General features: G+C 36.4%; 1 protein-coding gene, 1 long non-coding RNA gene and 2 pseudogenes across 4 annotated transcripts; 2 read left to right on the top strand and 2 right to left on the bottom strand.

Moving 5' to 3' along the window:
• The first annotated feature begins 19,476 nt into the window (after positions 1 to 19,476).
• On the top strand, positions 19,477 to 20,829 carry LOC143595783 (putative galacturonosyltransferase-like 1 pseudogene; annotated as a pseudogene).
• Positions 20,830 to 39,177: 18,348 nt separating this feature from the next.
• LOC143595121 (uncharacterized) lies at positions 39,178 to 42,412 on the top strand. Of its 3 annotated transcripts, none has more exons than XR_013146473.1 (5): positions 39,178 to 39,234; positions 39,333 to 39,422; positions 39,922 to 40,019; positions 40,898 to 41,018; positions 42,106 to 42,412. It is a non-coding gene; the product is annotated as an uncharacterized LOC143595121 (long non-coding RNA). The 3 variants fall into 3 exon arrangements; XR_013146472.1 differs by having other exon boundaries at positions 40,898 to 41,630; positions 42,132 to 42,412; XR_013146471.1 differs by having other exon boundaries at positions 40,898 to 41,630.
• A 6,898-nt stretch (positions 42,413 to 49,310) lies between these two features.
• LOC143595113 (lysM domain receptor-like kinase 4) lies at positions 49,311 to 51,473 on the bottom strand. The gene has a single exon (XM_077074236.1). The coding sequence runs from the start codon at positions 51,283 to 51,285 to the stop codon at positions 49,372 to 49,374; it is 1,914 nt and encodes a 637-aa protein (XP_076930351.1). The 5' UTR covers positions 51,286 to 51,473; the 3' UTR covers positions 49,311 to 49,371.
• Positions 51,474 to 59,735: 8,262 nt separating this feature from the next.
• LOC143595104 (putative calcium-binding protein CML41 pseudogene) lies at positions 59,736 to 60,431 on the bottom strand (annotated as a pseudogene).
• Positions 60,432 to 72,089: the final 11,658 nt, after the last annotated feature.

The raw sequence follows: 72,089 nt of genomic DNA, 5'->3' as shown, positions 1-72,089 counted from the left end.
TTTTAACACATGTTCAGGTTTGCAGTAGCTGTTTTGGAGCTTGTGGACACGTAGGAAGTTTTCTTTATTTTGGACCTAGATTAAAATGTATCAAGACAAGTTTTTGCTGTTCGAATATTATGATTTATAATATATTGATTTATGATGATTTATGTTATCTTGTTTACTTTGCGCGTGCGCGAATGAATGTATTTATTAAATATTGACACCCAATAGTGTCACGAGTAATGAAACAATATGTGGCGCCCCGATGTATAATCCTCCTTTGGTCGGGGTGTTACACGAGGCTCCCTCACCAAACACTCGATCAAGTTAAGGCGTGGGCCGAAGCACGTCAGAAAGAGTTCCAAGCTGAGTTGGATGAACGCTTGCGTTCACTTCAACAGGCTGACGAATTCGGCAGTACTCGCCAACATCTCAACATGAACAGTGAGTGCGAGTCCTCGGACGATAAGCGGGAATAATCCGATACCGACGCAAACCCTCGCCATAAGGCGAAAGGGAAGCGTAAGGAAACGGACTTCCAACCGACAAGGAATTTTGGAGAAACCTTTAAACCAACGAACGCGGGGAGAAACCGTGACTTCTACAAAACCTTTAGACCAACTGCTGCAAATGCAGGAAAGTCCAAGTTTGCAAGGGACATTGCGGAAGCAATCGCCCCGAGAAGTGCCAAACAAATGTTCAACATCGGCACTTATGATGGTCTATCCGACCCAGACGATCACTTGAACCAATTCATTGCGGGGGCAACCGTCAGCAACTGGACGGAACCCACGTGGTGTTATATGTTCCAGATGACACTGGTTGGAGCGGCCAAGGCATGGTTCGATCGTTTACCGGTCCACCACATCTATGATTGGGCGGACTTTCAGAACAAGTTCAGCCAACACTTCAGCCAACAGAGGAAATATACTGAAGAACAGTGGACGATCCTCAATTGCGTTAGAGAGGAGGATGAATCTTTACTAGACTTCATCACTCGCTTCAACTCCAAAAAGCTGAGACATAAGTGAAGATCTTGTTCGCGCCGCTTTCATCCAGGGCGCCGAATACTCAGAGCTTATCCGCACGTTGACGGGTAAGGACGGCACGCCATCCACATGGGATGCCATCATGACGGCGGCCAAGCCCTTTGCCGAGACAGAGAAGCAACTGGGTAGGGATCTTCCCCAGAGTACACACCTCTACACGCAGAGGACCAGAGAAAACAATGTTTGGATCGCCCGGCAGAACAAAAAGAGGAAGCTAGGTATTTGGCAGTCAAGGGTTTAACACCTCATCCAGCTCTCGCCCTCTTGTTGGCGGAAGGGATAACACACACCCTTCAAGCCGAAAACACCGGTGGACGCCACTCACCAAAAGCGTCACGGAGATATTTGCCACCGAAAAACTACCATGGCCAAAAGCTCCAATGATCCGGCAGCGACCTAATGCGGATCAAAGCAAATCCTGTGACTTCCAAGGGACAAAGGGTCATAGTACGGAGGAGTGTACATCCTTGAAGGATATTGTTGAAACATTCGTCAAGGATGGAAGACTTGCACACCTTGTGGCATCAATCAAGAATGGAGGAAGGAATGATAACCGGTACAGAGGCAACGGACGAAAGCCCGTTGACATCAGCATCAACATGGTTCATGGCAACATCAGAGGAAGAAAAAGGCGAACGACAGAACCATGCGCGTGGAAGGAAGCTGAGGTGCGCTTCCCGCGAGTGCCAGGAGGACCCAGCAAAGAAGGCCCTATCGTCATCAAAAGCCAGCTGGGGCACTACATCACTTCCCGCACTCTTGCTGACAACGGCGCCTCGTCAACGGTGATGTACAGGCAGTTCTTCGACAAGCTAGATAACGAAGACAAGGAACGCCTGGAAACGGTCTACGCCTCGATGGAAGGGTTCGACGGCAGCACAAACACCCCCCTGGGTATCCTATCTTTCCCTGTCACTCTTACGGACGGTAAACACTCCCGCACAGAAGATGTAGACTTTGTCGTGACGAGGAAGCCACACCACACATACGACATTCTCTTCGGGAGAGACGGGATTGCAAGATTCAACGCCGTGGTATCTTCAGTCCACGGCATGATGGGATGGCCAACAGCTGAGGGTGTAGCGATGATCACCGGCATTCCCCAGGTATGCATCGCATCTGTCTCATCTAAACCCAAACCAAAGATGGCTAAACCAACCATCACCGAACCGGAAAGATGGGCTTTCAATGGCAAATACCCTGACCAGGCCATTACCATTGGCCCAACAGTCGTTGATCCCACGCGCACCTTACTCAAACGCTTACTACAGAAAAACGCTGACATCTTCGCGTGGACACCAGCTGACATGACTGGCGTACCCCGAAGTAAGGCAGAGCATAAGCTCAAGTGTGACCCAGCTGTTACGCCAGTCGTACAAAAGCGCAAAGTAATGGGGCCAGAACAAACTAACGCGTGTAGAACCCAAGTCAAGGAACTCCTTGACGCAGGCATCGTACGCGTTAGCAGATATCAAACATGGGTTGCAAATCCCGTTATGGTACCGAAGAATAACAAACAATGGCGCATGTACATAGATTTCAAGGACTTAAACAAAGCATGCCCCAAAGATTGTTATCCGTTACCCGAAATTGATCTTAAGGTGGATTCGTTAGCACCGTTTCGCCTTAAATGCTTCCTGGATGCGTATAAGGGGTACCATCAAATCCACATGGCCGTTGATGATCAGGACAAAACCGCTTTTCGGACGCCCGATGGCACATTTTGTTACCAAATGATGCCATTTGGACTTAAGAATGCCGGGTTCACATACCAACGCCTGATGGACAACCAGTTTCATGCCCAAATTGGGAGGAACTTGGAAGTCTACATGGATGACTTGGTCATCAAAAGCCCTGACGCAGAAGCGATGTTGAAAGACATCGAAGAAACTTTCAACACGCTCAGGAAGATAAACATGAAGCTCAACCCGAGCAAGTGTTCCTTTGGGATGGAAGAAGGAAAGTTCTTGGGGGTCATCGTCACTAAAGATGGCTTCAGAGCGAACCCTGAAAAGGTCGAAGCCATTATCAAAATGGAATCACCTACTACCATCAAACAGGCTCAGACACTGAATGGACGACTAGTCGCACTTAATCGCTTTTTGGCAAACCACGCGGCGGATAAGTCGTTTCCTTTCGTGTCAACATTGAGAAACTGTTCAAAGAAAACGCACTTCCGCTGGACACCAGAAGCGGAAGCAACTTTTCAGGAGATTCGGTCACGCTTGATCGAACTCCCAACGCTCACAGCACCAGAAGCGGGGGAGGAGTTAATCCTATACATTTCCGCAACAGATAGAGGAACCGGGGCGGTCCTGCTAGTTGAACGGAAAGGCATCCAGATGCCAATCTATTATGTCAGCCGATCCTAACAGACGTAGAAACCCGGTACTCTACCCTCGAAAAATTACTCTTAGCACTTGTACACGCTTCACGCAGGTTAAGACGATATTTCCAGGGTCACCCAATCACCATTCTCACTAACTTCAAACTTACAAACGTTCTACGCAAACCCGAGTTATCGGGACGCCTAGGCAAATGGGCAATTGAGTTGGGGGAATCGCGATAAAGTATAAGCCAAGACCAGCCATAAAAGGCCAGGTTTTGGCCGACTTTATTGTGGAAGTGCCTGCATCGCGGGAAAAAGAGTGCCAGGAAGAGGCTCAACCCTCTCCAGCACAGGACATCAATGATGTCTGGCGACTCTACACTGATGGAGCAGCTAGTAACGAGGGTTCAGGCGTAGGGTTGAAACTAACCAACCCAGCAGGCCAAGAATACACTTACGCTATTCGACTGGATTTTCCAAGTACGAATAACGAAGCCGAGTATGAAGCATTCTTGGCCGGGCTGAGAATTGCGCGTAAGATGGGAGTGAAATACTTGGAAGCCCACGTGGATTCCATGTTAGTAGCCAACCAAATAAACGGGACGTACACGGCCGTGAACGACACAATGGCCCTGTACCTCGCACAAGCAAAAACCCTTATGCGCGATTTTAACGATTGCAAAGTCATACACGTCAAGCGTAGCGAAAACAAATCTGCGGATGCGTTAAGCAAGCTTGCATCATTAGCCTTCACCCACTTGGGAAAGGACATCCGCATTGAACTCCTCGGGGCACCTTCAGTCCCGCACAAGGAAATTTGTGTCATCCAAACCGGCACAGAAACGTGGATGACTCCAATAATAAATTACCTTGCGGCGGGTATACTACCAGAGTCAAAAACACAGGCAAGAAAACTACGCTGTAAAGCACTGAATTATCAACTCATCGATGACATCCTTTACAGACGTAACTTTCTTGGCCCACTCTTAAGATGTGTGGACAACCAAGATGCTGACTACCTCCTAAGGGAAGTACACGAAGGCATCTGTGAAGTACACGCAGGTCCACGCGCTGTTGTAGCTAAACTAAACAACGCGGGATACTTTTGGCCGGGGATGCATACGGATGCGCTGGCATACATCAGAAAGTGTAGGTCTTGCCAGCTCTACGCACCCAACACGCATCGCCCGAAGAATGAACTTGTTCCAGTCACCTCTTCATGGCCATTTCAGAAGTAGGCCATCGATGTGACAGGCCCATTTCCTACAGCAGCAGGAAACGTTCAGTTCCTAGTGGTAGCCATCGACTACTTCACCAAGTGGATAGAAGCAAAACCCTTAGCCGAAACAACAGCGAAACATATCAAAAAATTTATTTGGGAATTTATTATTTGTCGTTTTGGACTTCCACAGAATTTGGTGAGCGATAACGGCACCAACTTTGCTGACAAGAAGCTACAAAAGTGGTTGGAAGAACTTCAAATCACTCACACCTTTACCTCAGTGGCGCACCCGCAGGGTAATGGTGAGGTAGAAAGAGCAAATAAGAGCATCGTCGAAGGCATAAAGAAAAGACTCTTGGAACACAGATCCGGCTGGGTGGACGAGCTTCCGCACGTCCTTTGGGCAAACAGAACGCTGAAAAAGGCCAGTACGGGAGAAACCCCGTTCAGCCTCACTTATGGCACTGAAGCCATGGTCCCGGTCGAAATTGGTTTACCCTCACCAAGGTCTTGATTCAGCCAGAAGACAATGATGCGGAAAGACGGTTAGACCTTATGCTAACCGAGGAACGCAGAGACTTAGCCGCAGCGCGTGAAGAGAACTACAAGCGACAAATGCAAAAGTACTACAATACGCGGGTAAAACTCTGCAACTTCAATGTAGGAGACTACATACTGCGTAACAACGAGGCTTCGAACCAACAACGCCCAGGAAAACTGGCCCCGGTCTGGGAAAGGCCATACATTATCAAAGAAGTTCTGTGAAAGGGCGCATACCGGCTCGAAAGGCTCGATGACACTCCCATCCCAAGAACATGGAATGGAGCTCAATTACGCAAATGTTACATGTAGATCAATTCCAAACTTGTAAAGAAAAGGCCTAGAGCCACTTCTAATGGAAATAATTCTCCTTTCACATTGTGTTGATAGCCTTACCTTTATACTTATGAACTTCCCACACTGATATGCCGGTATTCACCGCATAAATATGGGAAGAAGTAAGTCGTTACGTGTGGAAGGCGGCAAAACCCGCATAAACACATAAAACGGTAAAAATTTCAAAAGAAAAGATAAGGAAAACCTTCACGCAGGTCAGTTATAGGTAAAGTTTGGTCATCCCACTAAATGAAAGTGACGGTCCTACCCGCACAATCATGATAGAGGAAACTGAACATTAACCTATTAACAACCGCGCGTACAAAGGCTAACTTATTCAAAATACTTAGAAAATTTCAAAGGAAAAGATGAGGAAAACTTCCACGCAGGACAGATATAAGTAAAGTTTAGCCATCCTACTAAGTGAAAGTGACGGTCATACCCGCACAATCACGAAAGAGGAAGCGAAACTTAAACTTATAATCTGCCACGTTAAAAAGTTAACTTATCTAAGTGCTAAAGAAATTGCTAAGTTAAATCAAAATATGCGTAAAATAAACAAGGCAAGGAATTAGCAAATAATCTTTATTCCATCGAAATTCAAATATTACAGATTGCAGGGTACATACCCGCATACAAAAGAAGCTATACAAAAATAAAAATCTACTCTAATGGTGGAAAGGGATCTTCAGGATCAAGCTTCAGGACCACTTCCACTTGGACCCGCACCATCAGTAGAGCGTGGCGGTTCAAGGAAAGCTTTAAGGATAGCTAGCCCATCATCAGCATCAGCAACTTCGTTCACCTTCTCCACCACCGGATGCGGGAATGCGGCATACTGGTTCACTGCTTGGTCATATAAAGCTTCAGTATCCACATCAAATAAAGGGAAGTTGGAAGGCGGGATGCCTTTCTCAACGAACCCTAGACCAAGCAGGAAGCCGGCCTTTTCCCCATCCTCATGAGAAGCGTTGAGGGCTGCGCTCATGGCATCGTCATATGATGTGTCCGTGAAGACTCGATGCACAACCTATAAGAAAAAATACAAGTATCAAAACCTTTTCTATTTACAAAGAAAAGCGTAAAGATATTATGAAATTACGCATACCTGAGACAACGCTTCTCGAAGAAGCCATTCCTTGGCAACCAGAGCCTCCTGGAGGGCGGCTTGAGCTTGGTTATGGGCGCGTTCGGCTTCACTTTTATTAAGGTTGGCAAGCAACACTTCCTTTGCAGCAGCCTCTTCAACGCCCTTTAGCTTCCGCTCAGTGTGGTCAAGCACGCCCCTCTGGTCCAAGATCTCTTGGAGCTTCTTGGCGTCTTCCATAGCCAAGGCATCATGAGCCTGCTGGAGCCTCTCTAGCTTGGCTTTAAGCTCCTCGTTCTCAATGCGTAGAGGCTCAGCAACAGCTTCAGCCTTGGTGGCCCTCTCAGTTGCGTTCCGTGCAGTTTCCTTGGCCAGCCGAAGCTGTTCGTTAACAGCTTGGGCAGCCTTGGAACGGGCCTCGAGACGAGCCTGAACTTCAACTTCAAGGGCCTTGAAGGCCTTCTTCTTTTCCGCAGCCACTGCGGTAAGCCTCTTGTTCTCCTCCCGGACAGCCCGCGCCTGAGCTACTTCTTGGATACGAGCTGCTTTTAACTTGTCGTTTTCACGACAAAGCAGCTCGACGCGCGGCTGCATCCGGGCCAGGAGAATCCGAAGCTCATTGGTTAGCCTACCCTCCTGGTAGCTAGCCATTGCTTCCCCCAACGCACCACTGGGAGCTGCGTGACGAGCCCACTCCACGCACTCCACAGGCGTGCGAAGGGTTGTTCCTCGGCGGATGTTCCATCGTGGAACATACACTTCATTGGAATCCGACACTACAAAAAACAAAAAGCAGTTAGGAAAAGATGATATATATAAAAAAAAGAAAAAAAAGGCCAAAAGAACCCTACGCACCTGTAGGGTCGACAACAGGCCGATAGCCGCCAAACCTATCACCTGAACCCAAGGGAAATCCATCCAAGAGGTCAGGCAGATGGGAAGGAGGCAGAGGTTGGCGAGAAGCCCCAAGCATACCTGAAGGATCGGCCGTCGTTGCCGATGACGGAGGAGGCATGGTGGAGGCCGCCGCGGTAGAAACCAACGGAGGTGAACTCACCGTAGGTGAACTCACAACCGTGGTCGCCGCTGCGGAGGAGCCCACAGAAATAGTCACCGCCGGCTCAGTGAAAGATTCAGTAAATATGGCACTGACAGCCGGCGGAGATGTCGTCACAGTTGGAACAGTTGGCTCATCCGGGTGGGAAACTGAACCAACTGAAGCAGGCGCAGACGCCTGGGTCATCGCCTCAGGTAGGTTGACCAAATCTACCGTCATGGGTCCGGAGGTGCTCCTCCCCGCTCCACCCTGGAATGCGGTAGCATCCACGCCTGCACAAAGAAGATATATAAGTATAATGATGGAAAGCTATGAAGTTAAAAGTAAAGGAAGTTTGTACTTACGGGTTTTCTTGAGCCTAAAAGTGCGAACAGGCGGGGACGAACCCGATGGAGCCGGCCTCTTTACGCCGCTCACCGTCGTCATCCTGGGCTGCCCGTAGGTGACAGTCGTCGCAGCCTCCGGAGCAGTGGTCTTATCACCACCAGGGTTCCCCGCCACCTCCTCGCTTTCGGTCTATGAATCAGACCGATTCACCAGATCGGCAGTGGAGGCAACCTTCGCCTTCCCCTTCCCGCCGGCAGCCTTCTTTTTCCGCACCAAAGGAGGACCATCTGCGGATTCCTCATCAGAAGACAAGATTAGAGGAATTCCAGCAGAGGTTTCAGCATTGAGAGGTCGAGGGTTGAATAACTCCTTACCTGGCCGCCTGGCGCTCAGGATCTCGTGGCCTGGCGGGTAGACCTCCATGAACCGATCCGCCGTCTGTTCAAGGATGGGCAACTCGTTCTCATCTAGAGCACGAGTACCCATCCGAGCGGGACCATCAGCCTCCCGCGGATGCAGGAGCGACTGCAAGTCATTCCCCTCTGAAATAAAAAAAATAAACAGTTAGAAGAAAAACCTATATCAACAAAGAAGACAGAGCATACCGTAAGGGACAGAGTTCAAACCGTATTCGAGGACGATGGGAACCTGCGACGCCTCCTTCCACACCCGGCTCATCCCAAGCATCACCATCCCAGACTCCGCAAAGCGGTACACCGGAGTCTGGACCCGGGAGATCTTGGCGAACCACTCCGCCTCCTGGTAGTTGAGGGCGTGAAGGGCGGGAGTGCTCTCCCATTCTTAAAGGTCATCGCAAGGGGGACGACGCGGGCGGAGATATAAAAAAACTCATGCTTCCACGACCGAAGACTGCGCTCGGTAGCGCAGATCTTCAACCCCTTGATCCGATTGACCAAGGTATACCACCCTTGGATGCACCTCCAGGAGTAGAAGGTCATCAACCGATCTACGTGGGGCTCCACGCCCAGAATGAGGCACACTCACTCAAAGTGGCGGATCTTGGCGATCGCCATCGGGTGTACCTCCGTCAGATGCACACCGTGCCTCTCCAAGACACGGTATACAAACTTCGTCAATAGGAACCTGAGATTCCCATAAACGAAGAATGCAGCGTACACCCCTATCTTGCCCATGGGGGCATCGTACACCGTCTGGTGTGGCTCCGGAAACTCAGGCTCGAACGGCTCGAGCATGAACTTCCGGACAACGTACCGATAAAGGTCGGCCGGAAGAGCACACTGGCACTCGCCAGCAGTACTCTTGTCATCCTTATCGGAAGTGGACGACGGATTCTCGACGAACACGTCAGACTCCTCGGCAAAAGAAGACATGTTTCGGATGTACAGAAACGATTTCAGAAGAATGCTCGACAGAATAGTGAGTATTCGGCGGAAATCGTTTAGAAGATGAAGAGAGAAGTGAAAGTGTGGATTACAAAGGACCCTCTCCCCCTTTATATACTCATCGCAATTAATGCGATGAATTTAATGCGGAAGAGAGAGAAATCACAGGTGCAATGAAACTATGACACGTGGCAAAGTGCAAGCTGGCAACGGCTGTTGAAAGGACGCGTGCCATTAATTTCGCGGCCACGCGCCCGAAAAATCGCGCCCACGCGCCTGAAAAAGCGCCTGGAATGACCATATACTGTCACGTCGCCATAACTTCCTGCACGTCCTGACACTGTCAGAAGAAACCGTCGGACGATGTTTCAATAGTTTGGACTGTTCTTACCCTTTCACCAACTTTTCGAATTTCAAAGATTCAAAAGTAAGCGGGAAAATACCCCTTACCTTGGCAACCAAGAAACTATAAGACAGGTGCGAGTACAGTGTTAAGGCAAAAACCCTTCACATACTTGGCACCTGCAGGGAATTGAAGCCAAGAATACCTCGGCAACCAAGTAACCATAAGACGGGTGCGAGTACAGTGTCAAGGCAAAACCCTTCACATACTTAGCACCCGCAGGGAATTGAAGCCAGGAATACCTTGGAAGTAAAGTAACTATAAGACGAGTACGGGTAGTGTCAAGGCAAAACCCTTCACATACCTAGCACTCCGCAGGGAATTGAAACCAAGAAGGATCTTCTGGGCAGTGCTTGTGGGAACGGGAATAACATCCTCGCATAGCGGGAACGTCGAGAACTAGAATGTTTGAACCTCCAAGATGGAATTGGTTGTTTAAACATAATTGATCACTATGTTCAAAACTACCAAAACCTCATGGAGAATCTACACAAGTGGAACTCAACGCTCCTGACTTGCGAGGAGGTTACAGACCTACCCGCATCACACCCAAAGATCAAGCAGAAAAGTCGGGAATTTCTGCGTGGCATTAGGAAAACCGCGGGAAGAATCCCCACGGAAAACCTTAAAACTAAAAACCCTTTTCAAAACCCCTTGCTAAAGTCCAAAAGTTCACCTCACTTATTAATAATTCATAAGAAGAACATTGGACTGGGGGGACTTGAAGAGGTAGGTCCCAGCAGAGCCCAGTTGGACCCACAAGACTCACCTTGAAGAGGGACGTCTGCGCAAGGACCAACTGCTTCCGCAGGACCCACCATGCCCAGAGATGAAGACCTTACGCGCAGTACGCCAGCTGTTCCCGCAGGGAAAGCCTCCCAATGGTGAAGTACCCCGCCTGTTCCCGCAGCTGCGGATACAAGCCATCAGGGAAGGCTACCCGCACTAATAGCAAGGCTACACGCACAAGGCACTAACTCTTGATACTTCAGTAATGTCACCTGAAGGAATGAGTAAGGCGGGAATACTCCCGCCCAAATGAGCCAGTCCGTATGCTTCTGGAAGATCTTTTGTACTATACCTGCCAAGGTATGGGCAAAATAGACAAGATCTGACCAAAACAGCCCATGAACCAATCACAGGGTAACAGCTCACCGACAACAGTACGAGGAGCACCCTCTAGTACTGTTTGTCACTATTAGCCGCTGCCTACTCACCAACCCTCACTGTGGGACGTGCATAGCCTACAGTTGGTGGAACAGTGCATAGCCGGCAGTAAAGGAACAGTATACAGCCGGCCTTGTCACTATCAGCCGCAGCCTATCCACCAACCAGCATGGCTTGTGCGTAGCCCACTGTTGGTAGAACAGGAATACTATTCAGCCGGCTGTACCTTCTTGGAAACCTACCTTCGGCTATAAATACTCCAACACCTTGGAATGGTAAGGACATTATCTGATATCTCATTATCTTATCTTCTCTAGCAATTTCTTAATATACACTTATATTCAGAGCAATCTAGTCTGATTCTCGCACCGGAGGGTGGTCACAAGGAGGAACCCCCCCTTCTCAGTGACGAGCTTACGGTGTCTGTTTTGCAGGTCACCTGAAGAACAACTTTCTTTGCTGGACCTCATCCTCGTGGGAAACATCTATTTAACCCCCAGATTATCCGTAATCTGCCCGGGGTCGATTAGTGTTTCTTCATCTATAGTAGCCTGAGCCGATGCACGATACTCAACCTCAATGTCCAATCTAACAACCACACGCTACTTCTTGAAACTTCAATTTATGGGGTTGGGATAAGAACAAGACAATATGGGTAATTGAGTTGAATGTCACCATGGCATTTAAATTTATGGTCGAGCGCATAATTATAGTCAAGTTATTAGAACTACTACCCTAAGGATCTTAGAAAAAAATATGCATTGGACCCCGGCGATCGGGTTTTTTGTTAAAGACTTAAAGGTCTGTGTAGAAAGTGCAAAAAGTTACTAATAGTGTGAGTAATCTTTGGACAGAAAAAAATTTGCAGCTCCCAACAACTAAAATAAAGAAAACGGATCCTTTGTAGGAACTCTTGGTTATTAAGAAAGGAATATCACCTACCACACTATATTTTGTAAATTCTAAAGAGAGTAAAGATAAGGTGTTGGTTTCACATGTTACATCAAGAATAGAGTGCAATGTATGAGGTTTCTGCTCATATACAGCCCATATCATAAATAAAATAATAATAGTTCACAGTAGCATACCTTGTAATTACGGCTAGGGCTAGCATATCGTGTATACTATTGGAATAATCCCGATCTCGTTAAATATCCCGTTAGTTTATTATACTTTAGTTAAACTTTGTTAAATAGTCAGTCAACAAAGTTAGGGTGTAAATTGTAATGAGTTAATAGTTTGTGTGAATATTGTAAATATGAAGATGTGATACATTGCGACGGTTGACGGAATAACCGTCGCTGAATAACCGTCGGTGGGTATAAATAACACCACCGACCAGCATTGTACATCATCAATTGAAGACAAAATCAATAATAAAGAATCGTTCGTATTCAATTGTGTTCACATATATTTCGTTTGATTTCTTCATATTGTGTTAATCGATTCTGAAGGCCATCATATACCTGTGCACGAGGGACACGAACGTGAAACAAGTATACATGTACACGACACGAAAACATATCGTGTACCTATATTCCAAACCCGCACACCAACCTGTTAGTACCAAGTATACATGATAAGACACGAACCTTAATACCAGTGGTGCCGCTGCAGCTGCGAGGATGTTGAGTTTCCGGAGAATCGGAGATGTGGAAAGGTAGACCAGAGAATCGAATGGTTGCGACTACCGGAGATGTGGAGGGAAATCACCAGACAACCCGATTTTCGGAGAGGGAGAATCCTAGAAGGGTTTGTGCATCGTCTGCTTGATGTTGGATTGGAATGATATGTGCCGTGTTCAGTTAGTTGGTGTAAAAATTTAGGGTTAACTATTTAGGTATATAACATATTATATTTTTATATATTTGTATTTATAAAAAAAATCTAATCGAGTACTAGCAGGTAATTAATTGACAAACGAGTATTTTACATGTTTAGACACATAAATTAACAGGTCGATTCGTGTCTACCTGTTTAGTACACGAAACATGTTAAGGTCATACTTGATACTTGTTAAATTCGCATAGATTCGTATCGTGTATTCGTGTATCGTGCCTAAATTGTTAGCCCTAACTACGACTACCAAAATCACTACCATGTAAGAACATAGCAGTTTGAAACCTTCAAAATATAGGAGACTACTATAATGGAACGTAGAAAACCACACCAGATGTCATAATTAGATAATAACTAGTGATATACCCGCGCGTTGTGCGGTGAAATTGGTCGGTAAAATCCGGGTGTTGGAGTGTTAAGTCAATGTGAATTCAGTCGGTATTAGCTATGTTTGTTACGGTGTGGAACTAAAACAAAACAAAAAACCATTCTTTGTTATATCGAAACTGGTTTGGAGTTGACCCGAAAATAAACACCCACATTCAATTAAACTCAATGATGTAATCTTCATATACCACCCCCATGGTGACTATAAAGGCCTATACGGGTCGGGTTGTATAGGCCACGTATGACTGACAAGTGTACGACCGTGGAACACGAAACAACTTTTTCAAGATGATTCATGGCGATGAATGATATATGCCAAACTCAATAACAAAAACGAAGAACTTCCACAACAACACAACAGGTAGGCAAACACCGAATCTTAAACTTACCGATCGTCACCACACGTTAGACACTTACGCCATGCAAATACCGTTTTACAATATACAGGATCCAGCAAATAAAAAAAATTAAACAGCCCTTAATAAAGCTCTAAATTAAAAATAAGCAGCCATTAATGAAGCTAAAAGCATGTGAAAAAAATTAAGCAGGTCTAAATTAATGATCCGAACTGGAATCGAGCCTGCGTAGTCAGAAGAAAACCACCAAATTGAAACATAGCCTAACCACTAGACTATGACTGCAAGCATGTTAAGGGCCCACATTTTCTAAAATAAACCGACCTCAAAGCCGCTAACATTCCTTTTGTGATGCCAACATTCAGTTTTACTATATATAGATAATATATCATATTAGAGTCTCTTAATGAGAGACCAAGGTCTATTTGGCTAGTTAGGGTTTTGTTATGATTTTTATATATTGTAAGCGAATCCTTCAATAATATCAAATCAACTATTTTACTATTATCTTACACTTACAACTGTCGAGCATATGACAAAAAATTTCTGACTTGATTATTTCATATGATCTTGCATGAAAGAATTTTTGATATTCGAAAAGGAAAATACATATGCTTAAGTATGTCTATTTGTAGATTTAGTTCAGTTTAAAGTTTGAAGTGACCTTTTGACATAATGATCATAAATTGTGTTGCATAGTACGTACGCAGGAATTTCATTCAATTTCCTTGCGGTCAAAAAGCAAACATATCAGGCATTGAGTGCTAAAAAGGTCCTTCAATCAACCTCTCGCTAATGAAGGAGTGTGCTTACACTTGAATGGTGCTATCTTTCTTTATGTTTATTGCTTGCACTTTTCTGCTTTTCGTTCATGAAATCTATTGTAACCATACTTAGTTGTAATATTTTTAATTGTTTCCTTTTAAATTATGGCATAATGATGGATATTTGGATCTAAGTCATACTTGATAGTATGTAAGAGCATTCACAATAAAGAATTCACGAGGTGTTTTTGAAGATAAATGGGTGATATAGACGAAAGAGGTTATGATGTGAAGGAGATAAGATATAGTATTAAAAATGAGTCTGTGAGATGAGTGGAAGGAGAGATACAAAAAATTCAAGAGAGAGGATGTATTTTTGTGTGTTCAAGTGCTATATGGTTTTTTAAAACATCCACATAAACACTTTCAATTTGGAGATTATGCCAAATTTAATATCAACTTTTTTTTTTATTTAAATAGCCAATAATGATTAAACAATGTTTTCTTCTTTCTTTAATGCTTAGCATTTTTACAAATTGATTAGATAAAGTTTCAAAATTTTGTCATAACAAAAACTACTCGACCCAAAAAGGGTCTTGATATTAGATACCATTATTTATTAAAAAAAAAATGGTTCAATTCTAGCCGTTCAAGAGCCGCTAAACCCCTTAGACCCCTCTAGTTGACATGACAAAATATGAAAGTAAGGAATATTTTTATAAATATAACTATGTTTTTATGAAGCACACTATTCTAAAATCTATACGATAAAGAATTAAACCGATTGTGTTTTAAAAATTTTAAAAATGAGAAAAAGGATCCAATCATCCATATATCTTCATAGAACAATGTTATAAAAAGAAGTAGATTTTTCATAAGAAGTGTAGAAAATATGTTTTCACCATTAGATTTAATAAAACACATCGCACAACAAACACACCGCAACTAAAATAAAACACACCGCACAATAAACACATTTTTCATATTCACCATCAGATCAACATATCTAACGCACCAGATTACTTCTTACACTTCTTAGACACACTTTACTTTTTATTTTAACTCCACCCTATCTTCATATTAACTTTTCCGTTCCTATTTCACCGGTATATATATATATAGGGTAAGGATCCTAAGAGAACCATTTGCAAATTGAGAACTTTGAGAACCATTTTGGACCACTAAAAACACTTTTAAAAAAATATTTAAAAAATCATAAAACAAAAAATAATAAAAATTTTTAAAAAGTAAAAAAACCAAAATTCTTATATCTCATTCCGGTTTCATTAAAAAAAATAAAAAATAAATAGAAAAAAATAAAAATAAATAAAAAGACGTTGTATTATACACATATATATAATTTTATTTAATATTTAGTTACTTAATATACACATGTGTACAGCATCATTTATCTTAAATTATCATGTGTACAAAAAAACATGTAAATGTACATATATGTATATAATATACATATGTGTATATAATTTAGCTAAACCGAGTTTTTTTTATGAAACCGGGATGATAAAATAAGAATTTTGGTTTTTTTTATTTTTTTGATTTATGTGATTTTTTTATTTTATGATTTTTTTTATTTTTGAGTTTTTTGTCGTCCAAAATGGTTCTTATACTTCTCAATTTTAAAAAGGTTATTTCAATCCTGATCCTATATATATATATATATATATATATATATATATATATATAATAACAACATTGTGGTAGTGGGGACGTGGGTCTGTAAGGGTTCTATGTTTCAAAATTTGAAAGATTGGCGTGGACGCTTTGTATATTTAAAGTTGATGCATAAAGAGGGTCCCAACTTCATTTAAGGGTTACGTGAGAAATAACCAACTTTACTTGAAATAACCAAAATACAAAATAACCCTTCTTATTTACTTTTAATTTTATTAAATTCTGTACTTTATAAATTATTAAACCACTATTATTATTGGTATAATTATTACTGTATTTGTTATATTAATTCTGACCCAATTGAATTGTGATATAACACAACGCAATCTGTATGTGTGATTCAACGGTTTTATGTCTAATTTTTGTTCGGTCACACTTACTTCATAATATGCTTGACTTTTTTAAATATGTTTTCGGATACTATCAACATCCTTTCTATAACATGTGAGTTCACATAAAATATTTTGTTTAGATATATATATAAACTTCCGAATAAGTTAAACTTTTATGCAGTTTAACATGTAAAATTTGTATATTTTTTAACATATTCACCAAAACGTACAGGTAGTAAATGTCCGTTTGATTTTGTTTTTGAAAGGCCAACGAAATCATATTAAAATTTAAAAAAAAAGATTCAACGAAACCGGCCAACCAAGCCGCTCTACCCGACCCACAAAGCAACATCACCAGAAAATACAATAGATACCCAATTTAAAAGAAACTTTCCTCAATCTGCCTACGAGAGCGAAACCTTGTATTTTTAATCCAAAGAAAACTAAGGGCTTTAGCCTCCTTAATTCACGACACTACCAACTACCACGATCAAGCCATTACGTACGATATCGTTTCTAGCCTTCCATAAACACCACAACGTGACGAGACAACCCGCATGAAACACTTTAGCCTTTCTCTTTGGGAACATAGTATATTTATAGAACTCGACAATATCATAGACACTGAAAGTGAGTATCAGTTCGAATTACTAAGTAAACATAAAGCTAAAAACAAAGGCATCGTCAGTGATCTCTAGTCCAAATAGTTAGGATGATGCACTAAAAGAGTTCTATTTAAAAAGGAGGAGATCTTTGGTTTATGTCCTACTTGAGACAAAAAAAAAAGGAGGCTTAAGTTGGGCCATGAGATTTTTTATGTGGATTTACTTCTAATGATGGAATAGATCAGATGACTGCATGGGTTAGTAGTACGTGAGTGATCTGTTAAAAAAAACAAATGACATTTTATTTGTTTTTCTTGAGTTGAAACGTAATTTATTTCATAGAGTGGCCCCAAAGATTTGTATATGGAGAGTTTGCCTATGGAGCTCATCTATCATTAATTGACCACATTTTCAAATTCCATTTCTTTTCAAACCATACAATTTATTATTTGTTTTTTTAAAGTGATATTTACAGTATAAAATTTAATAACATTTTTACGGTTAGCTAGAAAAAATAAGGGTAGTTGTGGGAATTTATAGGGTTTGAATTGACTGTTTTCATGTACAACGTGGATGCCTCTCATTTACGACATCGACACCATAAACAGGGCTCCACAATGTCTACTACGTGCCCCTTTCATTTTTTTTTCTTTTCTTATATATATAATTGTGATATTTCTGTCTATAATATATAATTTTTTATATAGTAAATAAATGTTTTTATTGCTTTAAATCGGGTAAAAAGGCTAGCCAAAAAGTAGAAACAGACAAAGCTATAAGAAAATATTATTTTAAATATTTTGTTATAAATTCAAGTAAAACTTAAAATAAGTGAAAAATTTTATATTTTTAATTCAATTGTGTAGAGTGTGATGAACGCTGCTACATATTTTAGAGTCAAATTGACAGCACCCGCCATTAATGACGACTTTTGATCATCTGCCCCCGATCCTATTTTATAGCCAACATTAACTCTTTCTACTTCTTTTTTATTTTTTATTTTTAATTTAGCCATTATATATTTATAAGTTGCATCCTAAAATACACCATAGTTATCATAGCTCAACTCTTTAATGGAATCACCATTCTAACCTATATAAGTATGCACAATTGTTCAGAAAAGATGCAAAAATGCATAATATCCTGTTTGTTCTATTGCTTTTCTTAACGAATGAGTATTATTGATGAACGATTAGCAAGATGCTAGAATATACTTGAGGTTAATAACTTAAAATCTAAAGCATATCTCGTATTCTAACTTAAAAGTGCATATATATTATATTTTTTTATCAACAAATAACTACTTAGTTTTATTGACTCCATAATAACCTCCAACGAGCGTTGTTATCTTCTATTAACGATCTTTTCTTTCTTGTCTTTCATAAGACCTACAAAGTGAGCATGAATATCAATCTAGTAAGCATTTTAAACACCACAAAATAAGAAAAGTTAGCAGGTAATTCCATACTCTTTGATGAAAACTACTGTATTGATGGTAGTTTGGATCATTTAGTTACCAGGTTCCAAACCTTCCGCATCTTTGTATCCCACCAACATGTGCCTATCATCTTTAGCATCGAACCATAATTCACACGCACGATATCGACTCTTAACACCCTTTTTTACAAGTGCTTCTCTCGAAGATAACATGTTTATAGCTGCTCTCTATCGGAAGTTAAACTTCTTTGGTATGCAATTCACTCATTTCAATTTACAATCTTCTTAGACTTTCTTTTCTTTATAAGTTTTTGAATTATATTTCTAAGTGTAATCAGTAAAAGTACACTTATGACAGGCATGTCAATGCTAAATTCTTAGTTGTTTTCATTATTTATAGCTTGTCCACAGTTTTCTTTATTGGAATTGGTTGTCTCAATTTATAAATTACCTAACATATTCCTGAATATCGTATCTATTTAGGTTGTCTAAGAACTTAAAAATAGTTTTACATATGTGCGTGCGCGTTAAATAAGAATTTCTTATGCAATGATAAATAAGAATTTAAAAAGTGCACGGTGGTTCTAGCTAATGTATTGTTAGAACCCATGGTCCCAAATTTAAAATCACCACATATTGCATATGGTTTAGTTATTCCTAAAATAGTTTCCAAATGTACACGCGTTGTTAGATAAGAAATTCTGCATAGGGTGTTAAAAAAGAATTTCAAATGTGACAATGGTAACGCGTTATTAAAATTTGTGGTCTCAAAACTAAAATAGAACACATGTATATTTCAATATTGGTCATATTTGATTGTTAATATTATCATTTACCACAGCTATTCATTACTCCCTTATATTATTATTATTATTATTATTATCCTATGTGTCACACAAAGATGCATATGTTGTTAAAAACTAAAACCATAGTTATGATATGTAACAATAAATATCTTTTCAAAAAGAAAATAAAAGAAAAAACAACCTAACATTAGACCTTCAATTATACAGAAAATATCTTTGGATCCAAACTTGGTATAAATACAACTTGCTTTTATTTGTCTATTTAACAACTTTAATATTAAAATACACAATCTTAAACTATTTACCCTATTTTCCAACACATTTTAGGTTTGAAACTTCAAACTGTCCCAACACCAATACCTCCCCTGATAAGTGGGGGGAGAGAGAGAGATATCTTATGCTTTCATCAAAGAGATGCCTTCTTCAAACCTCTCTCTCATATTAACACTTCTACCACTAATAATAATAATAATAATCATCACCACCACCACCGTTGCCACCGCTACCTTCAAAGAAGCACCCAAATTCTACAACTCACCCAACTGCCCACCTGCCCATGACACATGCTCCGCCAATGCGGTCCATGTAGCCATGACCCTAGACGCCGCGTACCTCCGCGGCTCCATGGCGGCTATCCTCTCCGTCCTCCAACACTCCTCCTGCCCCGAAAACATTCATTTTCACTTCGTAGCATCTTCTTCCGCACACACCGACAATATCCAGCTCATAATATCCACCTCTTTCCCGTATCTAAGATTTAACGTGTATCGATTCGACGACTCGGCCGTATTAGGTCTCATCTCAACCTCCATCCGCTCCGCACTTGACTGCCCGCTTAACTACGCCCGCAACTACCTTGCGGACCTTTTACCCAAATGCATCAAAAAGGTTGTATACTTAGATTCCGACTTAATACTCATGGACGACATTGCGAAGTTATTCAATACTTCCTTCGGGGTGGACGCGGATCAAAAAGTACTCGCGGCACCCGAATACTGCAACGCGAACTTCACATCCTACTTCACTCCAACCTTCTGGTCAAACCCTTCACTCTCGGTCGCATTTTCGGACCGCAACGCGTGCTACTTCAACACCGGGGTTATGGTGATTGATTTAGTAAGATGGCGGGAAGGGGACTACACCACGAAGATTATCGAATGGATGGAGCTTCAGAAACGGATGCGGATATACGAATTGGGGTCGTTGCCGCCTTTTCTTTTGGTGTTTGCGGGTAAAATAGCGCAAGTGGATCATAGATGGAACCAGCATGGGTTAGGGGGGGATAATTTTGAAGGGCTGTGCCGGGATTTGCATCCCGGCCCGGTGAGTTTATTGCATTGGAGCGGGAAAGGGAAGCCGTGGGTTAGACTAGATCGGAACAAAGCGTGCCCGTTGGACGCGCTTTGGGCGCCTTATGATCTTTTGCAAACTTCAAATGTTCTTGAATCTTGAGGTACAATAATATATATAAACTAGTTGTCAACAATTTTCCCAAAATCATAAATCCTAGCCAATATATGTCTATGTATCTATGCCATGTTAAGTGTTTTGCCTTCGATCCATTGATGAGTCTAAAATCTAAACGAGTCGATGGGATTGTCGAGCTGATATTTTGGGGAAAATAATGTTTTGTACATTATGATGCCAAGAGATACGATACTAGGTTAGTGTTGTAACACATAGAAACTATGTGTCTGTGCTGTAAAAAAATGAAATCAAATTAATGCAAGATATATTAATATTCATCATTTGTTATGATGAAGCAATTAGAGATATAACTTCTTCAATTCTAGTTCCATAATTGTTTTTTTTGTTATAGGCAAAATATATATATATATATATATATATATATATATATAAATGCTCGGTTTTTTATTAGACAATTATATGCAACTTGATATGTGTGGTAATTAATTGTTCATTTTGACTCATAATTATTGGATAAGAAAATAGGAAACAAATCAAATAATGTAGAGCAGTAAAAGAATTACTAATGCTTTGAAAATGGATGCAAATGGAATTTTTCTGTAGGTATCATTCTTAAAATCAACAACTGAATTCGAAGTTTGTACATGTTTGAACACATTTTAATATTAGTTGACTGTTTATATAAAACTTAGTAACTCACCGTATGAACAAAGACTTTTCACCATGTTTTAAAGTAAAAAAAAGATTCACTTCAACTAATATACAAATATATAAGATGTTTACCATTTTGGAAGTAGAAAAACTACACGTTACAAAATTTTGAAATGATCGCATTTTGTTAAAAGTTAAATAAATAATTCACTTTATTTTGTTAAGAAAAAAATAAAAGAAATGGGTCCTTGCCCATGTGAAATACCGCGTATGGGCATATCTCCAAAGCTCCACTGACTAGTTTTTCTTTCGTCATGTAAGGTTCTAGATATATTTCGTTTGGAAATACTCATTTAAATAAAATAAATAAAATTTTGATTTTATTAAATATATATGTCAATTTTTAAAAGGAAAATTTACGATTTTATAATGTCTAGATAAAGTGATTATGTGATTATCCAAAGTCCAAACCCATGATTGATATGTTAAAAGGGCGTCGGTGGTAGCTTTTGTCTTTTTTCGAAAATAAGATACATAAATTATAAATAAAATGAAAGTAAGATGAGCGAACGAGGTATTGTGAAGTTGATAGCTACGGTGCACATGGTTAGCAATTAAGTAATTGGTAGCATGCACGTCAATACGTTCACATCACTACCTATTTCTATCTTTTCGTTTATGTCCTTGTTTTTTCATTACACATTGTATTTCGGGAATCAAGATTTTCATTATAAATCCATAAATATATGTTTTCTATGCCAAACAGATATATATAATGAATAATCATGCCAGTGATATCCAAATCATAAATCATTACCATGTAGTGGGTGATCATGTAGGTTTTCCTAAAAAATTACATTTTAGACACTGATGAAGCTTGGACGAAAATATCGAAGGAGCTTGCAAATTTTCGATCGAAAACAAGTAATTTTATTACGTATACAAATTTTCAGGCAACGAATTAATATACACTACTGCGTAAAAAATAGGGGGCAGAACCACCTTTGGCCGTCAATAAGCTACGTCCATACTTCTGGGGTTCAAGTATGAGAAAAGAAAATTTGTAAAAAAATGCATTTCAAGAACAAAAGTGTGTTTCCCTTTACTGTAAAAAAGAAAAAATATAAAAAATTGTTTGGTTGAATGTTTATCTTGTGGTGGCGGGAATTGAGAATAAAGTTCGTACGATTAAACAAAATAATTAAAACGTTAAAAGATTGATAACTCAATTTTGTAATTTGGGCAGGCTGATTGCACATGCTCGGAGAAATAATAAATGCAAGGGGACATGATTGAAGTTACTAATTTCTTAGCTACCATTTTGATTGACAAAATTAGGTAATAAAATCTTTTAAATCAATATAAAATTGGGCAACATGTGTGTTAATAATCTCATCCCACAACCAATAATAAAATCATGTCTTATACAAATTAGTAGGGTAAAAATCCACGTATTACCATCTATCTACACGGACTATAAACAACAAAATCCTAATATAAATACAATTTTAACTATTTCTAATGGAGGATATTGACGATTTTAATTTACATTGGGTAACCGAATAGTTAGTTTAAATTTATTCTTACTGTTTCGGTCAAAAATTGGCAAAGCAACTTTTGATCAAATTCGTGCGTGAGGTGAAGTGCTTGTTGATAATAAGATCGAACACAAAGATATGATTACGAGGGAAAAAACCCTTGATTATGATAATCTTCGTTTCGGTCAAGAGTTTACAACGTAATCTTTAGTCGAATCACTTCAGTTAAAGATTATGAACTTAACTTTTGGTCTTATTAACGCTTGATTATTATGATCTCCGGCACAAAAAACCCCCGGACGGTGAAAACTATCACCGTCAATATTATTAATAATAAAACCGGTGATTACAAAGGTTGGAGCTGATAAGTGATCGTGAGCTAAGTGATACAATGATTAACAGTAGCTAAACAAGTGAGTTGTGTGTGACCTAACGATACTATCAGCTCATATTTATAATAAGAGGATTACAACTGTTATTCCAATTATTCCGGAACCCTAGACTATTTCTTCAACAAGTCGTTGCTGCCCACGTTCTTTGTTGACGAAGTTCAAGTATCATTCCGTTGCAATCCACGTTCTTATAAACATATTTAACACGTGCTCTTATCTACAAAACAATCAGATAATATAGGACAATTGAATTAGTCAACGTACCTTCCTCAAAATAGCAGCTTAAGTCGTTATCCTTAAATTAGGCTCAATTCCGAGGATGAAAATCCGCACCCAACAATTGCCCCCAATTTTTACTGCGTGACAGCTGTAAAAATTTTGAATTTCAAAAACAATAATATATCTGCGATGTGAAATGACGTGTGCGGGAATCGAGGAGACTCTACAACCGCTTCTCTAGGTTATAATTAAAGCATTCCCAGTCTTCTACACCACAATCCTCTTCCGCCGGTTCATAATCAGGTTAGTTCTCGTCCCTTTTTTTCTTAATTTCTTGAAGTTTTTCTTCCGATCCACACAAAAATGAGGAAAAGAACACCTCGTGCGCCCAACCCTTTCTCTTTTGCAACCTCAATGATTTCATTGACCAAGCTCTCATTCCGGCCACCAACGAAGACCAGTGTCTTTTTACAGATTTAGATATTAGATTTCTAAAAGAGTTGGGTTTGCTACCTGCTGAAACTGTCATTAGGCCATATGATCTCAAAGTCAAGGCTGACTTTTCTTCTAAAACCTGGACTTGTTTTTTTTATTCCCCCTTTTCGATTGGCCTTTCATACCCGTTTTCCCCGATTATCAAAGAGTTTTTTGACGTCACCGGGTTCTCATATTCTCAAATCATGCCGATGGTATGGAGGGTTCTGGCTACAGTGGATCGACTGAACAAAACCCATGGGTTGTCCATAGGCGTTCCTGAAATAGCAGCGACTTATAATCTCCGGACTCACAGATCTTTCCGCTACTGTCTCCAGTCTAAATCTAGCCGTCTTTATATGATTCCCAAAGTGTCTAGTAATGACCCGGATTGGAAGAAACATTTCTTTATCGTTCGTCATGATTCTATTCCCGATGTGATGAACTTGCCTACTAAATGGGTTCATAAGGGTAGGAAATTTGTAGGATAAAACTTATTTTTGCAAATGATTCATCTTAACATGGTTTGTTTTTTTTTTGACAGTTGTGTTTGAGGATTTGATAAAACTTAGGAAGGATACGAAGAAAAGGCTTAAAGCGTTATTTAAGATTCCAGCAGAGGAAAAGGAGTTTTGGTTAGAGGAAGAAACAGGAGAAACGAGTGTGATCGCTGCAAAACCCGCTGAGAGCATGAATTCTGGTAAGTGTTTTGGGGATATTAGGTTTTCTAGAGATTATGTTATCTTGAAATTAACTTGATAAATCATTGTATAGGGATGCCGAAGCCAAAGTCTTTTAGCTTAGTTGATTTGGATGACCTCATTGAGGATAGAATTGTGGTGAAACAAGAACACTCCAAGACACTTTTCCCTTCGGTGAGAATTCCAACTACTCGCCAAAAAAGTGCTGCACAGAAGAAGAGGAAAGCCACCACTTCGGCCGAGACCGAGCCCTTTGCTGATATGACCACCACTGATGCTGTAGAGAAGCTTCAAGCTCTTGCTAACTTTCTCGGAACAGTAAGTATTTTTGTTTATCCTGAAAATAGTAATTTGCAGAAAAATTAATATTAATTTGGGAATAACAGAAAACCGAAAGTTACCGTCATATATCCCAAGATGCTGAATTGTCCAAGAGAGAGGCTGAAGCCAAGCTCGCCGATCTTCTACAAGCTGTTGACACCAAGGACAAGCTGCTCAAAAAGAAGGACAAAGAGATTTCGTATCTCAAAGCCTCATTCGAGTTGGAGAAGACCGAGTTCTTTAAGGAGACCAAAAAGTGTGCAGCCGCCAGCATTCTGGAGTCGATGATCAAGATGTCAGAGGAAGCGCAAGCGAAAGGTCATGTGATGGATTCTTGGAATTCTGTAGCTTGGAAGAAAAAGCTCAAGATGCTAAGGGGGGAGAAGCTTGTAGAGGATGAGACGGCTGGGACTTCGGAGGTGATCAAGGATGCTGGAGCTAGTGAGAATGTGAAGGAGACTAAGGCTGGGGAGGCGACGGATTTGGAGAAGAAGGAAGGCGACAATGCTGAAGGTGGGAAGGTTTGAACCTAGTTTCCAGGTTGTTTTTATGTGTTTTCAATGGTTGTTCTGAACAATTTCTATTTTGGTTATATAAGGATAATGTAATAAGCTTAGGATAATGGTTTGGGTGGAGGGATCCTGGTTCAGGACGAAACCCAAATCGTCTTTTATTTTCTGCTTTAGAACAATTATGATAGTTCGGGTGGATGGGCTCCGTTTTGAGTGAAACCCGGACTATCTTTTTCTGCATTATAATATCAGTACAACCTTTTATGACTTATATTGGCATGCTTTCACTTTTTCCGTTTTCAGAAAAATCTAAGTTTCATGAAAAATCTCCTAGCAATAGTTTAAGTTTTACCAATAAACCAATATCAAGTCATAAACTTTAAATAAGATAAAATATTTGTAAATAGTAAATTACACCAGAACCGTGTATCAATTAACCTGGAAATTGTCTAGACCGTCCTATCCTCGCAATAAGATCGTTGTTTAGAATATTCTTTTTAATCCTGGGGATATAGCAATAGAATTGTAATATTAGTATTATCCTACTAATACCTTTTTAGAAATTCTGGCGACAGGGCCTAAATAAACTGGCGACAAGGCCCTTTAGAATAGATGAAAAATCTCTTAAACCATTAGAAACGAACTTGCGACAAGGCCTTTTAGAAGAGATGAAAATCTCTTAAACCTTAGGAATGAACTGGTGTCAAGGCCCTCTAGAAGAGACGAAAATCTCATAAACCTTAGATTATGGTACGTCTACCATAAACTTGTGATTCAAACCAATAGCTGAGGATAACAAGTCACTATATTTCATGTGCTGGCCCCACCTCTCGAACTAAGGCCGAATAAATCATGCGCTACAGGCATCTTAAGAAGAGATGAAGATCCCTTAAACCTCACGATTCAAACCAATAGCTGAGGATAACGAGGTAACAAGTCACTATATTTCATGTGCTAGCCCCGCCTCTCAAACTAAGGTTGAATAAACGTGCTCTACAGGCGATTTTAAGAAGAGATGAAGATCCCTTAAACCTTATAAGAGGTGAAAACCCCTTATACCTTAGGAATAAGCTGGCGACAAGGCCTTTAGAAACTGGCAACGAAGGCTCAAGTTAACTTCATTCTCTCATATCTACAAAACAGTCAACTCTAAGTGAGGGGTGGGTGTTAGCCTTGCTAACACCCCTCCGATGCTTAAGTCAGTACCATGTTTAAAGAATAATAATATTAAAAAATAAATAAAAGTATAAGTTTGAGTACATACCTTGACTGTTTAGTATAACAGTTATACTCGGGATAGAAGTCTTACATGAAATATTTTTTTAGATGTATAGCATTTCAAGCCCTTGGTAGTAAGTCACCATCCAAAGTAGATAATTTGTATGCCCCCTTTCTTGCTTCCGAATCGATCAGGTAAGGACCTTCCCACTTTGGTGCGAGCTTCCCATCCGTAGGATTGGTAGTATTTTGAAAAGCTTTTCGGAGAACCAAATCCCCTTCTTGAAACCTTCGAACTCTGATATTCTTGTTGTAGGACTTTGCTATCTTCTGTTGATAAGAAGCCATTCAAATCTTTGTTAAATCCCGGAGTTCTTCTACCGCATCTAGATCTTCAAGTAGACTTCGAATGTTATCTTCGGGATTTTGATGAAAGACTCTGGCCGTCGGGATAACCATCTCTGTGGGGATAACTGTTTCAGCTCCAAACACTAATGAGAAAGGAGTCTGACCAGTAGCATTCTTCGAAGTGGTTCTATCTGCCCAAAGAACGAAAGGTAGTTCCTCGGCCCACTTTCCTTTCTTAGACCCCAACTTTTTCTTCAGGTTATTGATGATGATTTTGTTGCTTGATTCGGCCTGTCCATTAGCTTGAGGATGGACAGGTGTTGATGTGATCATCTTGATTCCCCAACTGACACAGAAGTTAGTTGTTCTCTCGCTGATGAATTGCGAGCCATTGTCACATACTATCTCTGCTGGAATCCCAAATCTGGTCAGGATATTGCGCTTGATGAATGAGATAACTTCTTTTTCTCTGACTTGAACAAAGGCTTCTACTTCGATCCACTTCGAGAAGTAATCTGTCATAGCCAGCATAAAGACTTTTCCTCCTGGAGCTCTTGGTAGTTTCCCCACGATATTCATTCCCCACTTCATGAAAGGCCAAGGGGATATAATAGGATATAATGGTTCTGCTGGCTGGTGCAAAATGTTGCTATGTCTCTAGCATGTATCACATTTATGAGAATAATTCATAGCATCCCTCTTCATCGTTGGCCAGAAATACCCCGTCCTCAGGATTTTGGAGAATAGTGCTCTGCCCCCAGTGTGATTCCCACAATCTCCATCATGGATATCCTGAAGAACTTCTTGAGCTTCTGCCTTCTCCAAGCACCTGATATATGGTCCTGCAAGAGATTTTCTGTATAATATATCATTCATTATAGTATATGGGATTACCTTTGTGTGAAAAACTCTTGGGTTTTCATCCTTGGGGATAACTCCATCTTGAATATATTTCCTGTTCGGGATAATCCAAGAATTTTCATTATCATCAGGATTCGTGACCCCCATATCTTTACCATATTCTGATATTTTTCATTGACACCTTGCTCTTCTATTGCTGGGCTCAGGATATGTATGATAGGAATCTTGACACCTTCCGGTAATATGAAGGATGAAGCTAAGTATGCTAGGGCATCTGCTTCGACATTCTCTTCTCTAGGTAGCTATGAAATATCAAACATTTCGAAACACTTTCCTAGTTTTTTGACTAGCTCTAGATATATTTCATTAGTCTTTCTCCCCTAACAGTGTATGAACCATTAAAATGATTAGTTAATAATAATGAATCAACATGTACTTGAATAAACCTGATTTTCATGTGGATTGCTAGTTGTAATCCTGCTATCGAAGCTTCATATTCTGCCTCATTATTTGTGGCTTGAAATCCGCAGGCTATGGATTGCGGTATAATGTCCCCCTGTGGCGATTTCAGCAGAATCCCAAGACCTGTTCCTCTAACATTTGAAGCACCATCAGTGTATAGAGTCCACTTATCTTTGGTTTCTTCAAGTTGCTGGACTTCCAAGTCTGCCTTTACTTTAAGTTCACTAGTGAAATCAGCCACAAAGTCTGCTAATGCCTGGGATTTGATAGCAGTCCTAGGTTCATATGTTATATCATATGCACTTAGCTTTACTGCCCATTTTGCCATTCTACCTGACATTTCTGGTTTTCTTAAAACAGACTTAATAGGATAATTAGTTTTAACACATATAGGGTGAGTTTCAAAATAATGTCTAAGTTTAGTAGATGCCATAATAAGTGCTAAAATTAATTTCTCAAGATAAGAATACCTGGTTTCAGCATCCAAAAGACTTTTACTTATATAATATATTGGATGTTGTTGACCTTCGAGATCCTTAGCCAGAACTGCACTTATAGCATTATTTGATACAACAAGATATAGAGATAGAGATTCACCTTCCTCGGGTTTTACCAGTAGAGGAGCAGAAGAAAGATAAGCTTTTAAGGATGATAAAGCTTCCTCATGCTTACTGGTCCACTCGAACCTCTTGTTTTTCTTCAGGATATCATAAAATTCTTTGCACTTTTCTGAGGATTTGGATGTGAATCTGTTGAGCGCCGCTATCCTGCCTGTTAGTCTTTGAACATCCTTGACTGATTCTGAGGATTTCAGATTCAGGATAGCTTGTATATGCTCCGGACTTGCCTCTATCCCCCATTTGGTGACCATGTATCCCAAGAATTTGCCGGCCTTCACTCCGAAATGGCATTTTGAAGGATTTAGCTTCATGTTGTATTTGTCGAGGATATCGAATGCGGTATTGAGATCTTGGAGGTGATCTTCAGCTTTCTTGGACTTCACCACCATATCATCAATATAGACCTCCATCGCGTCCCCCAGTTGCTCTTTGAACATCATGTTAACTAACCTCTGATAGGTTGCACCTGCATTTCTAAGTCCAAAAGGCATAGCAATATAACAATAAATACCTGTGGGAGTCATGAAGGCAGTATCTTCCTGATCCGAGGGCTCCATCTGGATTTGCTGAAATCCTGAGGATGCATCCATAAATGTTAGCATCTCGTGACCGGCTATAGCGTCTACCATCGAATCAATCTGTGGTAGAAGGAATGGATCTTTAGGACAAGCCTTATTCAAGTCTTTGAAGTCTACATAAACTCTCCATTTGCCGTTATTTTTCTATACAACCACCACATTTGCTATCCATCGGGGATATTGAACTTCCCTAATCATTTTTGCCTTCAAGAGTCTTTCTACTTCTTCTTGAATAATTATGTTTCTTTCAGGTGCAAATTTTCTTCTTTTTTGATGGATTGGCCTGAAAGAATTATCAATTCCAAGTTTATGTGTTATAATGTCTTTGAAAATACCTGTCATATCTTCATGTTTCCATGCAAATGTTGACAGCCTTGATTTGAGGAAATCGAGCAATTTCGACTCAATATCCTCAGGAATGCTAGTTCCTATCAGCACTTTGACTTCAGGATCCTCAGAATAAAGAGGTACTTCTTTAATTTCTTTTTCCCTGGCCTCCATTACGCCTCGTGCTGGCTTCTGTAATTGCTAAGCCTGCTGGGGTTTGGCAGTACACTTCATGAAAGAGGTGTAGTAATTCTTGGCGTCTTGTTGGTCACTGATGATTTTGATAACTCCCCACGAACTTGGGAGTTTCACACATTGATGATAAATGGAGGGAACTGCTTTCATCTCGTGTATCCAGGGCCTGCCTAATATAATATTGCAACAAGATAAACAGTCAATAACACAAAATTTTTGCATTTTATTTACCCATTCGACATATATTGGGAGCTTAATCTCCCCAATAGGTGCTTCATCAACATCCTATATATCACATAGTGTGCTTTAAATAATCGTATGTAGCTTTGAGTGTGTCATTCTTTTCATACAAATAGGGACGCCTACCATTTTTTTTGTCAAGACTGGACATAAGTATAACGTTATCGGCAGTAGGGATGGCAACGGGCTGGGTTCGTGCCAACTGCCGAGTATCGATAATCCCATGCCCATACCCATACCCTTTTGTAAACCGTGCCCCCACCCCCATTGATGATGGAAAGTGATGGGGTGAGGTGGCACACCCCCATTAGGTGTTGCAAGTGATTGGTGTGAAACCACCCCCACCCCCTATTACAAATATAAATGTGTAAATACAAAAGTAGTTAAAAAGTGTTAAATTAACCATTTCTTAAGATGGTCCTTCTTCTTCTTTAAGAGAAAACATATAATTAATAAATAAACGAGAAAAGGGCAACCTCTAAATATTTTTCCATGTTTTTCAAGCTTCGTAATCTTCTTGAGCTAATCATCCCCATGATCGATTTTCTTTCTGGCTTCCTCTCTCACTTTCTAAATATCAATTTTTTTTTATTATTTTTTTTTGCCATGAAAGAGATTTTTTTTTTTAAATTATAACCCAATTTTCTTATTGGCTCATTTTATATTTCATAGAAACATCCAAACGATTTACAATGAAGTGGCAGGTAAGCGGGCAACAAGCTGCGCCGCACCCCCATTTTGGATAGCAAACCCAATCCGACTAAAAACAAAGTTTTGATTCTTATGGGTTGATACGTTACCATTATCGTTACCAACATACGTAACTTTATCCCCACCGCACTCAAGATGGAGAAGATCAACACACATCTTGGGTAGAAATATTCAAGATTCATCGTAACGCTTTCAAGTTCTTGATCACATTCTACCCACTACCACCTAACTGATCCTCATCTCTTTCTTTCACATACCGCTCAATGACATATGGCCTTGCATCAATATTATCGCCTCCCATAAATCACACGAATCTAAAAGACTCCTTAACCAAATAACCATTGCTCAGGCTTAACAAGCGCTAGTAAAATCCTCAGCATTTAAATGATAATTTTCTCTAAATATCCAATTTAATTAAATCATCTTTCCCTCGTAGATAAACTTATAAACAAATATTTATGACATGGTAACTATTATCCCTGCATTCATTTAAAAACTCTCATATAAATATAGTCTAAACACTACATTTCTTATTCATGTTCAATTAAACAATACTTTTTTATATTTTTATAATTACAATTTTCTCTTTCATCTACTCATAACTAATTCAACAAATATTAAGAAATAAATATGAACAAACAAAGTTTTCCAAATTTACAAAAAAACATTACTTTTTTTCTCTACACCTTATAATTTTCACTCACAATCACTCATAATTCCATCTTATAATTTACAAAACTCTCTCATATAATTTTAAGGGATGGGTTGAAAATGCTCTAAGTGGTTTTGAAAAATGCAAATACACTTAGGGCGCGTTCGTTTTACGGAATGGAATTGGAATTGGAATTGGAATTTGCATAGGATTTGGAATTTGAAGGAATTGGATTTGGAATCTGAACATTCCAATAGGAATTGGAATTGGTGGGAATTGAAATCCAAATACATTCTTAATGTGTTCGTTTGACAAATGAATAGTAATCAAGAAGTTTTTGTTTTTTTTTTTGTTTTTTTTAACGGTGAAAACATTTTAGTTTTTTTAGATTTTTTGTTTATTATTTATATTTTACGTTATGATTTTTTTATTATTTTTTTGAATTTTTTTATGGGTTTTCTATTAAGATAAAAAACCCCTCAAAAAATAATTCAAAAATAATAATAAAAAATTAATAACTCAAATATAAATTAATAACAAAAAAAGTAAAAAAAATTATAATGTTTTATTCGTCGTCCTCGTTAAAAAAAACCTCGAGATAAGATTCCAATGAATTCCTCCACATGTTGGGAGGATTTGAAATCCTGTATTTTAAGGAATTTGAAGGAATTGAATTCTAATTCCAATTCCAATTCCAATTCTTTGAACCGAACACACTAAAATGGAATTAAGATTCCAATTCCAACGACACGAACACGTCATGCCATGGGATTTTAATTCCAATTCCTTTGAATTCCCACGAATTCTGTGAAACGAACAAGCCCTTAGCATATGCTGAGGGATTAAAATTGTAGACAAATATACAGTTGAAGGACAAATTTGGTTATTTACTATATCAATAGCAATAAATAGTAATCAACGTTGAATCTAGCGTCTTTCTTTTGACTAGAATTTGGAAAGCAACTATTAGCAGGGAGTAGGGACCATGGATATTAGATAGGTGGTGAGTGCCGACACTTAATGCATGGAGAGAGAGACCTCTAATCATGTTTAGTTTCATCACAATCACATTACAAAGCTAAACAATCGGTTCCAAGTAGAGGTGTTATTGGATTTTACTTTCGTTCGGGTTTTTCGGATCGGGTTCTTCGGGTTTGAAAAATTTATTTCGAGTACTCGTATCCGAACCTAATCTCCTTCGGGTTATTCGGTTTCGGGTTTTATGAGTACGGGTTAATCGGGTTTCAAGTATTTGAACTTAAACACTAAAAAGTTATATATATGCTAAAATTCAAGCAAATATATCATCTTCAAATTTTAACTAGCATAAGCAAATAATAACCCGCATAATCCAATCGAAAGAGTCTAGAATAGTTCGATTGACAGAATGAATAATTGGTCGACTGATGCACTGAGCTAAATAGATAGTCATCTAATCCCTGGAATTAAAGAATGTTGGAATAGTAATCGATAGATGAGTTGGAACCAGAACAAAATAGGCGACTTGAAAAAGGAACTTGATACGTTGCGATATTCATTGAATAGGCTAAAGTGGGAGATATGAGAACTGAATAGAATACTTAGTCAAAGGGGCTATTTGGGTTTTTCGGGTGTACTTGAAACTCATTAAAATATACTTGGTACTCGACTCGTATTAGTTCGGGTTGTACCCGGGTTCTGGTTTCGTGGGTACGGGTTAATTGTTATTCTAGTCAGGGTTCGGGTTATAGTTAAAAATGATAGCCCTAGTTCCAAGTAAGCACCCACCGTCAATTATGTCCAGATTTTTTCCCCTCAACAATCAAAACTGGTTCTGGAATCGTCCGAAAAATGAGTCCTCTCTCTTTCATTCACTCACAAAACTTGTTCTTAAATGCTTTTCACATGAATTCTACTATGCCCACTTTTCTCAAAATTAAAATAAAATAAAACAAAACTCTCAAAATCAACTATTTGAATGGTTTAATTGTTAAACCATCTGCATCATTTTCGACAATAACATGAAATGCCAACTACCTGCACGCAATAACGTGAAATTTGATCTAGCTAACAAATCATTGACGTCTTTATCTTATACTTTTAATATATATTTTTTCTAACAATCTGTTATTATGCACTTATCATATCAACATATCATCAGATTTTATGTCTACTTTAATAATTAGTTATTTATCATAGTATTAGTAAAGTAATTGGGCTTCCAATAATATTATACAAGCAAATAAAACAAATTACATTTAAATATTAAATGCCAAACTTAAATAAAATGTTAATTTTATAATTATAAACTATAAAGTATTAACTTCAAAAGAACAATATGTTCACCTGACATTCAGTTGCTTTGTTTTAGAAGTAAATGAGCCTACGATTTTTAACTAGAGACTTATAGTACATCTTATCATAAAATACATACTCTCTTTTTTTTTTCTTCTTTTCCTTTTTGGTTGTAATTTATTAACATATTTTGTGCTTAATTTTGAAGGGTGTATCATGATGCTTGTGAACATTTTGTTGGTTTAATAATGTATTCTGATGGTCAATTGGTTGTTATTTATTTGAAAAATAATTATGATGGAAAGTGGCATTAGATATGGCATGATATACGCATACATGCGACACTCATAAATGAAGGTTTATTAGAAACTAAGCAAGATTCAAGTAGTAGATTATCAGAGAGATAGCATTTCAAATCATACATAATAAAAGCATATATAATAATTAAAAAAACAAAACTTTTTATAAATATACATATATATCTAACTATCTATATAATTGTCTACTATAAAATCCTATGTTTCACTCTCACATTGCTCCTCACCCCTTCTAAAGCCACCATATTGCTTGATTTCTAAATAGAGAGCTCTTATTAATTTACTCTTATAAAATTCGCGTGTTAGACAAGATATTATTCCATATTTAAATATGTCTAATTGTATAGGGTCTAGTTTGTATTATTCAAATCTATATATATCTTGTAATCTCCTTATTATTATTTACAATAACAATTATCATTCCCTCTAATTAACGTGGTATCACAGCCAATTATTCCTAACCCTAATTTCTGCAGCACAAACCTGCCGGCCCTACCTCTATTTTTTTTCCTGATCACAGATTAGTAGCCTTGCTGCTGTCTTCCTCCGCTGTACCACCCCTCCAATCTTCCTCTTTCTTTCTTTTTCTAAAACCAATTACCTATGGCCACCCTCACTGCTTTTAATCAAAAAGAAAAAGCAGTCCACAACTCCCACAAGTTTGGATTTACTCTCAACTCCGATAACTACAGCTCCTGGTTATTGGTTATTCACCCGTTCTTTGTCACCAATAATCTTTTTGGTTATATTGACGGAACTATACCCTGCCCTCCAACCACCATAACTGTTCTTGTTTCTGCAGACCCTCCCAAAGATAATGCACCTGCACCACCACCCGAATCCCAACCCAATCCACAGTACCCAATCTGGCTTTCCAACGATGCACGCGTTCGGATGCTCCTTATCTCCACTATCTCTGAGGGTGCTTTACATCATGCCAGAGGCACTCTTACTGCCCGTGACCTTTGGCTTGCCCTAGAGCGGGCCTTTGCACCTCACACTTCCTCCCGAGAATATACCTTAAAAACACAACTATTAAGGATTGAGATGAAGGCTGATGAAACCCCTACAGCATACCTCCAACGTGCACAAGAATATGCCTCTGCCCTAGCTAATATTGGCGAACCCTTAAAAGAAAAAGACCTTGTTATAATGGTTATTTCTTGCCTACGTGACGAATACCATGGCGTTAAGACCACGGCCCTTACTCGTCAATTTGCTTACAATGAACTTCATGCCGTGATTGTTGATCACGACTATATGCTTAAACGTTCTGCCCCAATTGTTCCACCTACTCAAGCATTCTCAGCCATGGCTCCATCTTCGGCTAAACCCACCAGAGGCAGCCCTACACAGCCATCAGATGCGGCTGTTCAGGCGGTTCAACAATTGGCGGCCCAACTTGGTGTGCAACTTCAGTTGCTATCTCATCCCCAAGCCTTCTACACTAACCGATCCGGCAACAATCGCTTCAACAATCGGTAGGGTAACAGTCGTGGACGTGGTAGCTCTAATCGCTCGGGTGGCCCTAGTGGTGGAAATCGCAGTCAATTCAGTTGGGCATCAAATCAGAACGTAGTTTATGGATCCTGTCATAGGTGTGGCATAGGGCATCTCCCCACTAACTGTCCTAATCGGGACCCAGCTACTGTTCGCCCAAGACAGCAGCCATCGGCTAATTTTGCAGATACCAGGTCATATGCTTATTCTTCTTGGCTCCCGGACACGGGCTCTAGTCATCATGTTGCCCCAGATCTCTCTAGTTTCGAGCATTCTGATGCATATCATGGCGGTGACAACCTCCATGTTGGCAATGGTAAGGGTCTACCAATTTTACATATTGGCTCATCCAAATTTAATTCCCCAAACCGTACCTTTAATCTTACCAATATTCTACATGTTCCTGAAATTAAACAAAACCTCCTTTCTGTTCAAAAATTTTGTCGTGATAATTATGCTTATTTTGAATTTCACGATTCTTTCTTTTCTGTGAAGGACAAGTCTACACACACTACCCTCCTCACGGGTCCAAGTAATGATGGGCTCTACTCGCTTCGGCTTCCAAGACAAAAAGTTGTTTCTAAAACTGCCTTTTCTACTCATCGTGCTTCCTCCAACATTTGGCATCAAAGATTGGGACATCCTCATCCTCAGCTTTTGAAGTCAATGTTGTCATTTTATCATTTACCTTTAAATAACAATAATTGTTCTGTTTCTTTTTGTGAACCTTGTTCTATTGGAAAATCATCAAAATTACATTTGTTATCTTCTACTTTTAAAAGTACACATATTTTAGATTTGCTTATTTGTGACGTCTGGGGACCCGGCTCGATTCCATCTAGTGAGGGTCACAATTATTTTCTTTTGTGTGTAGATCACTTTTCCAAATTCATGTGCATTTTTCCATTTAAACATAAATCTGATGTCTATAATATTTTTAAACAGTTTCTGGTTATGGTTGAACAACAATTTCACACCAAACTTAAACAGGTCCAAACTGATGGGGGTGGAGAATTTCGGTCTCTATCCACCTTCTTTCAGTCAATAGGCATTCTTCATCGTTTTTCCTGTCCACACACCAGCGAACAAAATGGTGTTGTGGAACGTCGGCACCGACACGTGGTTGAAACAGGTCTCACTTTACTTGCTCAATCTCATGTGCCACATCGTTTCTGGCATTTTGCCTTTGAAACTGCTGTCTACCTTATTAACCGCATGCCTTCACGCTCCAATTCTTCTCTCTCTCCCTTTCAATATCTTTTTCGTCATCCACCCGATTACTCATTCTTAAAAGTCTTTGGTTCACAATGTTTTCCCTACCTACGTCCTTACAACAGACACAAAATTGACTTCCGCTCCACTCCATGGTCTTTCTCGGATATAGCACCCATCATCATGGTTATCGGTGCTTTAACCCCGAAACCGAGCGGGCATACATTGCCCGGCATGTTCGCTTCAATGAACTCTGTTTTCCATTCAAATCTTCTCAACTTAACAATCTTCACTCTCCTTCACCCTCTCCCGACCCCTGTGTCTCTATATATCCCAATCCACCTGACACCGATGACTTTATCCCACCTTCCGTACAACAAAATACCACCTCTGCGGCTGGTAACCCACCAGACCAGCCTTCACCAGCTGATGTCCCAGCAGCGGGAATACCTATCCCACCTCCTCCACCACCTCCTATGCCTCCCCTAATTCATAACTACCATCGCCGCCAAAACGACCCTCCCAAACAGCCACCAACCAGCCCCAAAACAACACTCATACAGCCACCGAGCAGCCCCAAAACAGTATCCAGACAGCCCTAAACCAAGCCCAAACTAGTACTCAAACAGCTCCTCGTCCTCGACCTTCTAATCTTCGGCCCAATCCAAAACCTACCACACCCTACAACATATCATCCTTTACCTCTTCTACCATTAACCCTAACACCGAACCAGCCTCCTTTACTATCACCAACACTTTTCCTCAATGGCGTCAAGCTATGGCAGATGAATACTCGGCACTTTTGAAAAATGGCACATGGTCACTAGTTCCTCGTGTTCTCGGATCTAATATCGTCGATTGCAAATGGGTTTTCAAGATTAAACGGGATCCAAAAGGGACGATTCAACGTTATAAGGCTCGATTAGTGGCTAAAGGGTTTCGACAACAACCGGGTATTGACTACAAGGAAACATTCAACCCTGTGTCCAAGGCAACCACTATTCGTATTGTGCTTTCTTTGGCGATCACGCAAAAGTGGGCCCTTCGTCAGTTAGACGTTCAAAATGCTTTCCTGCATGGAGCCTTAAAAGAGACTGTTTATCTCCAGCAGCCACAAGGCTTTGTGGATCCTCACAAACCAGATCATGTCTGCTTACAGCACAAGCCTTTGTATGGGCTAAAACAAGCCCCACGTGCTTGGTTTCATCAGCTGTCTTCCACCTTACATCAGCTTGGGTTTCAGGGCTCCAAAACCGATCAGTCTTTGTTTATTTACACCTCTGGGGCCACGGTACTTTATATGTTGGTATATGTTGACGACATCATAATTACAGGTAATGATCCAAAGGCTGTTGATGCGGTTATTAGCCACCTCAGTCGAACTTACCCTATTCAGGATATGGGCAAACTTTCTTATTTTTTGGGTATTGAGATTGTTTCCAAAGGGGCAGACATAGTTTTATCTCAACAAAAGTATATTTTGGAGCTTCTACAAAAAGCAGGCCTATTGGACTCCAAACCCTTCTCTTCTCCAATTTCTACATCAGTAAATCTTGCTTTAGAGGACAGTCCACCATTTGCCAATCCAGCACGCTATCAACAAGTTGTCGGGGCTTTACAGTATGCCACCCTTTCCCGTCCGGACATTGCCTTGGCAGTCAACAAGGTATGCCAGTTTATGCAGTCTCCGACGGAGAATCATTGGTCCATGGTAAAGCGTATTTTGAGATACTTAAAGGGTACTCCCTCCCACGGCTTGCTTGTTCAGCAGTAGTCCACTCAAGTTCTCCATGCCTATGCAGATTCAACCATCAACAATCTGTCCGCTTTCTCAAATGCTGACTGGGCCGGGTGTCCAGATGACCGTCGTTCCACGGGGGGATTTGCTATCTATTTAGGGTGTAATCTTGTCTCATGGTGTGCACGTAAACAGAAAACTGTCTCTCGGTCATCTACAGAATCAAAGTATAAAGCTTTAGCTGATGCAGTTTCTGAACTCACGTGGATACAATCCGTTTTACAAGAATTACGGGTCCCAGTTCGCTCAACTCCTACATTGTGGTGTGATAATCTCGAAGCCACATACTTATAAGCCAATCCGGTATTTCATGCCCGCACAAAGCATATTGAAGTTGATTTCCATTCAGTTCGTGAAAGAGTCGCTAGAGGTCAACTCTCAGTACAATTCATCACTACAGATGATCAGATTGCCGACATCTTTACAAAGCCTCTGTCTACTCAGCGTTTTCTCTTTCTTCGATCCAAGCTAAGAGTCGCGTCCCGGCCTTAGCTTGCGGGGGATGTTAGACAAGATATTATTCCATATTTAAATATGTCTAATTCTTGAACCCTAAATCTGTTTCTCAGTTCTTTCTTGCAATTGAATTTGGAGCCCTAAGGTTAGTATTGCATTCCGTTCTTTTTTATTTGCAATTCTGTTAGAAGGTATGCTCCCCTAAATTGATTTGCTCTAACTTAACATCAGTTATTTGTTCAGATTTCGTTTGAGGATTCATCAATCGACTGCATTCATGAAGTTTCTGTTTCCCCTATCGTTAGTGGTCTTGATTGGACTTCTTCTTCAGAGGTAATCACGATAAAATGTTGTGTCATTGGATTGTGCGTTGGTTAACCTAATTTGGACTGATTCAGTTGGAGAAATTTGGATCTATATTCATGTATGCTTCATACAAACTCTAAATATATTTCATATTGTATTTTGTTAGGAATTTATTAAAAAAAAAAAAACTCTTCTTTGTTCAATTTTATAAGGTATTCTATTTTACTTTAAATTTAATTCTATTATGACTACATATATTCATGTTTACTTTATTTTAATTTTAATTTTAGTTTTAGTTTTTGGTTTGGGTATTAATCGTATCTGACTTGCAAAGACACTTTTAGGGTCAAATACATCAAGAGTTAAATTTTGATTCAGAATTTGCTTGAAATAATCAAATCAAGCTGATAGCTAAATCTTGTGGATCTTGCTGATTCAGAAAACATATGACATTATGTGGCAAAAGAGATATAATATTCAGAGTTTTATATTATAAAATCAACCTTTGAATTCATCAACATTGCAGGGAAGAGCAAGGTAAGCAGGTGAGATAAATAAGAGGTTGCTTAAATTTGGTCGTGTATTAAATGCAGTGATTGATCAATCGGGATATGTTCCATACAGGTAATAGTTCTTTACTACAAACATTATAATGTTAATTGTTAAATTAAACTTTTTTCTTGAATTTATGTTAGCATGGTATTAAAACATCATGGACAACAAATTAACAAGGTTGTTAAGAGGTTCATTAGGATGGGAAACGTAAACATGCATAATAGATTAATAGCTAATGTGTCAATGAGGTGGATTTTTTACCTTACCATTTTACTTTAAATTGTATAAAAGAGTTGACGACTTGACGTCCCCCACCACTGCATTACACATAATCTTAATAATTTTCGTTTGAAGTTATGCTTTTATTTAGAGTGTACGCTAATAAAATGTCTTTTGCTTTTATGCTTTTAGCGGTCAAGTCTCTATTAAAAAAAATAAAACATATATCTTTGGTGTTTAAACATATGTATTATGTCTTTGCTTGCATTATAGGAGTTAAGAGAAACTCATTGCTAGAATAATGCTCTAAAGTCATTAAACGAACTGTTAGCCAATACCAAAACCTAATTGAAGCTTGCATAACCTCTCTTCATGCTTTGAATACTATGTTTCTTCATATGCCTTTCACATTGAGCCAAATGTTACTAAGTTACTTACAGATAGACATCATTCACTGATGGTCATGATTATATGTGTGTTTGAAATCAATTCAGTGAAGTAAAAATATAGTTAATGCTATAAAAGAAGTTAAAAAAGAAATATAAACTATGACTGGAATTTAGCATGCAAATTATACTAAATTAAATGCTCAAAATCTAATGTGCAGTAGCATTGAGTCAATGGAAACACTAGAACATGAGGGATACAACACATAAGTGTCTATGAATTAATTAATGTATATACTAAGATCAGATCCAATTATAGCTTTTTTAGTGTTTTCGTTGCAGGGGCAAACATGTCGTTTTGTTTACAACAAACTTGCAGAAGTTTGATTATAGAAATATGGGATTTAGCACACTCAAGGTGCGCAATAGAGGTGGAATAGCTATTCTATTTACTGGTTATGAGGTAAAAATTTAAAAAATTGTTAGTAGAAGATCTCAAATAACAATTGTATTAATTTGTTGGTAACTAAATGCAGGGTTCCGAGGAGAAATTAAATACAAGGTTGGAGTAAATCAACACCTAAACAACCTTACAAACCAAGTCACGGTAAGTTTATACTTTATTTATCATTATAGTTCATATATCTAAAAAATGGATTGGTCAATTAAAATTTGATCCATACCGTAATGTACCGTGACTGGGTGAATAATGAGGATAATTTTGGACTGGTTTAATGGTGTATTCTGGCAAGATTATTACACTGTGAGGCTGTGAGCTCTTTAATTTTGGTAATAATGAGAATATACAAATCTAAATCCATAGATATATCATATATGAATACAACCAGTCAGAAACATGATAACGAAATGCTTATCACCAAGAATAGTGGGTTCGATTTCGCGATCAATACCATCCTTAATGCCATAGTTTATAGCTCAACTAATTTAGAAGTACAGGCCTGAACAGACTGCCCATGTGTCATCTTCTTTGATGGGTTGGATTCTTTAGCTCTAGCCGGAGGTGTTCCGATGAATCTAGGGAGTTATGGACTTCACGATCAATATCCATTAAAAGGTGCAATTTCGAAAAAATTACTTTAAGAGTCGGTCGATTTGGGTAGTGTTTTTGCCTAAAATGGGTAAAAATAGTTTAATAATTTGGATAGGGAATGGTCTCAAATGGATTGATATCCAGGTTTATATTTTACTAAATACTAAGTATAGTAACATGTGTTTATGTGTATGCAACCCTACATATCTTGCAATTGGATGTAGATATCTTTTTCGGTTGCAATGTTTCGCTAGGGGCGTGATAGCAAGCTATGGTTCATACATGTTCATTTTGAAAATGATTATAGTGCATTTTTCAATACTGAACTAGGGGTTGCTCAATTTTTAATACTGAACAAAAGCTCGAACTTGATTTTGTTCGGAGATTTGGCAAACTTTCTTATTGTCCAAGTTTACGATTATTTGTTTGTAATTACATGTATGATATTATTATTTATTGATATACTAACTAAGTATTATTGTGTTATGCTATATGGTAGATGCATTCGGCGGCAATCCTTACCAGGGAACCAATTGTGAGTTTAGTAGCTAACAATCGCAACAAAAGATAGGATTAAGATGGGATTTATACTTTGTTTGGTGGTGTTGAATCATCATATGTTGGCAAGGTATTATTATATCATTTACCATTTTACAGTTTGGTTCTTGATTTGATTAAATTGTAATTGGTTGGAAAAATAAAACGAAATCAAATTCAGTTTTACCTTTAATTTTTAGAAAGTTGTGGAATTAATAATATAATATATATTTGGTTAGAGATAATGATATTGTCGTATTTGTGTTGTACGGGTGTGTATTGTTCATTGTTGTTACTTTTCTATTAATTGTTTCTATGTCCGTATGCGGTTTGACTTCTCATCATTTGTTAAGCTGTTTATAGTAAAACATATAATAACTCTCCACAAAATTTCTAACCTAATGTCTTCATTAATGTGCTTGCATTCTTATTGTTGCCAAATTTATTAAATATTGAGAATGTAATATGTGTAATATGCATTGTTGCGTTTGCAGCTTATTCATTTAATAACCAATATAATTCCCATCATGCCCTTGTGTATCTTCACTACACCAGGTATAAACCGCGACAAAAAAAACATAATAACCAATACGATCTAACGAAATAAACCCTTTCTTTAACAGGTATAAACTACGACAAACAACAAACACGGAGATTTATGAAACTTTTTGTTTGTTACTCCAGAAGTAAAAAAATATAATAATTCTTCCCAAAATAAAATTATACCATAAACGAGACTAAAACCTAATATTCGTCTTACACATTTCCAATAGACGTGAATGTGAAGTTAACGTGTCAACAAAAGCCCAATAAAACAAGCTCATACAAATATAAAAGAAAACCACAAATTAACCTTCATAGACTATCTAAAATGAACAAGTCGAATATTTTGTTTTCTTGTCAAATGTGTTTACATTTGAATCCATTAATTGAATCAAAGCCCAATGTACTATCAAGCCTAAAATTAAAACTCAAACAACAAAATGTTTGGTCACATTATTTGATAGATTAACGAGAGATCATTTTAGGTGATCCAGTAAACAACGTATACGTTTTGCATCACCAAGCAACTCTAACAAGTCCATATATACGTAAATAAAACAAAAAAAAAGTTTACTCCAACTATAAACATAACATAGTTTATACATTCATCATTCATGTATCATTTAGTTTTAATACATAAACATATCATATAAGAAAAATATATATTTACAATAATAATGATAATAAAACTAAAAGTAACCCGCATGACACGCGGGCTAAAAACTAATATATATATATATATATATATATATATATATATATATATATATAATACGAGATTATATATATATGACGAAATATATTTAATTAGTATAAGTACATTGACTTGACATTAATTTTGTTATTTTTTTTTTACATTTTTTACAAATTGCGTTTGTGATTGATTATTTTTATACATGTCTTTATTAATAAACATGAAAACAACTTTATTTTAAAAAAAGCTAATAGTAATAATACATATATGGAATAACAAAGGTGTTTTGAAGTAGGGGTGAGCATAAAACCGAATTAACCGAACCGAAACCGAATAATCGAAAAAACCGAACCGAAAAAAACCGAACCGAAACATTAACCGGCGGTTAAATTTTTAGTTTTTCGAAAAACCGATTTTTGGGTTTAGGTTAGGTTATCCATTTAAAAAAAAACCGAAAAAAACCGAACCGAACCGATTAGACAAACCTATGTTTTCTACGTGTTTTTTTTAAGATGTTATGACTAGAAACATAACACCAAAAGAATCTACCATTGATGGGAATGACGATGATCAAGATTGGGTCTAAACTTTGAAGATAAGTAAGACAATGAATGAGGATTCAGGAAACCTTTAGTTTTTTTTATTAAGAACGTTGTTGAATTTTAAACTCTACTACTCAAACAACTTTGTATTTGTTTGGTTCCACATAACACGTGCCTATTTTTGTATTTTGAATTCAATATGTATGAGGTGCCATATTTTTTTTTTGAATTTTTTTTTATAATGTCTACTCAGAATAAAAAAAACGAAAATAACCTAAACCGAAACCGAAAATAACCGAAAACCGAATAACCGAATAACCGAAAACCGATTGGTTGGTATTCTAAAATAACCGATAGCTTAGATTTAGATTTGGGTTTTACCCAATAACCGAATCAAACCGAACCGTGCTCACCCCTATTTCGAAGTAGTAAAAATAACTAACATGACAAATAGGTGAGTTTTATATAACTTAAAGTTAACGACTTTAAAATTAAGGCATGATCTCTCTTTTGTTTATAGATGAATGTCTATGACGTGCAAAAGAATATTATCTGACTCATATACATCTTAAGAGCATATTAATTCTCTTTTATGTAATACTAGCTTAGTGTTCGCGCGATGCGGCGAGGTACATGCTCAAACCCGACATCAAACGTGTAAGCGGTGACCTCACTATAGTACGCATGTATCCTGACTATAGTATACATGTAATGCGGCATCAGATGTGTAACCATTCGTCGGTGAACATGTAACTCGGTCTGAAACATGACCCAAGTTCACCAGACCTGTTGCGGCCCTAATTGCATGTCACGTAACATTTTATTATTAAAATTTTAAAAATTATAGCAATACTATACTTAAATTAAAGAGAATAAAATGCTCGTTTTTACAGTGTAATTTTTTTTAAAAAAATATTAACATGTAAAAAAGTTATGGTCGTTAAAACTTTGTGGGGTTGTTGGTTTAGAATAAAGGGGTTAATATGTAACTATTTAGTAAGTTAACAAAACTTACCCTTAAGTTTAAGGACCATAATTGTAAGTATGTTTCAAACTAAATTATTAAAACTTTTAACCCCTACAAGATCATAGTAAGCAAAGACTATACTACTCCTAGATTTTCAAAATTGATTGCATTATTGATTGTACTTTAAGCAATAGTAATTTGACCACTTAAAATTTAAGAGATCATTCACTCACTCTTTATATATAGTAGAGATAATTACAAAAAACACTTTGAGGGGGCATAAGTGGTTCAATGAAAGAAGACTTTGCTTTTTGTGATCTCAAGTTCGATCTTGGAAACTCCCGAGTTTTATCACCAGTGGGCCTTTGAGTGGGTTTTCTCTTAAACTAGATATAACTTGGAAGTGACTAAGCGTTTTGTACAATTGGGTTAAGCCGGCTGGTGGTGGCCTTTTGCCATGACTAACCCCATACGACGTAACTTGACAATTCTTTGTTTGTTGGCTGTTAAAAAAAATCTTAAGAGCATTCTAAACTCTTTCCCTATTATTTTTATTCTTAAATAAAAATCACCTAAAAATACAACCGCTCACCATCCTTTTATCTAATTTTAGGAAAAGCAGATGTGAATCTCCATATTTGAAGATTCGTCACCCATCACAAGAAATTTAAACTACACATTAGGCTATGCGTAGTGAAGGGGTTACAGATTGGGGCGTTTGCGTCGTATGGCGCCCAGTCAGCAAAGGATGAAAATTTGTTTTAGGAGTGTAATGGTGTAGGGGCTACAATAGTAATATAATATATATATACATATATATCTCTTACACACATATATATAATAATAATAATAATAATACTTTTCTTCTTCTTCCGGGCGATAAAAGAACCCCGCCCCCATATCTCCTGGGGACCGTGTTCCGTGTTCGCGCCCCTTCTAGCCCCTTGTCGCCCAAACTCTCGCCCCATTACATATAGCCTTACAAGGTGACATATAATCAGCTAGTTAAATTATAGTAAAAGATGTAAAAAAAGGAATATAAAGATAAGGATTAGATGTATAATCAATGCCTAGGGGTGGCTGGGTGGTTGACGGCCACCCGACATCTCGTTAGGCCTAATTTTTTTTAAATATATTTATTTTTATTAAAAACAACATTTATATTTAATGTTTAAACTCAATTACATGACCACTAGCTTGGTCTAGTGGCAAAGGGGTATCACTCTCAACCAAAAGATTATGGGATCTAGTCTCATTTGAAACATGTTTAAACTTATTTTTATACAAAAGTTTTTTACGCAACCCAAACTATAACCAAGTAAACTCATATAAAAATTTTATTGTTTAAACCAACAAAATACTCTTTTTTAGTTAAAGCCCAAAAAAAATTTCGCCTTCGGGCTAAAACTTTTTTTGCTTTCTCGGAGCCGGGCCTGTGTATAATGTGGAAGATTTTTAAACATGATACATAAATTTAAGGAATTTTGTTTAATATGTGAGAGGATTCTTTAAATTTTTTAAAAGTGTTTTAAAGAGATAAGTAAATTTTGAGTAACATTGTTTATGATGCATTAAATTTTTTAATATATTTGAAGGTGTTTGTGAGTGGAAAAGAGAGAAAAACTAACGATAAAGATGTAATAAAATCTTATATATTTGTATATGAGAGATAAAATATAGTGTTTTTGATATAATTATAGAGATAGGGATAAAGAAGCTGTCAGGAATGCTTTAACATAACTATAACGTATCAAACACCTCATCTCGTCTCCATTTTGCGTCAATTTCTAACTCATTTTACTATAACAAATATATCTTCATTTTCATAGCAGTGGTAAAACCAGTGTTTTAAAAATTGGTTTTAAACCGGCCGGTTGAACCGGTTAAACCGGATTTCGCACAATAGGCCGGTATATTTGGCCGGTTTGTTAGAACATCGTACTGGGATTTTGTCTAAAATACCGATTTTTACCGGTAAACCGGTTTTATGCCTGAGAAATTTTGATATTTGTGCTCGTATTTTTTCAAAATTACTTTTAACTCAAAAATTAACATTCAAACATGTAAACTTTAGGATTATTTTTTAAAAAATTGAGTGCTTTTGCATTATTTTTTTTAATATGGATTAACTTTTAGATTATTTTTTATTATGGAATCATTTACTTTTGAGTTATTTTTAGATTTAAGTTACATTTATAGGAAATTATAAGGTAAACTATTCAACCGGTTAAACCTTCCGGTATAACCCGGTTCAACCGATTGTATCATTTTTTGGCCCAATCCAATACAAGTAAAATACCGGTTTTTAAAATATTGGGTAAAACTAAACTCGTAATGGTACGGTGTCCTCAATCGACATGAGAACATCATCATTCATAGTATATCTATTAATAACAAACTCATGCAATAAATCAGGATGATCTATTGCATCTATTTTTCCTTGTAATATACAAATAACGATATCGCTAACAGGACTCCATCCACCCCCATCTAGACATCTATATATTTTCAAAACATGGTACAAGTTTTTGTCAAGTTGTCAACAACATTCATTCCATTTCTTATTAAACAACATCATGCCCTATATTCACTAACCAAATTTGGTTTTAGTAAAGGGGCGTAAGACTTGGAACAATAACCTAAAGGTCGTGGGTTCAAAACCGATCCTAAGCGTCAATCCCCTTGCCGCTGAGTGAGGCTAATTTACCTCTCACGTGATGGGACGGTCTGACGTGGGCCGGTTTGCGTGTCCGGAATAACAGAACAATATTTGGTTTTAGCCTTTATGTATTTTAAAAAACATTTGTTTCCGTCCTCCTAGTACCGTGCCACATATCATAATACTAACACATAATCTGACACACACTAAACCTTAATGGTGACCTTATGATATAAACCATCAACAACATAGATATATAATCCGTGCTTTGCTTTTCATGTCATCTCAGTAACAAATATAAAACCAAGGTAGTTAAATAAATCCAAAAACAAAAATCAGACCATATTCCATAAAAGAAGTGAATATGAACTACTAGGCATCTATGCTTAGATGCGAAATCAATAAAAACTACATTGTTTTGTTAAAATCGACCTAAAATTAGTTTTTATTTTTCTTATTTCCTATTTTATCACATATTCTTCATCTCAAATTGATCATAAGTATTCCTCCTGTCTAAACCCAAACCTCCATGGATGACTACATGATGAAGGCCAACATTGATGATGCTTGTAATCAAATAATTGATGTGAACATTGTTCTTTATATGGAAATTAAATTAAATGTACTTTTGGCATATGGATTTGATTGTATTATTTATATTTTGTACATTGTGAAGTACACACATTAAATTGTATAAAAATTATTTTCTAGTTATGTTGTTTATATATATATATATATATATATATATATATATATATATAGAAAAGGGTTCAAATAAGAATAAGGAGTTTCCTAGGAATGGTAAGAACCAACAAATTTTTGACATTTGACATTACAAACTATGGTGAAAAAATAAATCTAGGAAATTATATCGGTTATAATGGTGAAAGAATAATTCTAGGAAACTATGTCGGTTTTTGGTAGTTTTAAATCTCAACCATTGATCAACATGATCCCATGGCTATGATTTATTCTTAGTCTTCCTAAGAAACTATTTATTTTTAGAATAACCCTCCCCTATATATATATATATAGTTATATGTAATGTAATATAATTTAATTTAATTTGTGGGGGATGTCCAGTGATCCATAGGTGAGCCTAATGTTTCATCTCCAGCCATGGTCTATTACTGATACACATTTGAAGGGCGGTGACTGTTAGTGAACAATGAGAAACAAAAACATATATAATTCTTATATCTTCTAAGAACTCAAAATCGTAAAACATGTTTGCCACAAATTATCCCGTATATTTTCTCTAAGCAACTAATTATTATAATTAATTCTGGATGTCACCATGAGGTTTGTAGCAAGATTGAATTTTTTCTGTCAAAAAGTAATAAAAATGGTAGGTTAATGGATGTTTCTTTTTGTCGACTGTTCTGGTTATTGTTTTCCAAAAAGTTAAATATGTCATTTTTGTAGAATATTTTCATTAAGACAACCTCCAGTCACCACAAAGGCTGCTAACCAGAAATCAACATATATAGTCATATAGAAGAAAGAGTCCATATATTCACTCCAAAGGTCATTGTCGACTAACTTGATGTTACTAAGTTACCACTTCTTTTTTATGTCGTTGGATAAAAAAATATTTTTTCACTAAACAATATCAATCAAGATTACTAATCAACCATGTTTAATTTTTTTTTAAATATTTTAAACGAAGACAGACTCATGACTACCAAACAAACTTAAAAATAAATAAGATAACAAATAACATAAACTCATATATTTCCTGATTTTAGCAAGTTTTCATCATGTTATGACTATTTACATACGATATGATAACCGAAACCTTCAATAACGGATGCTTGAACAATTTACACCGTAAACATGATGTCTAAGCATTGTGCATCCATTTGAATCATCATGAGTGTAGAAACAACATCATTCATGCTTAACCTTCGCTCCGGGTCAGCTTCCAAACACGCTAAACTCAGTTTAACCAGACGCGTGGCGAGTTCACCATGATCTATGACAAACCCGAGGGGCTGTCTAGCTTGCAAACGAGGGTCAATAAGATAATTTACCTTATCTTTTGCATACTTTTCATCACCCATAAATGCAATAACCTTTTCAGATAACATGACTTGTTCCCCATCATCATTCTCACACACAGCTTTCCATCCTGTAATTAGTTCCAAAAGAACAACCCCAAATGCATAAACATCAATCTTGGTTGACACAGTTCCTGATTCTATGTACTCTGGTGCATGGTAGCCCTTTGACTCAAGTGGACATTTTATTGATGAATTACCATTTTGCCCTTTTTCCGTTGACCTTGCAAGACCAAACTTTGAAATCTTGGCTCTTAGATCTTTACTGAGTAGAATATTATTACTATTGATGTCTTTATGAACATATGCTGGACTTGCAAAGTTATGCAGATATTGCAAACCCTTAGCAACATCAAGACCAATTCGAATTCTATCGATCCAAGTTTGATTTTCTTGGGAAGTCTTGTTTGCAAGCCAGTCTTTTAAACAACCGTTTTCCATGAATTCATAAACAAGAAAACAAGCTTTATCGTGTTCACAAACACCATAAAGTCCTATGAGATTGAAATGATTAAACTTTTGGAGAATTTTCACCTCTTTATTTGCATTTGCACCCATTTGTTTGATCACCACCTTCTTACCCCCTAAACTCCCTTCATAAACCGAAGCACTCAATCTGTTTTGCAAGCTAAAACCATCGCTAGCCTCCTCTAGTTCCTCAAATCGGTATATTTTAAAATTCTGATCAACACTAGCAATTCCAAGTTGAATATCTTTAGGTAACACCCATTTTATTTCCTTTTTGCCACTATTCTTTCGGTTTCGTTTCCATAGAAAACATCCGACACACAAACAACAAAGGATAGCCAAAACACTACCTACTATGACCCCAATTAATACTCGTTTTTCCGATAGATTTTGCTTTTGACCAAGTGTTCTTGTCATGGAACTCAAAGGTTCATTAGAAAGTGGGACAAGAAGAGTTGTAAATGGAAAAATATCATTTTCATTAGCAGAAGAAAACCCGTTTGCTAAGGCTAAATCTCGAGTGCTTACATTAAACCTTTTACTAATCTTTTTTAATGAATCTTTCCATGTGATCAAGTATGTCAAAAGAAATCTAACTCCCATTGTGGTTTGAGTTTGACTAACCGTAGGGCATGCACATCTAAGTGGCACTTGAAGGTTTTGACCAGGGTGCAAGTCATATTGGTCATAAATATTGTTTCTCATAAGTGAACTACAAGTGGTTAGACCTTGGTATGTGGAGTTTGCAATGGTAAAATAAGTGTCATCATCAGTGGGGATAACAAAAGTGGTGTTAGCTTGATAATACTCACCTATACAAGAACATGTAACCGGGATGATGAGCTCTTTGTTTAGTGGCAAGATTTTGTTGGACTCCATGATGTTGTTGATCCGAGCTAGACTCGTGTGGTCAACGGACATAAGCTTCGATATGGTCATAACCGTGTCGTATAGAGGTTGGGTTCGGAACATGAGGAAGGCGGGACAAGACGGTTTTATGCCGTTGCAGGCGTAGAGAAACGCTGGGGACGCTCCCATTTCGTCGCTGTTGTTACAATCCAAAACGAGGTTTCCTGAATACATTTGTTGAGCATGGGATTGGATGGTGAAAAACACAACCAACGTGAATATGAAATGAAAGAGATTCATGTTGAAAGTTGAAATGTTTTTTGGTTTGATTGTCAGGAACTGAAGTTGTGTTTGGAACATTTTGGTTTAATTGTTAGGAGCTAAATATTGAACATAAGTAGCTGATTTGAAATTTCAAAAACATGTTTTGTTGACTAAGTGAATGTGAACGATTACCAACTAATGTTTTTGGCTTTTCCCATTAAACAAAAGGGTTTGGGTGATGTCATATGTATAAGTTTCCACTCTTCTCAAATACAATATTAGGGGGGCAAAAAGGTTGAGATTGGGACATAAATACGTAATGATACCTACCAAAAAGGTGGCGAAAGGGAGTTTAATCATAAAAAAATTGATTTGGTATTCCTAATTTAAATGTTTAGTCGTGTGTTTAATATTTTTAATTGTATGTTTAACAAATTAATTAACATTGGGTGGAAAAATAAAAAACAAATACCTATAAAAATAATTTATATGGTCTCATCACGCTAGCCATTCTCCCTATTTTTCTCCTTGTCCAATGGGAAGAAGACTTTTTTTTCTTTTAACTAATTCGTCAATAAGATAAAGGAAAATGAGGAATAGAAATGATAGGTATAAGGACGTATAACATAAGTTGTGTGATGAAGTTGAATGATAGAAGATATGTTGAGGTGACACTAATGTATCGAATAGCGCCGTATTGCGAATGACATGTGTAATGCTTAGCCTAATAACCAAGTTTTTAAATATTGTTCCAAAGTAACTTATATTGTTAATGTTCCATTTAATGTAATTTATCTATAAATGGAAAGAGAGGAAATTCGGTTATTGTTTGATGATTGTTTTTTCATGTTGAATAACTTAGTGATTTTCTTTTACTATCATTTTCTGCTCTAGGTAAATTTAAAAGTAAATATATACATAGCAAGCAAGACTTATATTAATAAAACATTATAAGGTTTGGTGGTTAAATTATGAATACATATATACTTATTTTAACGGCAAATTTTATTAGGAAACCAACAAATAGTCTATAAAGGAGCTCGACTAGAAAAACTTACACATTCAATACAATTACCCACCAACAAAAACACACTAAAAAGAAAAACAAGCACCAAGCTTTCTAATCCACACCCACAAGCTTCCCTCTTCTTTTTTTAACGAAATTTGTTTTTGTGTTCGAAAAAAAAAGAACTCACACAACTCAATACAATTCCACACCCACAACTTTCTGTATGAATTATTTCGTATAGAAAGTATTATACTCATTAAATAAACTAATCATAATACAATATTTGTAGTTTCAGCCGGCATTAAATGATATATTACTAGGAATATAACGTCTGAATTTGGTTATCGAGTAGCTTGAGAAATTGAAAAGGTATAGGGCCTACCTACAATACATTTCCCATTGGAATTATTATTACATTTATCTCTCTTGCGTATATAATAAAATAAAAAGTGTGAATAAACAAATGAATGGAATGTTGTATATTCCTTCAGGAGTAAATGATTTGACAACGTAGTCAGGTGGCAGAATTGGTCTGCATATTGACTTTCATTAGTATCAAAATTAAAAGTTGGGTCATGTTTTGGAACCCAAAGACCAGAAAGACTTTAAAATGGGCCAGGCCAGTCAAGGCTCATTATCTACACTTTTACAGTTTTACAAGCTACAAATTAACATTACAAAAATCGGATGTTTACATTTTGTGCTTCTTAAATCTAAACTTTCGGATAGAAGTATAGAACCAATCAGCTTTCATCAATTTGTTATAGTATTGGTTTTATCACTTAACTATTACCGTCCGTATTTCTTTGAACGGCTTATTATTTTCCATTTTGACTTCCGGTTTCTTAATTTAATTTAGATGGCATATGGAAATGGGTTTCATTTGGCTTTTGTTGACACGAGAGAAAGAAACCATTTCGTACTTAGTTTACATATTTTATAAAGGGAAACATGTATGAAGCATTAAGGATCCGAGTATGCAACATGGATGAGTATTCTTTGTCGAGTATAGCATTGTATCAAACCATCCTGATCAAAACTATCAACACCAGTATTCATTTTCCATGTTTTCGATTTTGGTACCCTTTGGTTTCAGTATTTTTTTGGTGTTTTCATTGATATCATATCAAATGGTCCCGATATTTGTATCTTCACTCGTATTCTGTTTCGGTACCAATCTCATCCTTAGGATTTAATGTGTGCCTTGAGTGAGATTATAGTCTAACTGTTAAACCTTAGACAAGTGAATCAAGAACACCAAACACGATATTGCATAAAACGTTTATGCGACTATTTTCATTAATAAGAAACATGAACAAAATATTTTCTACTCTCTTTATTCTCTACACAAATAAAACATTTGATGGGTTTACATAACACCCACAATTCTAATCCTACTCAAACTAGGAATCACAATTAAACTAGACCTCTAATTTATTTAATAATAAGTAAAAGATAATTATGACACCAAGTAATTCAACTTGGTCCCTAAACTTTGGATCTTCACCAGACCGCCCCTTGAGATTTTCCGTATCACCCTTGTACTTTCTGTATTATCCATTTGGGTCCTTCAAGTTGCGATTGCTCCAAGTTTTACAAGATGCATGTATGCCTCATACTTTATTTATTTTTGTAATGTAGAAAATTATATATTCCTATTAAAGGAATTTAAATAAATTCGATTTTATTGTATCAATTTTGATAATAAAAAGTATGTACAAGTTTGTTAAGATTTCAATAAAAGTTCAACAGAACAACTCGACAACGAACCTTTGTTATTCATCAAAATGAGTTGATTGAAGTTATCAAAGCCGTTATATTATGGGCTAAAACTACTAATTGAATAAAATGTTCATATAGTGTAAGTATGTTTGACAACTTTCTAGTTTATGCACCACAAAAATACATTGCATGATCACAAATAAAATTAGGCAAATTGAAATTAAATAACCTCATCTTTTATATATTGATCGATAATAATCTCACATTAAAAAATCACTATCAAAACTGTCCAACCTTTGAACTATTTTGTCTCAACGGACCTCCGTTAAAACATTTAACGTCGTTACGCTTTTTTCTGAGTTTAAACAGATGTTTAGGGTTTTTGATTGGAAGAAGGATACGAGTCAAGTGATGTAAAATTTATCTCGAAACAGTGATCCAAACGACGAAATAGTGTTTCATTTCGGATGTTTGAATTTTCAGTTAACAAAAATCAAGCCATTTAAATTACCATTTCGAGTTAGGTTTTACATCAGTCGACTCATATCCTTCTTCCAATTAAAAGTCCTAAAGGTTTGAAACTCGGAAAAAAACTTAACGATGTTAAGTGTTTTTTAATGTATGTCAATTGAGACAAAATTAATTAAAATGTTGGATCGTTGGTAATAATTTTTAAAAGATAGAATTATTAGCCAATATACAAAATGTGAGCCTTTATATTTCCAAATTGGCATAAAATTATCAAAAAAAGATATTAAAATTTAGTTTTAATCAACTAATTTTGACTATTGCATTCTTTTATTAACCCGGACACGGGAATCCTTTTTACGTAAAAGTCTACTACTTTTCAGCCAATAGTACATTATGAACGAGCGTTTCCGATACATGTATCTATTGGTATCGGTATCTAATTCGGTATCGAATCGGTACTAAGTTTTGAGTTTTATGTATTTGTATGGTACCAGTGCGCTTCGGTACGGTAATGGTATTTCTCGAATTTTGCACGAAATACCGGTACTGTATGATACCGAATCGAACGTTTCGGTACCATCACCAAGTATTTTTAATTTTCAGGATCGTTACCGGTACCATTCGGAGTTCATCCCTATAATACATTAACACACTTAATAGGTCCAATGGCTGTTTGGTAGCCTTTTAACAGTCATTAAGAAGTTATCACCCCCCAACCTACAACAAAATATATTGATGCGCTACTAAGATTTCTCATAGCTCAAAAACACTAAATAAATAATTAAGCAATAACTAAATAGTTCATTTTAATATCAAAGTACACAAAATCGTTAAAAGTAAAAGAAATTACATTCAATGTTATCCACTATGTTAAAATGAATAGAGGGGCCATAAGTAATATTTCATTTTAATATCAAAGTACACAAAAATGTTAAAATATAAAAAAAAATTCATCCAATGTTAATTAACGAATCGTCTTTTACCTTGTTACTCGTTTCATTGTTATCCACTATGTCAAAATCATTTTTAACAAATATGGGCCGCAAAAAATATCAAAAATCTCTTAGATTTGAAACCGGTTTGCCGCTTTAAACCGATATTTAAAAAAATCGGCGATACGACGTTCTAACAAACCGCCCTAAAATTTCGAGCTCTAAATACCGATAGCCTTATGAAAATCCGGTTTAACCACGTTTTTTAAAAATTCGATTTTGAGAGTCCAGCTTATATGGCCCAAGGGATGAAAATGATGACACAAAGTTACTAAAAATAGTAATAAATATAATCCAAAGTAAAAGTTTCGTGTTAAGTGCAACCATAATAAGGAGATAATATTTACGTAACTAGTTGGATACTTTATTATTATCTTTAAATGTAAATCTAAATCTTGTTAAAATTGGATTATATAATATATGTACACGTAACTTATAATATGTATCTACTTCATGTAAAAAATATATACAGTAATAGTGGCGGATCCAGAAAAATATTTCACAGGGGTCGAAAATTCTGGTCGATACTTAGCTATACAATAGGTCCGCCCATGTACAGTATATTAAAACAAATTATGAAATTTAAGTGTAAAAGAAGGTATACACATGTTGACGCAGGAGCATCTCCTAATTTAAATTATGATTTTTATTATCGTTTAGTATTTTGTGTTTATTATGTTTCCTAGTTTATCTTTAATCTATTTAGTATAAATAGGGTTATTAGGTTTAATGTTTAATTAGTTTTTGATTAAGTTTTAATATAAAGAACATTGTTTTTGGAACTTCGATTCGATTTATCGTCTTTGATTAATCATGAGTCTCTCGAGCCTTTGAATGCACCCGAAACTGCATCAGTTGATATCAGAGCTTTTGGTTCTCAAATGGCTCGACGTGAGGGTGAATACTTTCTTGATCGTAGAGTCGCCGACAGAGGCAACGACAGAAGTGTTTTCTATTCACGTGCTCGTGGAAAAGATCAATGTTCTAGCCGCAGAGTCGCCAACCGAGGCAGCGGTGGAGTCTATTCCGACCCACGAGATCTTAAGATGATCAAACGGCTCCGAAGACGAGTACGAGATCTTGAAATACAACAAGAGATCACACGGCTCCGACAGAGGATCCGAGATCTTGAGTTGAAAGGGGGGATGCGTATTAAGGAAACCGAATTGGAAACTGTCATCTGGGACGATGTGAACGAGGAAGAGGAGCATCCTTTTGACCATTCCCACCCTCGGTTCGATGAACCAATCTATGAACATGAACCTGGCCAGCAGATCCTGCCAGACGAAGAGCCCCGTTACGATGAAGACGGGTTTAGTCCTAATGAAGAAGAGTGTCTGGTTGTGCGCGTGGCACTTAATGGTATAATTACAGTTCATCCAATTGAAGGTGTTGAAGTAGGTGGTTAAACGGTGGCTACTGGTGGTATGATGGCTGTCGAGAATCACAATGGTTATCTGGAAGTTTTGTTGGACGAGATTATCGAGCAGAAAGAAATGGCAATTCAAATTCAAAAGGAACTTGAGATCTGCACGGAAAAAAAGAATATTGTCTCTCCAAATAATTTAAATAAGATTGACGTGAATATTCAAATTGAGATTGAGGATAATATGGAAGGGTTGACAGAGTTGTTGAAGAATATTGGATCTCCAAAATATATTCAAATTCAGAAAGGAGAAAATAGTGAATATGGATATCCTTTCTAATAATACTAGTAATTGTGATATTTTATTTGAACAGTCACAACTTTCTATAATTCAAATGATGTACTCCAAGAAGAAACTTGATGTTGCTCAAAAGAAAGAGCCATATGATATTAGTGACTTTGTGCATACCTTGCATGACAGGTTCATTTGTGAGGCCCCGCAAAAGTTGAGAAAAAATGATCAAAGACTATACAAGCGGGGTCAAATTGATAGTTTACAAGACACGGCTCAATGCTCCTTTCGATCCACGTGGTATAAGTCAAGAACCGAGTGAGATGTCCCTAGAAGTTGAATTGTTTATTTCGGTTGTCATAATAACAAACCGAAATCGGGTTGATGTTCCGTTTGATCCAGGTGGCTTGCTTTCGAAGGCAAAACTCGAGGACGAGTTTTTTTCGAAGACGGGGAGTATGATGGGGATCCGGTCCATTAACTCGGCCCGGCCCGAATATTTACCTTTATTTATAAATATGATTGTTCCGTCTTTTGTTTGATTAGTTTTTTGATTAAGTTTATATAAAAGAACATTGTTCTTGGAACCTATGGTTCAGTTTATCGGTCTTTGATTAACTAAAGTGTCATGAGCCATTTGAATGCTTCCGTTACTGCATCAGTTTATGATGGGGATCCGGTCCATTAACTCGGCCCGGCCCGAATATTTACTTTTATTTATAAATATGATTGTTACGTCTTTTGTTTGATTAGTTTTTTGATTAAGTTTATATAAAAGAACATTGTTCTTGGAACCTATGGTTCAGTTTATCGGTCTTTGATTAACTAAAGTGTCATGAGCCATTTGAATGCTTCCGTTACTGCATCAGTAGGTATCAAAGCTTTTGGTTCTTAAATGGCTCAACGCGAGGAAGAATACTTGTTTGCTCGTAGATTCGCCGCCCGAGGCAATGACACAAGTATGGTTGATTCACGTGCCCACGGTAGAGATTGGTATTCTACTAGCAGAGTCGCCGCGAGAGGCAGCAGTGGAATCCATCCCGACCCGCGGGATCTTGAAGAGATCAAGCGGCTCCGGCAACGAGTCCGCGATCTTGAAGAGATCAAACGACTTCGACAACGAGTCCGGGATCTTGAAAAAATCGAACGACTACAAAAACGAGTCTGTGATCTCGAGCTACAAAGGGAGATGAGCAAGACAGAAACCGAGTCGAGCACCGTCGTCTGGGACGAAGGTGGCGACGGAGAGCAGCATCTGTTTGGCCGTCACCCACCCCGGTTCTATGAACCGATCTATCAGGAGTGTATATCGAAAGACGGACCGAGGTTCGATGAAGACAGGATTGATTTTAATGAACATGAGTGTTTATTTGTGGACCAAGTTCTTAGCGGGATTCAAGTTGGCGATGAAGACATAAGTGCTACCGTGGAAACCAGGGTCAAGGGTTGTGATATAGTGGCTAAAGAAGGTCCTACGCTTTACGTGGATGGGCCAAAAATCTCGACGGTAAGTTTGGAATGTTTGAATTTTATGAATCTGAAATTTGAATGTATGGAAAAGATTGATGTTTCCAATACTGGAGATATACTTTCTGAGAAAAGTAATGACGATCTATGTAGAAAAACAATAATATCGGAAAGTCTCGTGATAGGGTCCAATAGAAAAATTAATGATATGGAAGACATGGCATTTTATGATAATTTAAAAACTCAACAGAAAGAGGTTATGGAAATTACAAAAGATAAGACTGGAACCTTTATTTAGGGTGATTTAAATTATGCATGTGGAGCAAAATCTTGGAATATAGTCTTCTTTCAACATCTGGTTAGTGCTTATAATGTGAAGTATGGAGAAACCCAATTGTTATGTGCTTCATCTCATATTGTTAGCTTGGATAGATCAAGTGGAGGCGGATACTTTCACAGCACTCGAGAACGAGTTGTTTTTGAAGACAAGGAGAAGAAGGTAGAGAGACCTAGCAACCCAATAGACTTCGATGGTACAACTTTAGAGCGGGACGTGGCGTACTATGAAGTTGAGCTCTTTGGGTGGGTCATGGTGGCAACAATCATGAATCGAGTTGATGTTCCTTTTGATCCAGGTGGGTACGATCCGAAGGCAAAACTCGAGGATAAGTTTTTCGAAGACGAGGAGTATGATGCACGAGCATCTTCTAATTTAAATTATGATTTTTATTATCTTTTAGTATTTTGTGTTTATTATGTTTCCTAGTTTATCTTTAATCTATTTAGTATAAATAGGGTTATTAGGTTTAATGTTTAATTAGTTTTTGATTAAGTTTTAATATAAAGAACATTGTTCTTGGAACTTCGGTTCGATTTATCGTCTTTGATTAATCATGAGTCTCTCGAGCCTTTGAATGCACCCGAAACTGAACTGATGCAGTAACGGAAGCATTCAAATGGCTCATGACACTTTAGTTAATCAAAGACCGATAAACTGAACCATAGGTTCCAAGAACAATGTTCTTTTATATAAACTTAATCAAAAAACTAATTAAACAAAAGACCTAACAATCATATTTATATATAAAAGTAAATATTCAAGCCGGGCCGAGTTAATGGACCGGATCCCCATCACATGTATTATTGGCTTGTTGTGTGTCTTCAAATTAATGAAACTCAACAATTGAAAATAATATGACATTTGCATTTTGTAACGTATAATGACAAATCAAATTACGGTCTTTTAAAACACCTTCAGTTTAATTCACAATTTTTTCAAACATAAATTTATACGCACAACTCATGTTCCGAATTAAGCCATCATCATCTGCTGAAACTCATTAAAATCAACACCTCCTTTGCCTTGAGTATCAAACACTTTAATCATCCGCAAACACTCCTCATAACTTTTTGGGTCCCCGAGTCGACTCAATGTCTTCTGCAAGCTCTTTGGGCTAATCTGTCCACACCCTTTCTCGTACTCGAACATCTCAAAGGCGGCCCTCACGTCGTCCCGTTCATCGTTTACTTTCATCAGCTTCATAAAATCTTGAAAGTCTATAAACCCGTCTCCATCGGTGTCCAAGTCATCGATCACACCTTGAGCCTCTTGGTGTGACATGTACTCTCCAATGGAACCGAAGTATGACCAAAGCTCTAGAGCGGAAATCTTTCCATCGTTGTCCGCATCAAAACGAGTGAAAACTAGTTTGAACTCGTGCTCGCGGTTGTTGGTGTTTGGTTTTGGGGATTTAGGAGACATCATTAACGTTGGAGAGGTGGAGTTTGAGGATGTGTTAGTGTTAGTCTTGGAACGAAATTTGAGACTCTTTTGTCGGAACCAACTAAATGAACTTTTAACTTTTGTAGGTTCCATATTTTGAAAGAAATGAAGGGTTTTGTTATTTTATTGATGAAAACATGTAACGAGAAACATCTATATATATATACGCACTCGAGAAGGTGAAAGTGAAGATAAAGACGTACGTGCAGTTAATATTAATTAATGGATGAAAATTGTGATGCAATGTTGGGAAGAAACATGAGACAAAAGTATTTTGGAAATTTCGAAGAAGGTGTTGTGAAATGTGATTGCGTGAAGTTTGGTTCCTAAGGAACCTGCATGGCAACTTCCTTGATGACTTTTGAAGACGTATGTCGACTTTCACTCTCAATGGTTCCATACCGGGGCCCTATGGGACGTTATTTTTAACATTTTCATATCAGTTTGGACTTTATATACTTGTGAAATTATGTAACTTGATGTTTGTGGTTGTTTAACGAGTCATTCAAGTCGAGTGATCATCAGGTATCATGAAGTCATGAAGAGAGTTAATGTGGTATGTGTAGTCAAATTCAATTTTGATCTCCTTCCATACTTCACAAGCAACTAGTTTAGGACTTCATTTGGTAGTCTCACGGATAATTTCATTTCCCTCACAACAAGATTGCATTGATGATTATAGCACAATAGTTAGATGAACCGATAGGCATATATTGATATATTTTAAAACGGGTCACTTTACACATTACGATGCATTGACGTGTCTTTAATTGGTGTATTGCTCTAGAAAATGACTATACGCTATTAATTTCTTTAAACAATCCACTAATCATGTTATTAAGTTTTTTCCTTATACTTAATTACTTGGCAAATATTTTGATAAGTTTTCTATATTTTTCATTTTATGATCAAATGATCAATATATTAATCCGATAATTTTTTTAAAAAAATTATGGTCTACAAATGATGAACTAACTACAACTATGAAAACGATTTATATATTATATAACTAGTTTTTATCCCTCCGTATTACGAGATTGTTTTACATTACTCGTTTCTAATATTTATATATTTGTTTGAATTTTAATTTTATTTATCATAAGGAAGATAATAATATACTTAGTATTTGATGATGGAAAAGTTTCACAAATAATTGATATGTTATAACACAGTTTATAAGCTATTTGTGTTTGGTGAGACCGATGACCCGTTTAATTTTACAATAAAATTGTTTCTTAATTATAAATAATAGAGTATTTTAAAAAAATCGGATACTAATTTTTAGTATATCCCTCTTTTATAGGATTTTCATATCAAATACTTGATGAGATTAATTTTTAATTTAATGAGATGCTATAACCCGTTTAAGGCTATCCGGGTTTGATTTGATGACTCATACTCGTGAATTCGACTCAAATGCATGAGAAACCTCTATTTATAAATATAATAATTTGGTAGCTTAAGAGAATTTAGAGAGGTTTTGTTTATACATATTTAAGATAAAAACATCATGTCATTGTAGAATCATTTGATTGTTATTTTTATTGCCTGTCTCCATCTTATCCTAGTATATGTGTCGTTTTAGAATTTTTAATTGTACAATGTTGATTTTTCTTTCTATTTTCTTAAGTGGCTTAGAGGGATCAGCCTCTCTAAATTCTGAGATAGAGATAAGATTTGCGCCTATCAGACTCCTTATATATTATGATCTTAAAATGATTAATCTTTAAATACTATTAAAGCAAAACAATTTGTTCACATAACATTCTTCTAGGCTGTCCACATATGCAATCCAGTCAGCAATTTTCATTATCAGATTCTCTATTATGCTGCCACGTGTCCTCTTCATACAATCACCATATATTTAAACCTTAACAATTAATAATTTTTTACCATAAACATATTTTTCTCTCTTTCTCTATTAGCCGGATCTCCTTTCACCCTCTCATATATTCCGGCTACTCTAGATCTTGATTTGTATTAATCGTGATTCGGTAAGTTTATATTTTATAATGAACTTCCGATTGTTGATATATGTATTTCTGGCAACATTATATTTTCTTCCGGTTATTGTTTCCTCTAACCTTTTTATCTTTATTTTAATTGTTAACTGATTTTATTAAAATCAGTTTAGGTTGTAAATCAAAACCGGCGATGAAGCTTATATGTGGACGTGTTTTCGTTTTTCCGGTTATTTTCCCGTTAAGTTTTTCCGGTTATGTGTTATACCTATAACAATGGTTGTTTTATATTTATTTGAAGTTTTATATTCTTCTTTCCTCTCATATATTTCGGCTAATCTAGATCTAGATTTGTATTAATCGTTTTCCGGTAAGTTTATATTTTATAATAACTTCCGATTGTTGATATATGTATTTCTGGCAACAATATATTTTCTTCCGGTTATTGTTTCCTCAAACATTTTTATCTTTATTTTCATTATTAACTGATTTTATTAAAATCAGTTTAGGTTGTAAATCAAAAACGGCGATGAAGCTAATATGTGGACGTATTTACGTTTTTCCAGCTATGTGTTATACCCATAACTATGGTTGTTTTATATTTATTTGAAGTTTTATATTTTCTTTCCTGTTTTTTTTTTTTGTTTTACGTATTGTTCTTCTAGGTACTAAATAAAAATCACATTCATCCATGGACAATATCATTATTTCGTTTTTCCGGTAAGACACATTTAAATTATGGTTATAAATAATAATTATAACAAAACTTTATTATTTCAGATTATTTACCCGATTGATTTACGGAATTTTTCAGTTTATCTTCTAAATCTAAATCTGAGATACCATGTATTATCATTATATTGTTTTTTCCGGTAAGACATTCAATTTTTCCACTTATAAGTTAAATATCAAATTTTCCATGATATCAACATTAATATTCTAATTTATAATTTCATGTTAATGTCCCGAGTGATACAAGCTAATTTCATGGATTGAGCATTACTTTATAAGATGTATTATTTTTATATTGATGTATATTTATGTTTTTGAATATTCAATTATACCCATTATTTGTAGATAAAATAATATATTGATGTATATCGGAGATACCTTGTTGCATATTTTTTTCCGACGTGCCTTACATAAATTACACATTTAAGTATCTCATTAATACAATTTATTGAGTTTGACTATCCTTATTAGTTATTTAAACTAATAAGGATAGTCAAACTCAATAAATTGTTTTAATGGTTTTAATACAATTTAATTAACATATTTAAACTCCTTTTAAATTCGGAATTTGACCAATCTTTCAACAAAGTTTTAAAGATTTTAATACTCTCTATAATTTTAACTCATTTCAAAATCTTTTCATAATTTTTTGAAGTTTTCAAATTAACTGATTTGATTTTCATTTTTGTAATTATTTATAAATTAATTAGTCATATTAGTAAAATTAGAACAGATTTGATTTTAATTTTCGTGATTTGGCATTAACTAGAATAAGTTATCATTTTAATATTCAAAAAACTGATTGTCAAACTAAAAATATTTGCCATAATTATAATGTAATCTTACTTTAATTTACGTGAATATTAATTATTAATTAATACTAAAATAATAACCGCGTTATTTTAAAACATAATATTCAAATTGACATAATTTCTAATAATTAATACTTAATATATCATATATTAAATAACCGTTTTATCATCATTTATAAATATTATTCGACACATATGATTTAGTGAATATTATTAAACATGACAACTTTTCATAATTAATTAATATTATCATTCCCATGAATCAAGATATTTCAAATTATTTCTATCTTTACATGAAAGACCAAATTAAAACTGAAAACTACAAAATTTAATTAACATATTTAAACTCATTTTAAATTCAGAAATTGACCAATTTTTCAACAAAGTTTTAAGGTTTTAATACTCTCCATAATTTTAAACTCATTTCAAAATCTTTTCATACTTTTTTGAAGTTATCAAATTAACTGATTTGATTTTTATTTTTGAAATTTTTTGTAAATTAGTTAGTCATATTAGTAAAATTAGAAACGATTTGATTTTAATTTTCGTGATTTGGCATTAACTAAAATAAGTTATCATTTTAATATTCAAAAAACTGATTGTCAAACTAAAAATACTTGTCATAATTGTAATGTAATCTTACTTTAATTTACATGAATATTAATTAGTAATTAATACTAAAATAATAATAGCGTTATTTTAAAACACAATATTCAAATTGACATAATTTCTAATAATCAATACTTAATATATCATAAATTAAATAACCGTTTTATCATCATTTATAAATATTATTCGGCACATATGATTTAGTAAATATTATTATTAATGACAACTTTTCATAATTAATTAATATTATTATTCCCATGAATCAAGATATTTCAAATTATTTCTATCTTTACATGGAAGACCAAATTTAAACTTAAAACTACAAATTTTAATTAACATATTTAAACTAATTTTAAATTCAGAAATTGACCAACTTTTCAACAAAGTTTTAAAGGTTTTAATACTCTCCATATCATTTCAAAACCTTTCCATAATTTTTGAAGTTTTCAAATTAACTGATTTGATTTTTATTTTGGAAATTATTTGTAAATTAGTTATTCATATTAGTAAAATTAGAACCGATTTGATTTTAATTTTCGTGATTTGGCATTAACTAAAATAAGTTATCATTTTAATATTCAAAAAACTTATTATCAAACTAAAAATACTTGCCATAATTGTAATATAATTTTACTTTAATTTACGTGAATATTAATTCTTAATTAATACTAAAATAATAGTCGCGTTATTTTAGAACACAAAATTCAAATTGACATAATTTCTAATAATCAATACTTAATATATCATAAATTAAATAACCGTTTTATCATCATTTATAAATATTTTTCGGCACATATGATTTAGTGAATATTATTAAACATGACAAATTTTCATAATTTATTAATATTATTATTCCCATGAATCAAGATATTTCAAATTATTTCTATCTTTATATGGAAGACCAAATTTAAACTTAAAACTACAAATTTTAATTAACATATTTAAACTAATTTTAAATTCGAAAATTGACCAATCTTTCAACAAAGTTTTTAAGGTTTTAATACTCTCCATAATTTTAAACTCATTTCAAAACCTTTTCATAATTTTTTGAAGTTTTCAAATTAACCGATTTGATTTTTATTTTTGAAATTATTTTTAAATTAGTTAGTTATATTAGTAAAATTAGAACCGATTTTATTTTAATTTTCGTGATTTGGCATTAACTAAAATAAGTTATCATTTTAATATTCAAAAAACTTATCAAACTAAAAATACTTGCCATAATTGTAATATAATCTTACTTTAATTTACGTGAATATTAATTCTTAATTAATACTAAAATAATAGCCGCGTTATTTTAGAACACAAAATTCTAATTGACATAATTTCTAATAATTAATACTTAATATATCATAAATTAAATAACCGTTTTATCATCATTTATAAATGTTATTCGGCACATATGATTTAGTGAATATTATTAAACATGACAAATTTTCATAATTTATTAACATTATTATTTCCATGAATCAAAATATTTCAAATTATTTATATTTTTACATGGAAGACCAAATTTAAAATTAAAACTACAAATTTTAATTAACATATTTAAACTCATTTTAAATTCGGAAATTGACCAATCTTTCAACAAAGTTTTAATGGTTTTAATACTCTCCATAATTTTAAACTCATTTCAAAATCTTTCCATAATTTTTTGAAGTTTTCAAATTAACCGATTTGATTTTCATTTTTGAAATTATTTGTAAATTAATTAGTCATATTAGTAAAATTAGAACCGATTTGATTTTAATTTTTGTGATTTGGCATTAACTAGAATAAGTTATTATTTTAATATTCAAAAAACTTATTGTCAAACTAAAAATACTTGCCATAATTGTAATGTAATATTACTTTAATTTATGTGAATATTAATTCTTAATTAATACTAAAATAATAGCCGCGTTATTTTAGAACACAAAATTCAAATTGACATAATTTCTAATAATCAATACTTAATATATCATAAATTAAATAACCGTTTTATCATCATTTATAAATATTATTCGGCACATATGATTTAGTGAATATTATTAAACATGACAAATTTTCATAATTTATTAATATTATTATTTCCATAAATCAAAATATTTCAAATTATTTATATCTTTACATGGAAGACTAAATTTAAACTTAAATTTCGGTCACTTATAAGTTTACCATTCGATGTCGTATTCTTCATAGATATTACATCATAACTACATCTAAATTTCAAGATTTTCGTTGCAACCATGTAATTTCTCCAACCAATTATTAATATACATTTCACAAAGGTTAATGTCACTAAATTTCTCAATAATGTATAATTAACACGTATTATATTTTAACCATTTTAACTAATAAGTTTTTTAAACATAATATAAATCTTAATCATAACATCCAAACAATTTGATAGTGTAAGTCTTCATAATGTTTTCAAAGAATATTATAAATATTTGATAATTTATTTCTTATACGTTTATATTTTGTTTTCATTGATTTTGTATCATATTTTTTCAGCTTTTATTATTTTCAAAGTTAACATAATTTTTTTTAATCTTTACAAAGTTATTTGAAAATTCATTTATTGTAAAACGTTTTTAAGTTTTGCAAATTTAACAAAATATTAATGTTAGTGATTTAAAAGTTTGTTGTAAGATTGGTCAAAAATAAAAAATAAAAAATCATAATTCTTTGATGTTGACTATTTCCAATTTTATTATATTTTGTAACTATTTTAAAAATATTTTAAAACGGGTTGTTTTGAAAGAGTATCAAATTTATTAGTTATAAAATGACGGCCAAAAAAATGTTTTTATTTATATATCTTTTTGGTTTAATGGTTTAAGTTAGAAAGATGTTTTATTTTGTCATTTTACTTTTTTTATTGTTATATGTAATTTGTTTTAATAAAAACAACTTTATTAATGTTCAAATGTTACTCATTATTAAATATGTTATTATGGTATATTTAATTTGGATACCATTGTTTTATTATGTTTTTAGGTGGTGAAGCAAAATGAGTTTCTTTTGATATAATGTTTGAAGAAGTTTATGGTGGTTTAATATGAAAGAACATGTTTATGTTTTTTGTTAATGTTTTTTTGGTTGTTCGATGTACATTAACTTATTGTAACTTTTAACTTTTAATATCTAGACAATGTAAATGGTTAACGTTTTGGTCTGAAAGTTTGAAGAAGTTTTGTGCTGCTTGAATTTGTTTAAATTTATTATGTTTGTTGACATGTTTTTCCACCCGTGTGTAACACATGCTATACCCTAGTATGTAACTAAAGATTCTAAATTTAAGAAGAATTACAAAGAAAGTTTAAATAGTATGTTCATATTACGGTTTTGGTCTGCTAGATTTGAGGAGCAAACTCGTAACTTTTCAAATTTTAAGAATCAAAACTGTAATCCAAATACAATGAACTATCTTTGCAATTCTTTCTAAATTTAATTGTATGGGGTGTCATTTGTTTTCATGTGTTGCATGTCACAGACTGATATCACACACAAAAACAATCTTCAATCATGGGTCTTAATTCTTAAATCCCGGTATTTTTAACATTTCAACAAGTGGACGGTGGGACAACGGCATCCCACGCAATCACGCAGAATTGAATCCGTAATCAATGATTTAGAATTTTAATAATAAAAAAACATCCAATTCGGGTTGATTAATAATTTTGTAAAAGGTAATATAAAATTAATAACTTTCATTATTATCATGTTACATTTGTAGAAAAAAATCGTCACCTTTAACTTACGCTTACGGCATATGATGCGAATTGAATCATTTGTAAAGAAAACAAGTGAAGGAAGCCTTGGCGTGCTGCACAAGAAATCTGAAGATGCTATGTTAGTTTTAATTATTATTGCATCATTTTTAAGTTATTTTTTTATATTGGTTTTAAATAATCTCAACTATCACATTTGGGTGACTGTCGGTCCCAACTAACGAAATAGCTAGTTACGGTCCCACAATTTATCATTTTTTCTATCAACGAACCCTGATTAGCAAAATTCTAACATCGTTAGTTTTTTATGACGTGACATGCTTGCGTGTCAAAAACTTGCTTATGTGGCAGATTGCACCAACACCACCACCATGGCAGCAACCACAGCCGCCGCCACCACCACGGCCACCAATTTAAGCATTTGTAAACATCAAACCTAACCGGATATTAAGTGAACCAAATTGCAAAAACCACCATTAGAACAACAATCTTTCTTCTTCAAACCTTCTCTATTCACGTTTTGCACCTACCACTAGAGTCCTACATGGCTATGGCTAACCACCACCACTTCCAAACAACCTGCAACAACAATAGCAATCAAAGCCCATAAGCTATTATTAAAAAGCCCTAATTTTTCAAAACCCTAGAAATTACGATTTCTATCAAAATCTGATTAATCATTTTCATCTTTTAATTTGTGTAGAGGTAGGATACTAAAAAGACCCAAATACCCTTAAGTACCACCCGCGGGTCATAGAGAACCATCTTGTAAATCACCCGCGGGACATTCGGGTCACTCGCATATCAAAAGTGAGGAGGAACGTCCTCATAATACACGTGGAAGCATCCTGGTGTCCTCAAAAGTCGTCCGCAAGACAGGACATCTGTCCCTTAAACAATTGGAGGACAACGCCAGCGGGACAGCTGTCACCACTCAAGTATTCTATAGAGAAAGGTTCATGACTCTTACTTGGGGAATATGTGACATACTAACCAATGAATAAAGGACACCTGGCCAAGTTGTTATAACCGTGCACATGGCCAGGGTGTGGTCCGTCCTATCATTTGGTGCCACGTGTCCAGGTTGTTATACCCATGCACATGAGACGTATAGCTCAACCTATCACAAGAGGACACGTGTCCAGACGGTTACTAGAAGATCCTCTAGAAGAGGACAGCTACCCCAATCACCTTCCTTCATCCTTCGGCTATAAATACCTTGTCAAATGGTATGAGGTATTCATACATATTCACTCACCTATATTCTGACTACACTTAGTCTTTATACTTCAGTACTTTCTTCATTACGAACGTTACTGATTCTTACGCCGGAGGGTGGTTACAGGAAGACCCTCCATCTTGTCCTTCCTGTAACGAGACTCACGGTGTCTGTTTTGCAGGTTCCGGTCACTGGACTTTGGGAAGTGTTACTCATATCGTGGTTGTAGTTATCGTATTGTACCCTGTGGACTCATTGGATCCAGGACCCATACCCGGGGAGTGGATCCGTGTTTCTTCATTGGCACCATCCTTGATTTGTGTTAGAACAGTAATAGTTTTTGTTGGTTTTTTGGTTCGTTTGATATGAGTAACCTTCCTGAAGGGCCGACGGGAACTCCTGCAACTGAGTCACGTGTAACTAACACAGAAGCACCTCCGGGTCTTAGTGTTTTTGCACGCATCACGACTCCAAGTGGTCGTACTCTTGGGCGAGTCACAGCTCCAGGGTCACGAAACATTGACGTAACACCTGGGGATTTTACCCTAGAGAACGTCATAGAACCAACCGGTACGACCCCCTCCAGATATGGGACGGACCTCGGCACCGAAAGGTTCTAATTTGGGTAATCTCAGACGGATTACGGAGGAAACTCGCCGAAAGCGGTCAACGTTGGATCTAGAAAATGATTTAGATGACTCTGACGTGGCAAGATCTCATAGACGTAATTCCAGATCTAGAGGAGCCTTGACTCCTGAAGAGTGGCTCCACGTGAAACAACAAAGTTTGATGGCTGAATACGAGCGTAGAAAGCGTAACGAGCAACTTCACACCCGCACTTTGGATTATGAGGAATCCCCTAGGGGATCTCCTTCTCCTCCACCAACAGTGCGAGGAAGTCAAACCCGTTACAGTCAACAGACGGAACTTGAGTTTGGCGAACTTCCGAGGCTACGTCCTCGTCCTCGCATAAATATGCGGATGCCATCTTATTTAGACGAGTTAGATGGTTACGATTCATCCTATCACCCGGGAGATTACAGTATGCATACCGGAGACAGTAGGATGAGTTATCAGGCAAAAAGCAGCCGTCTGCATGACATAATCCGCTATACTGAATACCATAGCAATGCGGAACGAGACTTCACCAAACCGTATCGCCCCCGCGGCCTTCGTCGAAAAATCAAAATTCATAGCAAGTATTGCCACAGCACCCTTTCCTGTTAATGCTAAGATACCTACATCGGTGGATAAGTATAATGGTATGACTGATCCAAATGATCATCTCCAGAACTTTATTGCGGTAGGTGGTGTTAGTGGTTGGACGCTCCCTTATTGGTGTCACATGTTCGCATTGACACTAACAGGGGCAGCAAGAGAATGGTTTGAAAAGTTACCTGATGGGGAAGTCTCTAGTTGGGACGATTTGGTGAAAAAATTTTCCCAACACTTCAGTCAACAGAAAAAACATACGCGAGACCAGTCAGAAATCTTGGATGTTGTCCGCCGAGATAACGAGTCCATAGAAGATTTTATCACCAGGTTCAATGACGAAAGTTTGAACATTGGTGGGATAAGCAAAGACATGCTTCGCGGTGCCTTCCGAAAAAACGTTAAATGTGATGAATAGTCCGCACACTTACTGGTAGGGATGGAATGCCAAAAGAGTGGAACGACCTTATGACTGCGGCAAAGGTGTATGCTAACACTGAGAAAATGTTGAGGAATGGTAACCCGAAGCAAAAATTAAAAGTTGAATTTCAGAATCCAAGACCTAATAGACAGGCAAAAGGCCCTATCTGGTCAAGGCTTCAGCCAAGCGTGGAAATGTCAAAACCTTTTGATGCAAGATCCCTCATAGGCAACAAGAACAAAGCAGGACCCGCAAACCGAGGTCCCAACAATTGGACTTCTCTTTCAAAGACTCCCGCTGAAATTCTCACTACGGAGAATATAAAATTTAGAAAGCCACAGCCACTAACAAGAAGATCATTCTTGGACGCTACCAAGCACTGTTCGTATCATGATGACATTGGTCATAATACGAATGAATGTAGAACATTGAAAAATGAAATCGAAACGGCTGTGAAATCGGGAAAGCGCAAACACTTGGTAAAAAATGGAAAACCGGACAATGGAAAAGCACCGGTTTGGGACATCCAAGGTCCAAGTAAGAAGCAAATCAAAGATCTGAATGTCCATATGATACAAGGCGGGTACCACACAGTGAAAAAGAGGAAAGAGTCCGATGATGAAGAATGGAAAAATGAACCAGTAATCTTCCCGCGAATTAAAGGGGGCCCGAATAATAAGAATCCCCTGATCATCACTGCTCTCTTCGGGCATTATCGTTCTCATTACGTCTTCTTCGACACTGGCAGTACGTCGGATATCATGTATGAACAATGTTTTGACCAGCTCGACGAGGAAGACAAAGAAAGGTTGAAACCCATCCACGCTCTAGTATCTGGGTTCGGAGGGGAAATAATGCATCCGCGAGGGGTAATCTCATTTCAAGTTACCTTAAGTGACGGAGTTCACTCGAGAACCGAAGAATTCGAATTCCTGGTTTTGCCAGCGACATCGAAACATGATATTATTCTAGGACGAGAAGCAATTGGTGACTTCAACGCTCACCCGTCCACAGCGCATGGTGCAGTAGGAGTTCCGACTTGTACCGGTATCGCAATAATCCATGTCAATCGACACTGCTTTGCAACCGAGAGTTCAAAGCCTAGCAAGATTCCAA

This window comes from Bidens hawaiensis, unplaced genomic scaffold (genome assembly GCF_021521415.1).
Source record: "Bidens hawaiensis isolate Kalapana, Puna unplaced genomic scaffold, B.hawaiensis_p1.1 tig00001721_1, whole genome shotgun sequence".
In the NCBI taxonomy this organism is placed as follows: Eukaryota; Viridiplantae; Streptophyta; class Magnoliopsida; order Asterales; family Asteraceae; genus Bidens; species Bidens hawaiensis.
Note: the sequence above shows the minus strand (reverse complement) of the source record. Positions and strands in the feature narration are given on the sequence as shown.

Bases quoted from the DNA above. Each gene is read 5' to 3' on its own strand.
- LOC143595113 (XM_077074236.1), bottom strand. From the start codon at position 51,285: ATGTTCCAAACACAACTTCAGTTCCTGACAATCAAACCAAAAAACATT.